This window comes from Numida meleagris, chromosome 2 (genome assembly GCF_002078875.1).
Source record: "Numida meleagris isolate 19003 breed g44 Domestic line chromosome 2, NumMel1.0, whole genome shotgun sequence".
Lineage (NCBI taxonomy): Eukaryota > Metazoa > Chordata > Aves > Galliformes > Numididae > Numida > Numida meleagris.
This window is the reverse complement of record NC_034410.1, coordinates 1,149,847-1,218,237: the sequence shown is the minus strand read 5'-3', so window position 1 is coordinate 1,218,237 and position 68,391 is coordinate 1,149,847. Positions and strand designations below refer to the sequence as shown.

General features: G+C 46.5%; 5 protein-coding genes across 21 annotated transcripts in view; 3 read left to right on the top strand and 2 right to left on the bottom strand.

The window, feature by feature from the left end:
• The window catches only part of OBSCN (obscurin, cytoskeletal calmodulin and titin-interacting RhoGEF), a 140,488-nt gene extending 123,798 nt beyond the window's left edge, over positions 1-16,690 (top strand). For 8 of the 9 annotated variants that reach the window (XM_021389266.1, XM_021389262.1, XM_021389265.1 and 5 more), the window contains 15 exons: positions 1-121; positions 394-439; positions 995-1,072; positions 2,550-6,174; positions 6,843-6,965; positions 7,190-7,300; positions 7,403-7,570; positions 8,458-8,580; positions 10,354-10,524; positions 11,356-11,470; positions 12,173-12,412; positions 12,903-13,126; positions 13,579-13,654; positions 14,126-14,275; positions 14,393-16,690. The exon at positions 1-121 is cut by the window's left edge and continues 32 nt beyond it. In XM_021389266.1, coding sequence (XP_021244941.1) covers positions 1-121; positions 394-439; positions 995-1,072; positions 2,550-6,174; positions 6,843-6,965; positions 7,190-7,300; positions 7,403-7,570; positions 8,458-8,580; positions 10,354-10,524; positions 11,356-11,470; positions 12,173-12,412; positions 12,903-13,126; positions 13,579-13,654; positions 14,126-14,275; positions 14,393-14,570 — 5,549 coding nt within the window. In that variant the 3' untranslated portion in view covers positions 14,571-16,690. Of the gene's footprint in view, positions 122-393; positions 440-994; positions 1,073-2,549; positions 6,175-6,842; positions 6,966-7,117; positions 7,301-7,402; positions 7,571-8,457; positions 8,581-10,353; positions 10,525-11,355; positions 11,471-12,172; positions 12,413-12,902; positions 13,127-13,578; positions 13,655-14,125; positions 14,276-14,392 lie in introns of those variants that run through there. The other variant, XM_021389268.1, reaches the window with a different exon arrangement.
• Positions 18,886-21,009, bottom strand: LOC110395135 (7-alpha-hydroxycholest-4-en-3-one 12-alpha-hydroxylase). Its single transcript, XM_021389282.1, has one exon. It carries the CDS (start codon positions 20,416-20,418, stop codon positions 18,886-18,888), a length of 1,533 nt encoding a protein of 510 aa, XP_021244957.1. The 5' UTR covers positions 20,419-21,009.
• Positions 21,251-25,685, bottom strand: ACKR2 (atypical chemokine receptor 2). 2 transcript variants are annotated; one of them, XM_021389284.1, is made up of 3 exons: positions 25,244-25,685; positions 24,649-24,688; positions 21,251-23,179 (listed from the first exon to the last, which is right to left on the bottom strand). In XM_021389284.1, the coding sequence occupies exons 1-3, from the start codon at positions 25,274-25,276 to the stop codon at positions 22,059-22,061; spliced, it is 1,194 nt and encodes a 397-aa protein (XP_021244959.1). In that variant the 5' UTR covers positions 25,277-25,685; the 3' UTR covers positions 21,251-22,058. The 2 variants fall into 2 exon arrangements, with proteins under 2 accessions (XP_021244959.1, XP_021244958.1); XM_021389283.1 differs by having other exon boundaries at positions 24,649-25,685.
• Positions 28,144-33,507, top strand: HIGD1A (HIG1 hypoxia inducible domain family member 1A). 3 transcript variants are annotated; one of them, XM_021389289.1, is made up of 4 exons: positions 28,144-28,561; positions 29,851-29,958; positions 31,603-31,737; positions 32,416-33,507. In XM_021389289.1, exons 1-4 carry the CDS (start codon positions 28,159-28,161, stop codon positions 32,463-32,465), a joined length of 696 nt encoding a protein of 231 aa, XP_021244964.1. In that variant the 5' UTR covers positions 28,144-28,158; the 3' UTR covers positions 32,466-33,507. The 3 variants fall into 3 exon arrangements, with proteins under 3 accessions (XP_021244964.1, XP_021244965.1, XP_021244966.1); XM_021389290.1 differs by having other exon boundaries at positions 28,144-28,543; positions 32,416-33,396; XM_021389291.1 differs by having other exon boundaries at positions 28,395-28,529; positions 32,416-33,396.
• CCDC13 (coiled-coil domain containing 13) lies at positions 33,550-67,295 on the top strand. 6 transcript variants are annotated; one of them, XM_021389278.1, is made up of 17 exons: positions 33,818-33,951; positions 34,783-34,875; positions 34,982-35,205; positions 39,410-39,558; positions 41,984-42,126; positions 44,968-45,057; positions 45,264-45,380; positions 47,355-47,459; positions 48,865-49,029; positions 50,674-50,850; positions 52,453-52,659; positions 53,753-53,889; positions 55,997-56,080; positions 56,855-56,983; positions 59,458-59,612; positions 63,605-63,719; positions 64,243-67,295. In XM_021389278.1, exons 3-17 carry the CDS (start codon positions 34,988-34,990, stop codon positions 64,400-64,402), a joined length of 2,151 nt encoding a protein of 716 aa, XP_021244953.1. In that variant the 5' UTR covers positions 33,818-33,951; positions 34,783-34,875; positions 34,982-34,987; the 3' UTR covers positions 64,403-67,295. The 6 variants fall into 6 exon arrangements, with proteins under 6 accessions (XP_021244950.1, XP_021244956.1, XP_021244953.1 ...); XM_021389276.1 differs by having other exon boundaries at positions 33,827-33,955; XM_021389279.1 differs by lacking the exon at positions 34,783-34,875 and having other exon boundaries at positions 33,834-33,955.

Sequence of the window (68,391 nt, the reverse complement as noted above, 5' to 3'; positions counted from 1 at the left end):
ATGACAGAGGAACCCTTCTAAATATCCAGAAGGGAGACGTTTCATGGACCGCTCCCGATTTTGTTCACCTGAGTGAAGACGCAAAAGATTTTATAAAGCGGATCCTACAGCAGCAGCCCAGGTAAGTGCGTTTCGGCGCTTCCTGCAGGCAGCCTGCAGGGATGCCTTGATCTCGGGATCAGTGCTGAGCCTCAACATGGGCCAGAAGGGTTGTTCCACCTCCAGGGAAGGAAACCTGGGGCTGAACGCTTCTTTCTGGCTGGCTTCTTGGCTCCAAAACAGCAGCAAAAGGCCAGACAGAAATGCATCCGCACAACGCGGGCCCCTTCAGGAAGATCTCGTGAGTGCTGTTTGAAGATTTGCTCCTAATGAGGTGTTCTTTTCTCTGATCAGAGACAGGCCTGGCGCTTCGGACTGCCTTTCCCACAGGTGGTTCATGGTAAGTTCGTCCTGGTTCCTTACTACAGTCATTAAATTTGTTTTTGGTTGGAAGAGACCTTTGGAGGGGCAGCTATAAGGCTGTTTGAGAACTGTTTGCTCTTTTATTTCTTCTCTCGGTCTCCCGCTTTCTGTCCTACACAGAAGTGCAGGCATGGCTCTCTGGAAAGAGGAGACACGTTGGCGTTGACTTGCCAGGATATCCTCCCTTTCAAAAGATTACTACCAACATGAGTAAATACAACATCTCTGTACAGAGAAGAAGCTGTGGCTTTGCAGAAGGAGGTTATGTTTTATATCCCGATGGCTTAAATCCCTATGGGCAAAGAGCTAAAAAAATCTTCTTCATAGGAACTTTATCACATGCATTGAACGAGGCTTGCTTTTATAATTGAAAAGCTGATGTTGCCTGCAGTCATGGGTTTGTAGAATTTGATCTATTACTTCTCAAACAAAGCAATTCTGGAAGAAGTCACTCCTTGAAAAAAATAATAACAACCAGGAACTGCAGTCAGGATTTTTTAACCACTGATTTTCCTCTCATTCTACCCCGCAGCACAATCTCCCCCTCGAAGAGGCTCATTTCATTAACACCAAGCAGCTCAAATTCATTGTGGCTCGGAGCAAGTGGCAGGTGAGTTGGCCTTAAGGTCGGTTTGTTCTTTTTAGTTAATTATTTTTTAATTACATTAGCATCTTTTAAAGTCCGTTGGGCTCAGACAGTGAGCACAGCAGAGATCTCAGCATGGCTACGAATAGGGAATACCCAAGAAGTCAATGAGCGTGGCAGAAATGAATTACCCAGGCTTTACTGCCGTCCTGGGTTGTGTGCAGGGCTCTTCCACCAGGCTCTGAAGCAAAGATTAAGGCCCCTGCCTTTAGGTGGGTAGATGTGATCAGGTGTCAGCATTCCTGTTCACATCAGAGAGAGCAGTGGAGTCAGCAGAAATTTTCTTTTTTTTTTTTTTTAAAGTATTTCTGTGACATACATGCATTGTGTCACTTATAGTCCAGCATATGTGAGAACAGCATAGCATAGCATGGAACAGAATAGAACTGAACAGATTAGAATGATTCAATTGGAAGAGACCTACAAAAATTACCAAGTCCAACTGAACTGCCTGATCCCTTCAGGGCTAACCAAAAGTCAAAGCATCATTATTAAAGGGCATTGTCCAAATGCCTCTTGAGCACTGACAGGCATGGGACATCACATGCCTCTCTAGGAAGCCTGTTCCAGTTTGACCATCCTCATGGTAAAGAAATTTCTCCTGCTCTCCAGTCTAAGCCTCCCATGGTGCAGCTTTGTGCTGTTCCCATGTGTCCTTTCATTGGATACCACAGAGAAGAGATTTGCACCTCCCATTATGTGGTCCAGTCCCAGTAATGCAGGACTTGGAAATTAGAAGTGCTAAAAAGCAAACGTGGAGAAAATGACCTCCCCAGTGCAGGTGCCTGTACGATGCGTGGCTGTGTGCAAGCTAGCTACCCTCAGCTGTCTTTGCAATTGGTGAGCTGCAAAGAGACATGTCCCAGGAAGTCTCCTCTTTTCTTGAAGTTGTCTGAAATAATCAGATTGATTGCCTGCTGAGGATGCCCAATTCCCTCTGGTGGCTGTAAGTGAAGGCCAGCTGCTCAGCTTCAGCTGCCACGTGTGATGCGGCTGAAGCTGGAGCAGATGATTCCTGCTGCCTGCACTATGGTGGGGCTTCTGCTGGCCCGAACCACTGCAGGTCATACCACAGTCAGTGGATTTAAGGCCATTTACTCCAGCAAGGCGCTTACCTAATGTGTTCAGTCAAAAAAAAACCTTTTTCCACCTGCTTTGAATGGTTAGATTGCCTTTAAAAACCCGAGGCTGCGTCCTGCCTCTCTGATCACAACAATGTGCCCTGAAGCCAGTATAGTTCCACTGCTGTGAGTGAGACAAGGGGGATACTCAGAGAACAACTGGGACCTAAACAGACAATGTCTACTAAAGGGTGTCAGCGTGCTATTAAAGCAGTCTGAGCGGTCTTTTATGAGCACAGAAGATCATTTTCGTGTTTTTGCTTTACCATGCTCCTCCCACGTTCCCATCTGATGGCACCGCGTTTCGTTTCGGTTTTCAGCGGTCGCTGATGTGCTATAAATCCATCCTGGTGATGCGATCCATCCCAGAAATCCTAGAAAGGACGCACGACAACACCTCCCTGGCCATCTCCAGGCACCTGATTGAGGAGAGCACTTCCTCCAGCACCAGCGGCTCGTCTTCGGACAACGAGAACTCGCACTTCCCCAAGAAGGGGCACTTTGGTTCTACACCCGAACTGCACCTGTCCATATTTGATGCACCGAGCAGTCAGGAGCCTCCAAGGCACGTAAGCGAAGAGAAGCACTCCGGATTCTCAGTCCCTCCTGTAAAACCCACGAGGAGGAAGTACGCTGCAGTGAAAAGCGAAGCGGGGGACAAATCGCCTACAGAGAGCCAAGAGCTTGGGGCGAGCATTTTAAAAGAGAAAGAGGAAGGGCTTCATCCCAGGATTCAAGATGAAAGAGGAGAGCGGTCCCAAAGAAGTCATGCAGCTGAGCCTTCATCAGTGAAGACTTCCGCAGAAAGCCCACCAGATCAAAAACAGAAGCCGGACATAGTTGTATCTGAAATGGACAGAGCTGAAAAGGCTGGGGGTGGGACAGAAAAGCCACCTGTGTGTGTTCCTCGACAGAGTGTCATTAAAAGCACTTTCTACAGCCAAGCAGCCGAGCTCCCTGCGAGGGCACCTTCCTCTCCGGGCAGGGAGCTCAGGAGGCACCTGGACAGGGCCAGGAGGACGTTCCGGAAAGCTGGGTATTCCAAGGTGCCCCTCAGTGGTCTCCGTGAACCCCTTCTGGAACAGTTCGAACTGGAAGAAGAGGAGAGCAAGGCTGGAGATGAGCACAGGGAGAGTCTGCTTGGTTCCCTGACCAAGTCAGCTTCATTTGATACTGCGAGGAAACCACCGCATCCTGCCATCGCTGGCTCGAGCCGAAGTCGTTCCCTGGATGACTACAGGCTGAGAGCCTCCAGATCTGTGAGGGAACAAGATATTTTGGAAGAAGACTATGATATCACGGCACAGGAAAGTTGCCCCGAGGGCAGCGAGCACTGCGACTTTCCTGCAAAGCCAGGCAAGGGAGGTGCTGCAGGCACTTCGAAGCAAGGAGACGTTAGGACAGCCGGCAAGGACTGCTCGGGAGAGCAGCTCTCTCCTTCCACACACTGTGAGGGCAGTGGGTGCCCGTCTGTTTCTTTGCAACAGCTCGAGAGACTTCCAGCGTCACCTCACAGAAGCGAGAATAGGAAGCATTTACTGAAGAAGTCAAAGGCTACTTATATTGAGGAGGAAGATTTGGAAGGCAAAAGCCCCGTTCCGTCTGCCCAGCACTCAGACTTAGCCATGCCAACAGCTCAAAAACATGAAATCCCAGAGGCTGTGTCTATCCCTGGAGCTTCTGACGTGGCTTTGCAGGGGGGTGAGCAGGCCACTTCGGCTCTGCCACAGCCAGAATCCACCTCCAGGTCCGCCCCTGGAGCGTGCCCCCCACCCCAGGACTCTGCTCACAGCCCTCCTGACCTACAAGGGGAAGGCTTCCTCATCAAAAGGGCAGCCCCGGCTGCTCCTTGGACGGACAAAAAGCGGAAACAATCCCATGAGAAGCCTTCTGCTCCCAGCGCTGCCACCTCTGATCTCATGGAGCATGAAAGCTCTGCTGCTTTAACAGGCCTGCGGACAGAAATTGATTGCTTTCCAGAATATAAAGGCAAAACTCGGCAACTTTCTGATGAAAGCATTCTGGCGCCTGCTGCCTTGGGGGGCAAAGAGCCAGGTATCCCACCCGTTCCTCAAACAGCTGATAAAGATGCTCACCAGAAGCTGAAGAGCTCTAAAGAGGTGAGACCTACTGTCCTGGAGGACGTGGGACCCGCTGTTGCAGGGATCACCTCACTTGCAGCCCGTGATGGTGAAAGTCAAGCCCACAAGAAGGCTTCTGCTCATGCAGACACATCAGCCATGCCAAAGGGGGAGCATCCAGTTGTTCCCAAAGTCCCACCACCAAAACCAGTGCGAACTTCCATCGCTGGCAGAGCGCAGCACACTGAATGGCCAGCTCGCAGCAAGGAGAGGCCTGCTGCTCTGAGGAGTGAAGGTCCATCTGTCATAGAGGTTGTTCCCAGTTTGGTCCATGAAGCTGAAATCAAGGGAGCTGAACCCCAGCAGGTTCCTGAAGGCAGTGGCACAGCACCTGCTGCTCTGGAGGGCAGACACCCAGCTGTAACCGCTTCGTCCCAAAAACCTCGTCTCCCTTCAGTCCATGAGATTGAAAGGCAAGAACACCTGAAGGCATCATTTCCCAGCGAGGTGAGATCCATCGTCACAACAAGTGGAAGCCCAGGGGCTGGACAGACCTCGTCTGCTGCATTCCCCAAGAGTGGAAGTCAGGTGTTGGAGCAGCACAAGGCTCCTTATCCTAGTGGGAAAGTTTCTGCTGCTCAGGAGGGTGTGCACCCAACCATCTTAGCTGCTCCACCACCAGAAGTTCAGTCTCCAGCTTCAGTCTATCAGCTGGAATATGAGGAACAGCTGATGATTTATGGTGAGGACAGAGATACTGCCTTGGGAAGTGGAAGCTGCGATGCTGGAAAACCTGTTCCACCGTCGCTCCTCAGGGATGGAAGTCAGGAGCTCTCACAGCACAGGTCTTCTTTTTACAGTGATGAGGAATCTGCTGCCCTGGAGGGTTTGGTGGACGAGATGGTTTCCCTCTCTGAAGAGATGAACGTGTGGGCAGAGTCAGTTGCTGGTCAGGAGGAGTGCAGAAAGCACATCTCTGCTCCCACGGATACGTTCTACAAAGGCCCAGATGGCCAAGCACCTACAGACATCTCCTGCCACACTGTACAAAGTAAAATAGAAGAACTATCTGAGCTGGATGATCTGGCTGAATCCTATTTTGCCCTGAGCGAGGAGTCAGCAGCAGTGCAAGGGCAGCGAGCTCAAATGGTGCCTGGGGAATGTGAACACCTGGAGGACTTAGCACTGGAGAGCCCCAGTTCCAGCCAAGAGAGCGTTCCCCCAGTGGACAGCTCTGCTGTTGGAAAAGCCCCCAGCCAAGTGCCAGTGAACAAGGGCACTGGTAGGCACCCAGAAGTTTCTCTGGTGAAAATCAAAGACCTGTCGGATGAAACACCCTGTCTTGGCAGCGGAACTCCCAAACTCGACATATCGGAGGTAGAGCCTGCCTATTTGAATTTCTCGGATTTGTATGACATTGTCTATTTTCCATTTGAGTTTATGAATTTTAGGAAGCCTCAGCCCAAACCAACGGGCAGACGGTTTATACCTTTAAGTGAAAGGGCAAGGTCACCTCCCAGGGGCCATCTGCATAAGGAGAAGAGGCTGTGCATCAGAGAAGAGGCAGAAGGAAAGAAAGGGAAGAACCATTTGGAAATATCTGAGGATTCCAAGGGGGCTAACCTGTTAGCCACGGGAAAAGTGCCAGAGAGTCACAGGGAAATGTACGGCCCTCAGAAGGACTCGAGTGGTAAGCAGAAAAGCTCTTTCTCCAGCAAGCCCGGGCTCTTTAAGCCTTATGGAAGGTCTCATTCGGCGGAGCGGTCAGTGGAGCAGAGTCTGAAGAAGAAAGTAAAAGCTTCTGTTGCCCATATTTCAAGGATCCTAAAAGGAAAGATATCTCCAGAGCCAGAGTCAGAGGAAGGTAAGTATTTCACTCTGTGCCTTCATGGGGTCACCACTATAACCAGGCACTGCTACATCTGCCCTTTTTTCCCCAGTGTATCTGAGGTTAGACACTCATTGCAAAACTGACTTCCTCGCAGAGTCAGCTGGGCTAACCTGCTGATGGCAGCAGCTTAAATTCCCCTGCCTGAGCTTTCACAAAAGCATGTTGGGGCTGGATGGCACTTCACTCCCTGTAGCATCTTCTGCAGTTGTCCTCTGACCATGAGGATAAGACTGGGCGAAGTTGGCAAACTCACTCTGGCGACCTGCCCTGATGATACTCAAGTCTGGACAACAGAACCTGTCCTTATTTCTCTGTTGTTCCTAGATACAGGCAACAGAACCTGTCCTTATTTCTCTGTTGTTCCTAGATACAGGCAACAGAACCTGTCCTTATTTCTCTGTTGTTCCTAGATACAGGCAACAGAACCTGTCCTTATTTCTCTGTTGTTCCTAACTATGCCATGTTCTCCCCATGTACCATTTTCCTCATGCTAGTTGTCACAGCCTTCCCTGTTGACTAAAGGCTCGTTGATAAGGAGGCCTCTCACGGCTGAGCTATGTACATGTGAACAGCAGAGCTGTCTGCTGTGAATGATAAGGAATGATGGCCTCGAATGACTTCTCATCCTTTCCCTGAAACAGAGTTTGGCGAGCTGGGAAGTGAGGCAGTAGAAAAAGAGCCCGTAACGGGGGCCGAAGGATCTCTGAAGTGGAAATCAGGACTTCCTTCGTTCAGATTACCAAGCCTCATGCCAAAAGAGAAAGGTATTGCTGGTGCAGAAGTTGTGTCGTGTGCATGGAACTGAGCAGGGCCTCTGTGCCTGTGTGTCCCGAATGACTCTGAAAACCCACAGTTGGAGGAGTACCACGGCATGAACAAAACACTCACTCTTTAACTGATTGAAAATGTTTTCCAGTGTTCTTCTCGCAGTTATTGTCCACGTAGCACTCCTGGCCATCCTGCGTCAATGCTTGTCTCTTCTTGGCAGCACCCTCGTTCGTTGAGGAGCTCCTGGACCAGGCGGCTGCAGCGGGGCAGTGCGTGACGCTGTCGTGCCGGACGGCCCCTCACTCCTCCCTGCACATCCGCTGGTTCAGAGGTGAGCTTGCAGCCCCCTGCAGGTCCCTCCAGGGCAGGGGTGGCTGAGGCACCTCTGGCTGCATTGGCAGGGTTCTTATTTCTCATACGTTCCGCCTTGCAGATGGGATACCAGTCCACAGCAGCAGTCGGATCCTCATCTCATCCACACTCAAGCACTTCCAGCTGTTAACTATTCTCTCTGTCAGTGCTGAGGATTTTGGCATTTACACCTGTGTGGCCACCAGCTCCCTGGGCTCAGCATCCACCTCTTGCGTTGTAAGGAAAGCAGGTAACACAAGGATCTACCTTTTTATGCTGAAAGGGCTGATTTTGAATCATAGAGTCATAGAATCATAGAATGGCCTGGGTTGAAAAGGACCTCAAAGATCATCCAGTCTCAACCCCAAAGCTGAGTGCAGGGCCACCAACCACCAGACCAGGCTGCCCAGAGCCACGTCCAGCCTGGCCTTGAATGCCTCCAGGGACGGGGCATCCACAACCTCCTTGGGCAACCTGTTTCAGTGTCTCACCACCCTCTGAGTGAAAAACTTCCTCCTAACATCTAACCTAAACCTCCCCTGTCTCAATTTAAAACCATTCCCCCTTGAAGCTGAAGGCAGACCCAAGTGTAGGGATGGCAGTGCTTCTGCCACCAAGAAAATGTGACCTGTAAAGCACCCGCAAGGTGAGATTCCTGCAGATATGTTCAGGGGAAAGCTTCTCCCTTGCCTGCTCTAGTCCACAGCCCTTGCTAGCTGGTAGCGTGGCACATTTTGCAGGGCTGATTTGTAGAATCATAGAATGGTTGGGTTGGAAGGGACCTCAAAGCCCATCCAGTTCCAGCCCTGCTGTGGGCTGGGTGGCCCCACCAGGTCAGGCTGCCCAGGGCCCCTTGGGATGGGGCACCCACAGCTTCTCATTCCCTCTTTTTCATTCTTTAACATCTCTCCTGGATCCAGCACCCAGCTAGTAAGCACGTGGACATAAAATCAGACATCAAAAGCTTAATATTTATTTTAAACTAGGCACAGTTAACTTTCTGTTCCACAGGGAATGGTCATGTATATAAATACAAACACATCGATATTTGAAGTAGAATATCTGCAGCACAGAAACGCTGGCTGTACAGCTGCGTATCAAAGCTAACAGTCACTGATTTTTGCCTTGTCTCGACAGAAGTTCCTCCCAGCCCTGCTCCCCCCGACGTCGTGGAGGTCTATGAGGATGGAGCACAGGTGGTCTGGAAGCCTGTGGAAACCAACACCTCTGTCCGTTACACTGTCCAGTGCAAGAGTGAAGGTAATTGTAGAATACCCCAAGCTGGAAGGGACCCATAAAGGATCATCGAGTGCAACTCCTACAGTAGGGCTCTGCCTTTACACCTAGCAGAGAACATCTCAATTTGTATGACCTCTCCGCCTGCTGGATATATTAATTTTATTCAGAAGCAGCCTCACTTGACCTCCCTCATTTATAGATTGGAGTGAAATGATTGTACATTAATAATGCCCAGCCCAATGGTTAGCCAGCAACACCATCCTATACCTAGGCTTTCTCTGTATGGAGAAAGACAGTCCATCAGAAAGGCAGTTCTCCTTATGCCAAACAGCCATGCTTTCTTCTTCTATCGATTAAGTTCAGGATGAACAGCCAAATGACAGAAGTTCGGTACACCTGCATCCCATCCCTTGGAGGTTCTCCTCCAAGGCTTGATCCAGAGTACAGTGAAGTCAGTGGGTGTTTTCTTGTTTAATTCCATGAACTTTGAGTCAGTTCCCTCTCTGCTCTGCCTCTCTTGGGATTGGTTTTGCTGTTCTTGTGAATACTATGACTGACATCATTTCTACTGCAGTCATGTATGCACAACCCTTTGGGCTGAGCTGCTCCATGTACCTTCTTTTAACTCTCCCAACATCTATGCACTTCATTCTGGATAACACAAACACAGCTTTTTATTCTGGAGCTGATGACAGTCGTTTTTCCTCTAGTACTGCTTCTTTATTGTTATTCCTTTTGACACAACTGCAGACAATACTCCGGGAAGGATGCAAGATGCAAGTTGTTCCAGGTGGGAGGAAAAATGGGAAACTGCATCTACTACGTACAATCACATTCTGTGTATTTGGCAGGAACACGTGAAATCCTACGTTCTGAACACAGGAGGATTGAGATAAGCAGCAAAAATAATCCCTGCCTCATCCATTATTCAGCAGTAGGCCTTTGCACGCTGCTTCTGCAGATGCTTCTCTGATTCTGTGCTGAATCTGTTCCTTCTTACATGCACACACACCCTAATCCAACCTGAACCCTGCAAAGACATTGATACCTTTATATTAGGAGAAGAATTACTGCCTGTGCTGTGCTTTGAGGCTGTCTGTCAGTGTTCAGTTGAATGAAAGGATGGGTTTAATCTTGAACAGTTTCAGTGGCAATGACGAAGTGTGGGACACAGCATTACACAAAATGTTTGGTGCTGATCTCCTATTTCACACCTTAGTCCCAAGACAAACCTACAGTTTCATTTCCCTGAGGCATCCCCTAAATGTTATAACAGTGGAGGGAACTTGGTCCCACTTTCAAGTACTGGGTTAGCTAGGAAGGTGTTAATGGATGGCTCTGTTCTGAAATCCTGCCCTCCTGCTTTCAGTTGTATTCAAGACAGAACCAAAGGGATAAAGCAGGTGATTTCCTTAACCTTTTGTTCAGAGCTCTTGAGGTCTATTTACATTTGAGATTGGTGGCATGAAGTTTCACCATTCCTTTGAAGCAGCGTTGCCACACCTTGGACTGATCAAACAGAAAAACGCTGACTTTGGAAGAGGTCTTGGCCACATTCACAGCCAGTTGCACCACACACAAAAGTAGGCCATATCAGATCAGTTTGTCCTTCACTTATAGATTCCACTGGTATTCCATATTCCCAGCACTGTGAGTTAAGCTGAAAAAGAAGAAACAAGAAAACAAAAACCAACCAACCAACCAACCACCCAACCAACCAACCAACCACAACAAAAAAGACCTGACCATCTGAAATGAGTCCTGATCTCTTTCTTCTGTCTTTGCTTGGCTCAGATGGGGAGTGGACGACTCTTGCTGCTGACATCGCTGACTGCTGCTACTATGCCAGAAATCTCTCCAGAGGTGTTACCTATTGCTTCAGGATAGCCTGCACCAGTAAGGCAGGAATGGGCCCTTACAGCAGCCCATCTGCCACAGTGAAAACCATTGGGAAGGATCAACTGGGTAAGAGCATTGGGAGAGCATCGTGTTCCTCCCGCACCAAAACAATTGCACTCTTTGTTTCTTCCCTGAATACTTTGTATTATTCACTTTAAAAACAACAACAACAACAACAACAACAATCCATAATTGCATCAAAAAAAAATATCCTTAAGGGAAAATACTTTCTTTCAAGAAGCGGAAGGACGGTCCAACTGGAATTTCCTCCCAGTGGAGAAGAGTCCTCTGTAAAAATCCGCTCACAGAGATATTTTTAACCCACCCTAAATCGTCTGCTTTCCTTTGGCCTGGGATTCATTAGCAAACACGCTTTGCAATCAGTCCATCCAGGGCCCATAACATCAAATCCCTTCATCTCAACGTGCCCGGCGTTCTCAAGCAGATGCTTTAATACGTCGGGGCATGCTGTGATACTTTCACTTACTTAGAATCACATGCCAGAACCAGAGCAACCAGTTTCAGCTGCTTCCCCGATACATTCAGTCAAAATATGCTTTTCATCCTTTAGCAGTGTCTGAGCGTGCTCTCATGATTCGCTTTGCTGTTTGATATCGTAGTCATAGAATCACAGAGATCTTTTCCAACCTTAATGACTCTAAGACCATCAAGTCCAACTGCAAACCCATCCCTACCTGCAACCTTGTGTAGTCTGCAGTGCTTCCACCAGGGAATTCCTGGGTGGTCATTCCAGAACCTGCTGTGTTCACATAGAACTTGGTGCCATGGGCAGGAGCCTTTATCTTTGTCCATAGGTGGTGGAGGGCGGCTCAGAGAAGCTCTGGTTTCTACATGGAGTTGTTTTCCCACATAATCACTGCCACTTTTCCTCTGCAGAATTTCCTGCTGCAACGCAGAACTTCTCAGCAGCTGAGGAAGAGAGTGAAATAATTGCACCACCCGAACCTTTCCCAACCTACCAGACCTATGCCTTCCAAACAGAGATCAAAAGGTAGGGAATCCAACTGAGCACTCAACCAGCCAGCAGGAAGTGCTGCACGTGGCCAGAGTTTAGAAAAGTCACAGAGATCTATTCCTTGCTCAGCTAGAGTCATGGCACTTAGTGAAAACACCTCTGCAGCAATACACAGGGTGTACAGACCTGAGATTGTTTCCTGAACGTTCTTTGTCTTGGTGTGGTAGGATTTAGGCATGGGTATTCTGGGAGAGCAGAAGGGTCTGTTCAAGCGCTACGTGCTCGATAACAAGCCCTGTAGCACATTGTGGAGTGATCTCAGAGCTAACTCCACTCTCCTTATTACATCCCCATTTGCAGCGACTGGCTTCAGACTTGGGGTTGGGATTCTGCTTTCTCTGTCTAGAAATTAGGCAGCAAGTCCCAGAAGGATCCAGGATCCTCATGCTGCCAAGAGAAGGAGGCAGCTGCCCACAGCAGCTAGTTCTCCTGCTCCAGACACCATTGCTCTGAGGGAGTTAGGCTCTCACTCCTAAACTCACTCCTGCCATTTGAAGTGACCATACAGTTTAGAGACACAGGAAGATGCGCAAAGTGTGACAATTGCTGCAATAACTCAGCATAGGGGAGGGATGAAAAACACAGCATGGGATCCTTATGATTTTGAAATACGGAAGCACCTGGCTCTTCCAGGAGTAGCAGAGAAGTTTAACTTGCCTTTGTGTTCCTTTGTACCAGGGGGCGGTTCAGCATCGTCCGACAGTGCAGGGAAAAAGTAAGCGGCAAGACTTTAGCTGCTAAAATTATCCCTTACTGGCAAGAGGACAAGCAGAGCGTGCTGCTGGAGTACCAGGTCCTCAGGAAGCTTCATCACACCAACATAGCTCAGCTGAAGGGAGCTTACGTCAGCCCCCGGCACCTGGTGTTGATCCAGGAGATGTGCGTGGGACCAGAACTACTCCACTCTTTGGCATTACGGTAATCATAAGTGAAGAGAAAGGTTTTCCCATCAGGGCTGGTGTAGGAAGCAAAACACGTATTGCTTTCACTTGTCAGGTGGGATCACCTCTCTCCATCTGGCTTTAAACTAAAAGAAGGGAGGTTTAGGTTAGATACTTGGAGGAAATTATTTTACTCAAAGGACAGTGAGGTGCTGGCACTGCTGCCCAGAGGGGTTATGGACCCCATCCATGGGGGTGCTCGATGGCAGGTTGGATGGGATCTTGGGCAGCCTGAGCTGGTGGCTGGCAACCCTGCCCTTGTCAGGCAGCTGGAAGTAGAGGATCCTTGAAGTCCCTTCCAACGCAAGCCATTCTATGATTACATGATTTTTGAAATGAGTAGAGTTGTGTCCTGGCTCTCAAGACCCTCATTGGATCAGACAACCCGCCATGATAGCGGGGACAGAACGATGCTCTTGGGCACGCAGATACAACACCTCTGGTTTCTATCCTCTTTCTTCTACCAGGACATCATACTCAGAGGTGGAAGTCCGAGATTACCTGTGGCAGATCCTCAGTGCCATTGAGTACCTCCACGCACACAGCATCCTGCACTTGGATCTCAGGTCCGAAAACATGATCATCACCGAGCCCAACCTGCTGAAGCTCCTGGATTTTGGCAATGCACAGTTCTACACACAAGACAAGGTCATTACCATGGATAAATGCATGGACTATGTTGAAACCATGGGTGAGTACAGAGTTTATTCACGGCAACCTTGACGCTGTATGCAATCTGTAGTAAACAGAAAGAAAGGCTGAGCCATTGGGCAAGGCACTGAGACTGCAGCTGGCCCCAGCAAGAAGTTTTCCAGTGAGCTGATGGGCAAGGGTGGCGGTGACAGCAGTTCCCAGGCCATGGAGGACAGAGCCAGAGGTCACAGCCAGTGTCGTTCTGGCTGGTGTCCATGTGTCCTAAGCTCAAGGTTGTATTGTTACTGCCAGCAAGCCCCGTTGTTTTGATGTTCTCAAGGTTTCGTTTCAGCCATGACGTAAGAGGGGTCAACAAACCTCCCTGCACTAGAAAGAGTTTCTTCTTCATCCTCAGGAAGGCAGCAAAGCGTTAAAGTGCTTTGCTTTTGTGCTGGCTTCACTGCTGTAGCATTGGAGGGGAGCCTGGCTCACACTGATTTGCTTTTCTAGCTCCAGAACTGCTGACAGAGCAAGGAGCCCTCCCGCAGACTGATATCTGGTCCGTTGGAATCACGGCATTCATCATGTAAGTCAGCCCGTCCTTCCCTACCCCCGGCTTTAAAAGTGCAATTTCAGAGTCATCAGCAAAGGGAGCTGTATCCACTCAGACATTAACCTCTGCAGTAGCCTCTCCCTTGAGCAATGCCACCAAAGACGTGTGGCAGAGGCTGTGGAGCTGGATGCACCGTGCAAGGATGCCCAGTCCCAGCCATGTCTCCAAGTGGAGTAAGGGGGTGGTTTTACAGCCCAGCAGCTGCTGGTGTTTCTCACTCAGCCTCTCTGAAAAGCCTCATCTTTAACTAGAAAATTCAGATTACACCAAGCAGAAAAGCAGCTGAAGTCATGAAGCCCACTGAAGAACGTTGGCCTTTGGGATTCTGTTTTCCACATGATGTTTCTGTGCACTGCCATGACCTCGTTCCGAATGGGAACTCCCAGGAGAAGGAGCATCTCAAGCGATGCCCTTTGTGCTGATAACTCTATTGTTTCGGGCCAGGCTGAGCGCCAACTACCCCGTCAGCTCTGATGTGCCCTGCGAGTTCCTGAGAACGACCAGGAAGGGGAAGGTGAAGCTGACGCGGTGCTACGCGGGTCTCTCCGGAGGAGCAGTGTCATTTCTCCAGAGCACCCTGTGTGCAAATCCCTGGTAAGGCAGCGTCTGCTTCCCTGGCAGTTTGTGCAAATCCTGGCTGCTGCCCCTTCTTTCTCTCCCATTTGGGATTTGGGAGAGAAAAACAAACCGGCCTTCTCCCCTTTGTCCTAGGGGAAGACCGTCAGCCTCCGAGTGCCTTCAGAGCCCATGGCTCCAGGAGACGGGTTTGGACAACAGGCAGCAAGCGCTGGTTACCTTCCCCACCACCAAACTGAGGAATTTCCTCACTGATCGGGAAAAGAAAAGGGGCCTGCTGTGCTCCAAGTACGGCCTCATGATTGCACAGTGAAGGGGATGTGGCGAGAGGCACGGATCGCCTCCCGCTCCCCTGCTGCACTCGGTGTTGGGTAGCAAACTGTTCTGTCGAGTTACGGCGCGTCAGCTGAATAGCTGACTTTGCTCTCTGTGAATGCCATTTAGCATAACTAAGCGAATTAGCCCATTGCCACATGGTAAGAGCAGAAATGCAAACAGTGAACGTGGCTCAGCTGACAGACGGTAACTTGACATTACGTGGGTCACTTGGCTCTGTGCTGCCAGGATCAGGCAGGAAAGATTTGCAGAGCCCTTTCTGAACGGGACTAGCTGCTAGCCCCAGACAGCTTTGCAAATCTTTACCTGAGGTCAGAAAGGCTCCAGGTGTGCAAACACTGGGCACTGACTTCTGCCCCGGCCCCAGGATGCTAGCACCATGCACTTTCAGATGTTACTGGACTGCTTATCCCATTGCTACAAGGACTGAGAGACTGGTGGGCTTCTGGCCTGCCTCCTGGGTTGGACTAGATGAGCTCCAGAGGTGCCTTCCAACCCGTCCAGTTCTGGGATTCTGCGAAATCCAAAAGAAAATGGACAACATCTGTAAAGGGAAAACATCTCTCATATGAACTCAGAGAAGGTGATAGTGGGAGTGGGGAAACAGAAAATAAGTCAGAAAGATTCACTGTGCAGAAACAGTGCAGAGCACGGCACTTTTGGGAGCTGACGCCAGGCAGCAACGTATCCTAAGGCTTTGGATGTGCAGATCCAACTGGATAAAGCCCTGAGCAGCTCAGTGTGAGCAGAGGGTTGAACCAGAGACCTCGTGAGTCCCTCCCAATGTGACACGTCCTGTGTTGCTATGTCTGTGACGTGCCCCGTGATGCCATGTCTTTGCCTCGTGCCAGACACAGGGTTGGGTGATGGGACTCTGGTGGCATCCGTTGGCCAGGCTCAGCACGTTGTACCTGTAGCACAGGGTGAGTGCAGGGAAGGGAGCAGCACTGGGGCTTTCCAGTAACTGATCAGTTGCAACATCTGTCCTCATCCTGCACGAAGCCGTAGCCTGCTCTCCCTTGGGCTCAAGTTAACCACCTGTTGTAGAGTCTACCAGCCCTCCATGGGCACTTCTGCTGCTGATGCTGCAGAGCTGGACATGTTCCTCAAGGGGTTCATGGTCTGCAGGCACCACAAAACTTGGTTTTTGGGGGCGTGTATTTGAAATTTAGACCTAGATGACTGGCCTACCCATCACACAGGACGTCACAACAACCCCTCATCTGCCCCACTGCATCTACAGCAGTTTGTTTTCAGATTTTTCAGGAAAAGCCCAGGGCATCCTGAACGCTGTGGTCCTCTTTCTTCAAGATCTGCTGAGGGTGGTGTTCGCTGTGTCGTTGCTTTGTGCCTATAACCTCCGTGTTCCTTTGGGTTTCTCTGACGTGAGTGATGTATCTATGGGTGCAGTTGGGTTTCTTGTGTTTTCCCTACCTGCAGCATGTAAGCAGAGGCTTTCTCCAAGCTGCACCTCACTGTGTTCAGAGGGTCGAGGATGGGAAATCAGTTCCTAATATGTTACAGTTTAATACTAGACACGATGCTGTTTAGACAGTGGGGATCTTTTCCAACACATTTAACCCACGTTGCTCCACACCTGAAGCTTGCAGCACCATGACTGCTCCTCCTGCATTGTGTGCCGAGCAAACTGGGGGCAAAGCAGTCCCCACTGTGCTGTGCAGAGCAGACACTGCTTCGTCAGACTGTACATCTTTGAACATCAGGGCAGTGCTGTCTTCACAGTGCACTAGGGATGAGAAGAGCAATTTCGAGGAGTTAGGGGAAGACAGCGTGATGAGGTCTGGTCTATGAACTTTCCAGGACCAGTAAGGTCTCTGTTGGCACGGTCTGGTTTTTCCTCTTGCTGCTACGCTTTGGGATGGACTGCTCGGTGCCAGGGGACAGCCCATCTAAGCATAAACTTTGAGTGCAGATTAACCCATTTGGAGCTTTTACACTATTCCTCAAATTAAGTGGTTTTTGCTTCTCACACTTGCATGCGTTTGAGCATGTCTGAAGTCTTTATTTATAGACTCAATATTGTTTTGTTAAATTGTCTCTTCTGGCAAGGAATTAAAGCCAGATTTTTCTGCTGAATCATTGTCATTGTCATTATTTTTATATCTCCTCCCCAAGCCGAGTCCATGTTTGCTCAGAACCCACCCCTCAACTCTGACCTGAGGTCGGCACAAGCAATAACAACAGATACACACCGGCTGGAGTACAGCTGAGAAAGCAAAGCACTAAAATGCAGATTATTTTTGTCCTAGGGCAGCTCTGCCTTCACCAGGAGGAGAAACCACCAGAAACCACCCAAGGAAGCTCCATTTTTTTTTTTTGCAAAGTCTCAAGCCGGGATTTCAGGTACCAGCACCAGCTGCAGGGTCTGGCTCTCCTGGAAATTAAGGTTCTTCAGGGGACTATTTAGAAGTGCAGTGCTTCAGTTGTCCATGCTGGCACAGAGGCAGCACAGCCCTCGCCATGGCTTGGACCTCTCCAACTATCCCAAGGCTTTGCTGACACGGTTTGGAGTTTGCGAAGGTCAGAGCATTGGCCAGAACTTGGGAAGAGATCCAGCTTATCAGTTCTTGGAAGGAGAGCAAAGAAATGAAAGAGAAAGAGAGATGAAAGCCATAGAGAGAAGTTGTGAAAAGGTTCTGGAGTTGAATCAGAAGTTTTGTGGTCAAGCCCTGTGCGATTACTGGTAGATTTGGGGGTTTTTTTTGGCTCTGACAGAGCTTCTTGATAGTTTCTGTCCAAATTTCCACCGCTGCAATGCCCAGGCTGACAATCCTGGGCAGTGACCTTGGCCTGCAGTTACAACATAGTCCTGTCCTTCACAACAGAAAGCAGAATCTGGCTTTGGTGTTTAGAGACACATGAAAACGTTTGAGATACAGTCCTCGACTGCACATAACAGAGGGACCTCGACAAGCTCAAGAAGTGGGCACGGAAGAACCTAATGAGGTTGAACAAGGCCAAGTGGAGGGTGCTGCTCCTGGGTCGGGGCAATCCCAGATACGAGTGCAGATGGGAGAAGAGCTCACTGAGAGCAGCCCCGAGGAGAAGGACTTGGGGGTTCTGGCGGACAAAAAGCTGGACATGAGCCAGCAGTGTGCTCTTGCAGCCTGGTAGGGCAACAGCATCGTGGGCTGCATGAGCAGAGGGGCAGCAGTGGGGCAGGGAGGGGATTGTCCCCCTCTGCTCTGCCCTCGTGAGGTTCCATCTGGAGTACTGCATCCAGGCCTGGGTCCCCAGCACACGAGGGATGTGGACCTAAGCCATTCTGCGGTAACTTCCAAAGGCAGTGTCAGCATTAAGTCGGTTCATTGTGCCGTGACTTAACCCCTGTGGGGATTGATGTTCCCTTGGCTGCTGAAGGAAAAAGAGAAAAAGGGGAAGAGGTACCCCCAGCAGGCATTACATGGGAACACCACCAGCCTGTGAGACATGAGGGAGGGCAGGGAGGACATCAGGAACCAGGTTCACGCACCAGAACCCAGCTCTCCCCTCGCAGAAAGGCAGTCCTTAAGGAAAAGGATTTAATAAGAAGCTGGGACAGGCTGTGCTGATCGGGCACAGTGTGGAAAGGCAAGTGTGTGGATGAGCTGGCTATTTCCACACACCTGCTCATTTTGAACCCCTACTTTCCTCCCCTCATCACCTAAATCCCTCCTTTTCTCCATCTTTGGTTCCTCCCTCAAGCATCCCACCATAAATCCTGTGCAATCCCCACATGCCTCTCTTCTGCACCCCACAAAATGCCTCACCCCTTAGCAGCAACCCACCTGAATCCCAGTCCCTGGTGACACATCTCAGTGGGCCTCATGCCTGTGCTGTGGGGTTGCTGCTCTGCTGGGACAGCCCCAAAGGGACCTGGCTGAGGCGTTCACTCTTAATTTGGGTTCCCAGTAGTCCTTAATTTGGGTTCCCACCTGCTATTACATCCCCATTCTCCTCTTGGCATGTGCAAGTTGGCTTCTGACGGGCTGGTGGCCCTTGTGAAGGGCTGGGAGTAGCCCAGCAGGGTATTATTTGGGCTCCTCCAGCTCACCATCATCTCTCTGGGCTCCCCTTCTGGTGTGCAGGTGATCTTTTATCACATAAGCTAAATGAACATGATAACAGGTGATGCAGGGCAGCGTTATGTGCAAAGAAGACAAAGAGAAAAGCCACAATACTGTTAAGCAAATGAGAACATATTGGCATTGGCTCTGCACAGATCCAGCAGCCATCAGCTCGGGCAGTTTATTTCACAGCAACATCTGAACAAACAACACACCACGGCTTTCTCAAACGCGTGGCCGGTATCTGAACTGAACGTCGTGAACGGGCTGCATGGTTCCAAATCCCCAGCGGCTCGAGTCTATGGCTGGGATCTCCTCTTTATCATTGACCAGCTCCAGGTCATAGTGAGTCAGCATCAAGGACACAAACAATTTAATTTCAGCTGTAGCAAAGAACCGCCCGGGACAGATGGATACACCGGCCCCCCAAGGCATGTTGAAGTATTTCAGCCGTTTGCCGTTCTTGTAGAAATCTTTCTTGGTGCCGTCTGGGTTGACGAAGCGGTCGTACTTAAATTTGTGAGGCTCAGGGTGGATTTCTGGGCTCATCTGCACGGAGAGGTGTGGGAACAGAGCCACCCGGTCCCCTTTGCGCAGAGTGTACTCTGTGCCACCACTCATCTTGAGGCTCATGTCCTGGAGGACGGCTCTGATCAGGATTGGGGCTGCCACCAACCTCAGGGTCTCCTCCACAGCACTGTCCAGAAGAGGAGTCTGCTCTAACATGTCCCTGGTGATGTTAACCAGCGGGCTCCCTGGCTTCACTTCTTGGCCATGCTCCCTCAAGACTTTCTCTACCTCTCCCTTCACAGCCTTCATAGCTTCTGGATGCTTCATGAGATACAAGAGGAGCCAGAAGGCAGTAGGGCCTGTATTGCCCTGGGATGCCCACAGCATCATAAACCTGAAGCGGTCCCGCATGTAGTCAGGGACACCACTTCCTGCCAAACACTGGTCTTGTTCACTTATCCACCTGCTGATGTTGTCCTTCTGAGAGCCCTTACTCACGGACAGAGCATCCCAGAAGAACCTCTTAAGCCTCTCGGCTTCCACTTTGTCCTTGGGAGGCAACATGTCATAGGCCAGGCCGGGGAAGAGGCGGTCGTACTTCCGAAACTCGGTGAACAGCTGGTTGGAGTGGATGAGGTCTTGCTCGTGAGCTTTCTCCCTGTTCCCAGCCCTTTGGTGCGACTCTGTGCCAAACAGAGCCAGGTACCCGGCTCTGAAGACGATGTTGTAGCAGTAGTGGAAGAGGCCGGCCTCTTGCCATGGTCGCTTCTCCTCTCCTGAGCTCAGCTCGAAAAGCATCAGCTTCTGGAAGTTATCCATGGCGGCTTGTGTCAGGAGACTGAGTCCATCTCCCATCAGATACTTCGTGCTGAAAGTACGCACTGTGCTATGGTTGGCCGCGTCGGGCTTGTAGCCAAAAACCTGGAGGACCAGTTTAATTGCAAAGGTCTGAAAGTCTAGTTTAGACCGTGATTCCTTCACGATGGCTCCAAAGCAGAAGGGGTCCATCACAAAGGTGAAGTAATAGCCTCCGATCAGCACTGTGAAAATATCTCCGTGTTTTCTCTGCATCTTACTTAGAAACCCTGAACTGTCCTTTCTGAAATCCAGTGCGTAACCCAGCCAGGGAATGATGCCTTTGTCCAGAGGCGGCTCATTGGGTCTTCGTCTCCGAAAGGCCCCCAGGAGGTAGAGCCCCCCGAGCAGCAATACCACCAAGGTGCAGAGAAAAGCTGCCCAGAATGCCATCAGAGCCCTTCTCCTGGCCGGGAGTATGCCCCAGAGCTTGGGGAGTGCTTTTTATTCCCATTCAGCAGCTGATATGCAGATGCAGAGCTGACAGCATCTGCCCCAATTGGCAGCGATTATTTGTTTTCCCTATTTGGAGTGAGGACATTTCTCTCCTTGGCTGACACACAGAGATTTTTAAGGTGGAAGGTACATCAGAGTCCACTGCGGTCAGATGGTGTCAGTGTAGGCTCTGCAGCAGCCTAAGCCAAGCCCCTTTTCTGGGCTGCACTGCATTTTTGAAAAAGGGTCTTTGGAGAATTCATCTCAGCAATTTCTGTGTTTAACACCATGCTACAGACATGCAATGCAGGCTGGAAAAAAGAGAGGAGGAGCAGATGTTTGAAGCACTGCTGGAAGTAAATACAGGACCAAGGGGAGGGACAGAGCTGAGCTACTTTTGTCTCAAACGCTAAGGAAGGAAAGGTCTCCAACAGCTCTGCTCATTTTGCCTTCTGCTCCTCGATGTCTCCTGTTGGGGTGAGGGGACCCCATCCCTTATGCCCAGTGCAGTGCTGGGCATCCAGCTGCTGGCACATGGACCTTGCAGCAGCCTCGTGTGGGATACAGGGGCATTACATGGTGAGAGAGTTAGGGGAAAGGATTTAGTAAGGAGATGACCATGCACAGGACAAGCTGCTTCCACCCGCTCCCTATTTTCCCACCCTTGTTCCTCCCCTAGTTCACCCCTCGTTCTCTCTACCTTCACCTCTTCCCCTAAGCATCCCATCACAAGCTCTGCGCAGTCCCATGGGAGCCCCATCAGAAGATGAAGATCTCTTTCTATCTCAGATTTGTTTCCCAGCTGTTGTTCCCTTCCACATTCCCTCCCGCTGACCTGACCCGTGGAGCGAAGACCACATCGTAGCATCAGCTAAATATTTGCTGCAGTGTTTTCTTGAGGGAAGCTCCCAGCTTTTTTGGAAACACACGGCAGTGATGCTGGCAATAATGGCAGTGAAAACAAATGCACCTTTCTCGTTCTACTCAAAACCCTTCTCAGTCCTATAGTGACCCTGCCTAGCAATAAAATTAAGAAGGTGATGAGTATTTGCTCTGAAGGTATCAACTTTATTTGCACAGTTCTTGCCAACTCACATGCTGAATTGATTTCCAGGCTGGAAAAATCCCAGCTAAAGTTCAGAAGCATTTGGGGTGAACAATTAAATAAAGGTCAGCAAACTAGTAACCTTGAACTTTAAAACCACATCAGTTATAAGCATTGGCTAATAGCTATCCATGCTGTTCAGTTTGAGGCCATGCTGCCACTCTGTGGAGAGGTTAAACTGACTTCTGTTAACGATGGTCTCCACTGAGCTTTTTCACTTTGTCAAAACCCATCTTTGGGTTTTTCTCTCTCTCTTACTGGCTGTTACTGGTCTGAATTCTGGTGCTGCGATGATCAAACTGATCTCAAAGCAAGGATCCATCCCTTGGGTAGACACAGAGTCCTGCTCAGTACACTTCAATGTGGCATACCCAGTGCATTGACCCCCAGTGGGTCAGACCAACTTAAAAATGCCTGTTCCTCCTGGTAGGCAAAGGGGTGAGCCTGGCTGAGCGCATCCCCCTGGCACACAGCAAAAGCCAGCAAGTATTTATCACGTATTGGTGATGCTCAGCATTTCTATCTGAGCAGTGTGTCTGCTGCAAGAGCGGCTTGTCTCTGAGAGCTGGATGTCAAAGGTGCTCTTCCTACAGAAAGCCTGAGGGATCTTCCGTAAGTACAACCTGAATCGTTTCTTCACAAAGGCGTAGAGCACGGGGTTGAGGCAGCAGTGGATGAAGGACAAGCTCTCCGTGATCTGCATGGCATAGTCCAGTTGCCTACTCCTCTCGCAGCTCTGGATCAGACCAACGTATTGCAGGGAGTGAAGGATGAGGACGACGTTGTAAGGGAACCACAGGACCAAGAAGACTGCCACCAGAGTAAAGACAAAGCGGAGTGCTTTTCTGGAGCCAGGCACCTGAGACGTGGTGAGGACACACACACTGCGGGAATAGCAGAACACCATGAAGAGGAAGGGCAAAAGGAAACCCAGGATGTTTTGGGTGACCTGAAAGACAACTTTCCAAAATAAGTGTTTCTGGCCGTAGTCGTGAGTGCACATGATGGTTTTGTTGTGCATTTCCTTCGTGCTGCTGAAGAGGGCGTCGGGAATGGAGAGGAGTATGGAGAGGACCCACGCCACCAACAAGACGAGGAAGGACTTCTTCCGTGTCACGGAGCTGCCAGGACAGCAAGCATGAACTATCTGCAGATACATGTCCAGACTCATGCAGCTCACAAAAAAGATACCGCTGTAGAAATTCATGATGTACATGGCATTTAAGACTGAGCACAACAGATCCCAGGTCACCCACTGAGAAATGAACAGGACCCAGAAAGGAAGGGTTAGCAGCAAGAGGAAATCCGAAACCACCAGGTTCAGCAGATACACCTCTGTCATCTTCTTTTTCTTACTGATGTACATGAGGACAGTAAATAGAGGAACATTCCCAGTGAACCCAACCAGGAAAACCACAGTGTAAAAAGCTGGCAAGAACGCTTTGCTAAAGGAGACCACCTCTTCTTTGCTGCAGGGGCCATAGAGCATGAAGTCCTCCTCATCCAGGTACTCGTAGGGGTAGTCAGTCGAATTGGCAGCGTAATCTTGGCCATCCAGCAAAGCCGCAGCTGTTGCTGTTGCCAGCTTGGAAGCTGCATATGGCAGGTGGCTGCCTAGGAGCAAGAGACAAGAGAAGGGGATCACCAGGCATTTCACAATGTCATTCCAATTGCAGGAAAAGCAAACGTGGAGTGTTTTCTTCAGTTTATAGGTTTAAATCCGTGCTACATGCCCTGCACTCTTTGGCCTTTGCCTACAGCATGGAGACAGCCAGCTACACAAACATTTAAAATTATACTTCAGGTTTCCTTGCTCCCATGCACGAAAAGCATGGTCTCCTCTGAGCTGATTCACCACTTCCCTCTGACACCACTGCAAACTTCTGAGGAAGTTTCTACCCTAAATTATGTGAAGTACAGCACCACACCCAGCTCTGTACTGCTCTCTGTTCACCAGGATTGCTACTGAGAAAGTGGCATAAAACCACAGAATCATTCAGACTGGGAAAGACCACTAAGATCACCAAGCCCAGCCCCAACCTACCCCCACCATGCCTACTGACCATGTCCCTCAGTGCCATATCTTCCCTTTTCTTGAACACCTCCAGGGACAGGGACTTCACCACCTCCCTAAGCAGCCTGTGCTGTTGCTTTATCACTCTTTCTGAGAAGAAATTGTTCCTAATATCTGACTGACATCCTGCTTTTCAGCAAAGCAGAACCTGCCACCAGCACCTTTAGCTTCGTAGGGCTGCTCTCAGAAGCAAAACATCAAAAAGTAACTGTTCCTGGTACAACACTGCCCACTCTCGTGTCAATTCTAGGAATCAAAGCATGAGCCAAGACGTGGGTTGAAGCCCCTGCCCAAGGCCGTGCATTAGAGTTGCTCCTCCTGTGCCCCAGGACTGCACACCAGTTGCTGCAGTCCAGACTTCAGGAAATGATCAATAATTGAGAGAACTTCCTAATTTTGGAGTCTGATTCTAAAAAAAACTCCAACCATGAGAGCATCACGAGGAAGTCATCTTCCAAAAGTCACCCAAACTGGGCAATGTCTGTCACTGAAGAGATGAAATCTCCCATGGTGGGAGATGGAATCTGCCTGAGCCACCTCTCATTGGTACCATGAAGGTCAGAGTGAGTTTTACAAATCAGGACCAATCTCCAGGCTCTGACAGCAAACCAAGGCTGTCACAGAGGTCAGACTGACTGCAGATGTCCCCACCACCCTTCGAGCACACATCATGGCCAAACCTGCTCTCCTTTCCTCTGGGACCCATTTTTCCAGCAATCCCAAAGTGTGTGTATAGTGCAGTTCCCTGCCCGCAGCCTCTCCTGCCTTGCTCTCCTTGAGGAGCTATTTCTCCTAACTCTGAACCACCGAGTGAAGAGAAAATGAAGCCGCTGGCCCCAGGGCAGGCTGTGCTAACCTAATGCTACCCATAACCAAGATCCTCAAAGGCAGCCAGGGCCAGAACTGGACCTTCCCCCTGGAAAGGCCTGAAGCAGGAGCCCCTGCAGCTCAGAGCACCCAAGGCTTGGAGCAGGGTGCAGAGCTGCAAGTGGTGAAGCTATGGACATACCTGTTGTGATCCCACGTCCATCCCAGGTAACTGCAGGTGGCTGAAAAGGAGAGAAAGTTTGGTTTGGGCAGGGCTGTGATGTATTCATGCTGTCTCACCTTGGCAAGCACCATGTGGCACCAGATGACAGCCATATGGATGCACAGCATGACAGTGCCAAAGAAAACTTCCTGGGAATGAGATGAGCTTTTTTTTTTTTTTTTTCTGCTTCATGTTTTGGAGGAAACTCATCTGCAGCTGGATGCACTCTGGACTATGCGTCCGTGGGAGGAAGACAAAGCTTTCCACCCGCTCTGACATCCAGTGAGATTCCCAAACAGCTCCAGCACCCCCTGCACCCACACTGGGGCAGCCACCCCACAACCCCCACTTCTGGGGCTCTTTCAGCTCCGAGATGCTTCTTCTCCCCTGGCTGTGTCATTCCTCCTCCATACACTGACATTCACACCGTATCCCATGTTGCAGAGCAAAGAACCGATTCATCCCCCCCAACAAATACACGGGTTGAGCTCTGAAATTAATCCCAGCCCAAAGGAACCTCTCCATTATTTGGTTTTTCCATTATCTACAAGCGCAAAAGAGAAAACGCACTTACAAGAACTGCTGCTCCGCGGTGGGCAGCTCCCATTGTGCCAGAAGCTTGACTCAGGCATCTAGGAACAAACCTCTCACAGTGGTGCAAGAGGACAGGCAGGAAATGTGAACTCAGCGTGACCGCCCTGCCTTTATTTCGCCTTTCCTGGAGTGTGGGTGACACAGCTCTGCAGTGCTGACACTACCCCTAAAAAAAGCTGCAATAGGATTTGTAAGGAGGTGAGACAGACTGGCTGTACCCAGCCCAGCTGCTTGCTTAGAACTGGCCTCTTTTGCCTGTCTTCTCTCCATTTTGCCACGTGTGTTTGTCCCCATCCACTCATGATCCTTTCCTTCTTCACCCCTGTCTTCCTTGCCTCTCATTTCTTTTTCCCTGTTGGCCTTGGGTTTGCAACATCACACCCCCAGATGTGGCAGCGTGCTCCTTCTAATTTAGTTGTTTTGGGTTTTTTTTGTAAAAGCTTTAATTATTGGGAACATCCACCGTAGTCTAAGACCTACCCAGTCCTGTCACTAAACCACATCCCATATTGCCATGTCTCCATGTCCCCTAAATACCTCCAGGGATGGGGATTGCATGGAAAAGCTTTTAGGGAGTAAAATCTCAAGAACTGAGATATGAGCTGGGTGTCCTGGAGTCCCTGGAGAAACTCAAGGTCAGGGGATGGGGCTGTGAGCACCTGATGGAGCTGGGGGTGTCCCTGTTCATTGCAGGGGAGTTGGACCAGATGGCCTTTAAGGGTCCCTTCCAACTCAACCCATTCTGTAATTCTATGGTTCTATTTCATACCAGTGTTCTTAAAGAAACAATGGGAGAGTAGCAACGACTTCAGAATGGGCTGAAACCTCCAATAAATGAATAAAAAAAGGCCTCACAGCAAGGAACCTCCATGGTTCAGGTGCCGCTTGGCACCACTGTGGGTGACAGGGACACAAGTGGTGCCACCACCGCCGATGGCACAGGCTCAAACCAACCCCAAAGCACAGCGGGATGGAAACAGCATCTCACAGAAGGCACCGACCAACAGGAAACCCAGTGCTGACATCTGGGAAGTGTCAGGAAACCATCCTGCCAGGGGATGGCAAATGTCACCGCTCAGGAGCCGGGGCTGCCACCAGCCTGGTCCCCATGTTCTCCTTGCACTTGCTCTGGTCCTCTGAGACACTTGTTGTTGGTTACTTCCTTGTCTGCTATTCCAAAATTTCTTTTGCACCATAAGTATGGATTTTACTGATTTTAAACATTCTTTAGAGAAAGTCTATGCATCTCCCACCCCACATCTCAGCTCCTCCAGGCTCTGCCCTTGCATCAAACCTACATTTCCCTACAGCGCTGTGCATCCCACGTAGAACCAAAGCCTGCTTGTCTCTGCTGCCTGGGTAAGACCCGGGTTTCCAAAGGAAACCAAACCAGCCACTAACCTGGTCAATTCCAGCAATTAGCTGCTGCAGTTAAAGCAGTGCTCGCCTGTGCAAGCCCTGGAGCATGTCTGGGCAGTGTACACATTAGCAGGGAGCAAAAAGCACAGGCTCTGATGGGGCCAGGTGACAGGAGCTTAGTTAGCCCAGCAATGAAAACAAAGTGAGAGTTTGGGTTTTTAATTGAGTTTCTACCCTAGAGCACAGAGCTCAGAGCTGTAGGGAATTAAATGTGTCTGTAACAGCCACGGCCAAGAGCAGCCCTCGCTGTCATTTATTACCAGATTTTAACTCCATTTGGGAGCTGGTAATTGCAGATTCCCTTTTTTATTTTTTTTCCTTTTATACTCTGCAGAGCCTTAATGGCTTTGGCAATTAATGTAACCAGATTATCGATAATGGAAAGCGCATTTAGGGACATTCAGCAGCATGAAAAAAAAAGGGTTAGCAGAGCTGCTTGCCTTCGTGCTGCCTAGAAAAGCAGGGCTCTGCCCTTTCTGGGGCCTCAGCCTGCAAAAATGGGGTGGGGGGCCTCCACAAAGCACTTTTCTTTGCTGCTTTGCTCTAAGCTGCCTCCTAGTTCAGGGGAAGGCTTTAGGCATCTTCAGGGGATTTTTGTTCAACCTCCAGGATACTGCTTCTGTAATCAGGAACAATTTCTGTGCTGTCATTAGGCTTTAAAATCCCTGGCTCGGTGTAAGGCGGGGGCAAACTGAGCTCACATTTAGAAAATAAAAATAAATAAAAGGTAAAAAGGCAATTCACTGCCTGGTGGAAAAAAAAAACAGATGGAGGAAAAGCAGGGCCCTGCCATCCACTAGAGAACTCCCATTTGATGTTGAATGTGGGTTTTTATCAACATAATTTTTGAAGCAAAAAGCCAACAAGCTGCTGAAAAAATGATGTTCTGTTTTGCTTCCCGAAAACAGCAGCTTAAAAACCCACTCCTGGGGATGCAACCATTTGCTGAGTTCAACCCCAAATCCCTATGGTTTTGCAAATCCTGTTTGTTCTTAGCGATGCAGTAAATAGTAAGAAAAAAATAATAATGACAAGCTGGAGCTGAGCACAGGCACTGCTGAAGTCCTGGGGCAGGCAGGGTAATGACAGCAGTGGTGGCATCAGCTTCCCTGCCTCTCATCTCAGGCCTCTCTGGGGTCACCCATGGCTGCTCCTTACCCCGTGGCCATGTCCCTTCCTTTCAGAGCGGGGTGTCTGGGTTCAGTATGGGTTTCATTGGTTCCCAGCACTCAGTGCCTGTGCAGCCCCACAGTGTGATGCAGCCACCTCTGCCTCCCACGTCCCTCGGGCTGGCATCTCTTCTTTGTTTATCAACACTGCGACCTCCCCGCTGTTTGATTTTGCCCTAAAAATGCAAAATCCCTCCCGGCCCCCGTTCTCCATTAAGTGGAGGGCACAGGAAGCAGGATCCCCTCTGCTTCTTTGTTATCGAAGTGAATTTAATGCAAGAAGACAGAGCAGAAGAGCTGAGCTGCAATGAGAAAAGTACAGAAGGAAAAGCACCGAATTGCGCTCGGGACGGACCGGGCAGCACAGGAGCACGCCGCAACTCCCGGCCGGGACTGCCCGGGCGGGGCTCCCTCCGTAACTCAACACCGAGTGACGTCACGCCCTACGCAGCCTCTTAGTCCATATAAGGAATTCACTCCATATAAGGAGGTGAAGGCTCCGCCCCTCCGAGCGGCGCTCAGGATTGGCTGGCGTTGGGTGCGCGGGGCTCTGGGAGCTGTAGTTCCCAGGCGCACAGGGGGCGGGGCGAGGCCGCCGGCCAATAAGGGCGGGTGGGCGGAGCCTGGTGCCGCAGACGCCGGCCGGTGTAGGAGATCGAGTGCGGAGCGGCGACTTCGGTGCGGGCTGTGCGGTGGGAGCGGGGCGCCGGGTGCGAGGGCTGCGGGTCGTTTTCGGGCCTTTCTCTTTCTTATCTTCTTTCTGGTTTGCCTCGTCCGTGTCGGAGCGGTTCTCACGGGCGGCCTGGCAGGCCTCGGTGCGTCCCGGGTATCGGGCAAGGTCAGAGCGGGCCGGGGCGCGTGGTGCTCCCGGCGGCTCGGTTGGCGTTCCCTGGGCCCGAGGTTCCTGCTCCCGGGGGTCAGGAGGGCGGAGCACAGCTCGGAAGGGCCCTGGGAGCCGTTTGAGCGCTTGCTGTAAAGAGCGTTCGGCTGAAACGGATGCACAGGAAATGGTGCTCGGCCCGGGCGTGCAGCCTCTTCCGAGGTGTGCTCCAGCAGGTCCCCAGCCTGCCCTTAAATACGAGGGTTCCGTGGGAGGCTGAGTTGTGTTTGGTATCGAGCACGCCGAGGGCAGCGCTGGATTGGGACCAGGAGAGGTCTTCCCAGCAGGCGACGTTCCTGAGCTCACCGCGGTAGCAGGAATGGCCGCTAATTGTTAAGGGATGCTTGCGGTGCGAGGTGAACAAGGAACACGGGGTGGCCCGTGATCAGCTCGGGGGAGTCCTGGTGGTGCTCTCCCTGGTTAGGTGTAGGCTCAGTGTGTACAGCCCATCTAAATGTAGTGATGTTTGGTTTTGTTTTTTTTTTTCTTCCTCCCCTCTGGGATCTTAGAGGCAGGCAGGAAATCATCTGTGCTGCCATGGAAGCTGCTCGTGACGCTGCTGCGTTCACCAGGGGCGCGCTCCTGCTCGGCTCTGCAGCAGGACTTTGAAGCGGGGCGGGCTGCAGCAGTGACAGAGCAGTTGCTAAAGGCAGCGCTGACCTCCCGCAGCACCTTCCACCCGTAGCACTTCTGGCAGGCAGCAAAACGGGAGGGATGAGCTGAGGGCAGGGCAGCTATTAAGGAATCTGCTGGTAAGAAGCAAAACAGCGTGGCGGAGCACGGAAAGGAGATGTGGACAGGGACCAAAACCTGCAGCAGCCTTTTGCTGCCTGTGAGCCTGTGGGAGTGCTGGCATCTGTGGTGGGGTGAAAGATTCAACAGAGCAACAAGTTCCTGCCGTCAGGCTTCTTTTGAATAGCACGCAAGGATCTCACTTCCCAAGGCCCCACTTGAATTAAATGATCTGTATGCAGCTCCTCAGCTCGGCTTTAGCTCTTGTGGCTTGCACTGAACTAAGCTGACCTTCATTTCTTGTGGAATACACAAGGGATTTTCTTTTTCGGGAAGTTCTCTTTAACTGAGTTATAACATCTCAAGGGAGGCTCCTTGTCTTTGCAGGCACCATGTCGTCCGGTCATGAACCTATTTACCCTGAGTATGAGACCGAAACCAGCCAGACATCGAAGCTGCTACGGAAATTTAAGGAGACGCCGTTTGTACCGATTGGTGAGCTTAAATTTGGGTGTACTTACATAGACTCTCTCTGCATGGGCGATCAATATGGCAAACACAGTCACCCGCTGTGAATAGGTAATGGCTTTGAAATGACTTCCTCTTTGAAATGACTTCCTCATGCAGGATAGTCGTGTAGTTACAGCAGTGCTGCTCATACCTGGAATGGTATTTGCTGCTGTGTGAAGAGAGCAATCGATGAGGCCTCTCATCTTAAATAGCAAACCCAGAACCTCCAAAAAAAAGCCCCGAAACACTTAAGCATGTTTTTTGAAACTCACCTAGGTGATCCTGTTAGGTGGCAAGGAGTGTGTTTAGCAGCTGTTCTAAAGTATCTCACTGGGAGCTATGTCATCGCTACAAAGTGACTTTCCAGCTAACAAAATAGCAAACACAAGGATCTAGAATTCATCCCGCATGTTAAAGATTCCATCTTTCTCCTTTGCGGTCCCACAGTCCAAATGCAATTTCCCACTAGGTTTAGTGGTTCCCCAGCTTGAAATTGGTCAAGTTCTCAGCCTCTGCTGAGCCACCAGAAGAGCCTCGAGGAGAGGTCTGTGTGCACCCTGAGAACTTTCCTGGGATAGGGAACCACCTCTAACAGGAGACAGAGGTTGATTTCCAGCTGCCTTAAATGGACGGTGTTCAGGTCAGTCGGGGTGAGCTGCTCCATGACAGCTGATTGCTGCTTCTGGTTTCTGTGGTCACAGGACTTTGCTCTGTGGCTCACTGGAGCAGACTGCAGACTCTGTGGGCTGGGTTCCCCCAGGCAGATCATCTCACCCTCAACCTCCTTCAGAGCTGACTTGCAGGCACTAGAATTCTTAATTTGTATTTAATGAAGCTATTCTGTAAATCATGCACAGGGAAAGGCTGTTAGCTTCTCAGGTGGAACTGGTAATATTCTTGTTCAGGTAGCCAGGCTGTCTGCTTTTGGCAGTAAAATATACACAATCCTTAAAACTTGGCAGCCTTCCTTGGAGTATGTAAATAATCATCCTAAATGTGGATTGAAGTGGCAAGGATTGGGAATTGTTGTGCACTGCTGTTCTGTGAGAGCATTTCTGTATACCAGCAGGAAATGGCACAGCCTAGGCTGTTTCATTTGTAGGACTGAAATGAATGGTGTCCCTGTGAAGAGACCTTGCTGAAACTCTGTCCTGTAGTGTGGGACAGGGAACTTATGACTTGTGTCCCGGTGAAATCAGGCCAAATGTGAGAATGCCCGAAATAACATCCTCGGCAGGCAGGTGGTATGTTAGGATGCATCCACACACCAGCAGCACTGAGTGTCCCAGCCAAAGCGGAGCAGTTTTCTTGGGTGTGAGCTTCCTTCCAAGAAAACAAGCAGCACTTGTGCTTTCTGAGAAATATCGAAGAAATTCTGACACCTTGAGAATGATCCCTGAGTTTCTGCTGTTGTGTTTTAACACCACTGGAACTTGTCACTGCCTTCCCTGCTGACTTGTGACTTAAATGAGGTAGAAAGCAGTGGGAAGGACGGGGACTTGCCCTGTATGCAGAGAGCGATTAGACAAAAACATGCTTATTCTCAGGATAATATTTCTTGAGGCAGATGAAAGCCACCAAGACGTGGGAGGTGATCCTTACTCACGTGGATGTTTTTCTCCTTTGCAGGGATGGCTGGCTTTGCCGTGGTGGTGGGCTATGGGCTGTACAAACTGAAGCACCGGGGGAACATGAAAATGTCGCTACACCTGATTCACATGCGTGTGGCAGCGCAGGGTTTTGTTGTGGGAGCAATAACGTGCGGTACGTATTGAGCAGGAGGCTGATCTCGATGTGTGCTCCATGGTTTGTGGAGACTTTCTTGCACCTCTTTTCCTGCTGGTGGATGTTGTAGTACATGCGTTGAGTATTAAACTCCACTAGCTTTGAGAGTAGAAGTTTTGACTATTTTTACATGTGGGAAGCTTCTGGATATGGAAATTAGAGGCACAGAAAAAAAGACCACCTGCTGTTAATGTTTTCCTGTGTAAATATGTTGCTGTTTCCGAACTTAATGCACTGGAAAGTCAGCTTGCACAGAGAGCGATATTATTTTCAGGAATTCTCCCTGAATGCACTGAGACATTTGTACTTTCTAGGCCTTATTTAAGTATTTCAGCTGTGTATTGGTGTGAATGTGTATCCCATGAAACGCTGCTTGCTTACACTGCATTCCCAGTCAAGTGCAAGAGCAAAGCTTGACTTTGGCTGCAAAACAGACTAGAGTTGGCTGGGGATCTGCTTACAGCTAGACAAGGAAAAGTTTCTGTGTACAAAAAATTCTGTAGTGTTCATCATGGCTACTTAAACAGAAACGAAAGAAACAAAACTCAGATGACAGATGAGGAAGGGAAATGCTATTTCAGTTTCAGATTCTGAACACTTTGCATTTAATCCAGCTTTCTTTTTCCTCATATTATTTGTTTTTTTTCTGTCACATAGGTGTGCTGTATTCCATGTTTCGGGAGCACGTGATAAAGCCCAAGGAGTAATAGAAGGATAACCTAAATCTGTCCCAGTGGTGGCCTGTGTACTGCATCTATAAACCTCATATCGAGGGGTTCTTGAGGAAAAAAATATATTGTTTTAGAGAACTGCCCTTTATTTTTGTATATGGTACGCTGTTCAGAGGCTGGCAGCCTAAATGATTGCATACTAGGCGAATGGGTATGGCAGTCTGGTTCTCTTTGATTGGCACTACCATACCCAGCTTTTTAGGGGACATAGTGGAGTACCCATTTTCTTCCCCTTGGCTGTTTTACTCAGCCCTACAATTGGTGACCTCTCTTGCTGCTGTTGCCCAAAATGACAAAGTCTGAACTAGCTTTGCGAGGCCTCAGCCAGGGTGTAGAGGCCGTGTCTGTAAGACAGCATTGTGTTTTATGTCACCGTCTGTCCTGTGTATTTGCCAGCCTCCAGCTTTGTAATTTAGAAGCTTCTGGCAGCACTGATTTCTAAAATAGAGAGATCTGTAAACATCTATTTTATTTTTTTTATTTAAGGCGTGAGGTATTTGGTGTGTTTCAGCTATTTAAATGTTATATTTATTCATCGTTAATGAAGACACAGTCTCCCTATCTTTACCATAAGCTTTCAGACCCTTGGATTACTGTATTTTGTAACTTTATTAGTGTTCTTCTGGGTAATATTTAAATGTAACATTTAAAATATGCCTGGGTTTGGCATTCTAATACTTTTGAAGTGTGATATAGCTCCGACTTAATGTTTCCCCACAGAAATTTTGAAGAGTTTGCATCTGAAAAGCCCCTTTGGTGAGGTGTGAAACCTTTGTAAGCTGCCAATGTGATTTTACGCAGGAACCCCTTGTATCTCTAACAGCAGTCACAAAAATAAATGTGTTGATGAAATGAGTTGGTTAAAAAAAAAAAAACCTGACTTTCTCTGACTAGCCTACATTCCATCGTGCCAGTATGATGTCTAACAAATAAAACAAGGTGCGCCCTCCCCCTCTCTGTGATACGTTGTGGGGAGGAGTGTGTGATGCAATGTGAATAAACAGCTGAGAGCACTGCAGATAACAAGTGTTTGTGTAAGGATTTCCTGCGCGGCTGTACTGGGGCGGGGTGTGCTGAGCCACGGGGCTGCTGGAACGCACCCCAAAGCTGCTTCAGGGCTGCTCGATGCCGGAGAAGGGCAGGCGGAGATTCCTCCGCTGTGTTTAGCCGTACGTCGCCCTATTCTTCCCCACGAGGGAGAAATGATGCTTCCTATCGCCGTTTCACTTCTCCAGGACACTCAAGAACTGAGGGCGCTAAGATGGCGGCCGCGCTGTGGAGGGCGGCGCTCCCCTCCGTGCGCATGCGCGGCCCCGCGCTTTCCTCCACCTTCGGCGCGTTGTTGTTGCTATGGGAACGGCGTGGGGCGGCGGCGGAGCCGGGAGCCGGAGCGGGCCGGCACGGCCGTGCCAAGGCGGGCTCTGAGGGCTCCGCTGCCGGCCTCGGGGCTGGGGGAGGCCGTGTAGGTAGGCCCTGGTGGTGAGAAGGGGGTGGCCCGCCGGATAGGGGCTGAGGGGGCAGCGCGGCCTATCGCGGTGGTGTGGAGGTGAAGGACGGGCTGAAAGCCGGGCTCCACGCAGGGCGAGTTGTGGCACGTCCCCCTCGGCCTGCTGTGCGGCGGGGTGTCGGTGCCCGTAAGCCATAATTCATCCTTAGCGAGGCTTGGTGCTGAAAAAAAGTTCCTCACAGGCCGACATGCAGGTGCACTTTGTCCTTTATCAGGCTGCTCGCTGCCTCATAGTGAGACAGGCCCTGCGCTAATCGCAGTCTGCAGGGTGTGCCTTGGGGAGCTTTAGCGATTGGTTTTGTCAGGCCAAAGGTGTGCTTGATTCTGAACAGAAGGAGAGAGGGCTGGAACGCACTAGAAAACAGATCGCCCTAATCACAATAAAAAGGGTGTAGGCATTTAAATGGATGGCAGTGGTGTTGCTTTAATGTTATCACTCAATGCTTAGAAATTTGGGGGAAGGTTGTAAGCCAAGCTCTTGGTGCCTGAAGGGAGCATGAGGATAAACAGGGATCTCTGTTCCACTGCCAGCCCCACCTTAGCCTCAACATGGGGGATCAGCACCTTCCTTTCAAACTTGGGGTGGACCTGAGTGGCAGCCTGCCTGCATTCCTTTCAGTCTCCGTAACCTGGTTGCTGCGTTGACTTCGATTCAACCCCGACTTGCTCTTCTCTAAAGATGTTTGTTTTAAACAGATCTGTTTAAAAAAAACATTTGAAAACACTTTTTTTTTTAATGTTGGAGTGAAACAAACCTGAAGGTTTTTTTTTTTTTCTGTTTGAAAGGCATTTGTGGCAAGAGGCCATTAAAGCGAGGCTGTGAGGCTGAAGAGTACAGTGACTGAGAGGAGGAGGTGGTGGCAGGGAGACTGTGCAAAGGTCGGCATGGAAAAACTACAAAGCAGCTGTTAGAAGAGGATGCTTTGAATGTGATGTTGATCTCTGCTCTCTGTTGCTCTTCATTTTCTTCTTGTGATGCTTTTAGTAAGCAATGGAGTCAGACATAAATGGGAACGAGCATTTTAAAAGCCAGTTTAAAGCTCTTCAGGTACAACAGCAAAGAAGGCTGCAGAATCTAATGGAGAGGAAGAAGGAAAAGCAGAACTGTCAGAAGGGTAACAGTGGTGATGGAAAGGAGATATTCAACATCCCGAATGATCTAAACTTGCTTGAAACAGAACAACCTGTAACTGAAGATGACAGCAAAAGGTAAAAGTGTAGCAGCACTGCTGCTTCAGGAGGTCACAGAAGCATGTTTAGCATATGATCTTACCAAAGTCACAGTAAAAGAGCACTTTGTCTTCATGTGCTGTCTTTCATTATCCTGAGAAGATTCGCATTGTGTCTGATATGTTTTGCACTGTGACGTGCTCTTTATTTATCAGCGTTTCACAAGGAAAAAAACTTCAGGACAGAGGGGCTAAGGTACCAGCTAGGTACTATGTGACCATCTCCAGTCACTCAGGGTGACTGTGAACTGCTGGTTAGTTCCTGCCTAGCCTTGTAAGCAAGTTCCTTACGTGAATAATTTCCAGAGACCAATACGCGCAAATTGTCATGCAGCTAACAGGTATAAACCAAAGGCCTGCAGCCCAGAGAAGCGTTCCCCCACATATCCTTCCCATATGACATGATTTAGTAGGTCAAAAGATAGCCATAGGAGTTGAAGTATATGTGTAGCAGAGTCTCATAAGGTTGCCTCATGGGTAAGATACTTGACAGGGATGTACAAGGTAGGATTTTAAATCATACAAGGGTCAGAGGTTTGGGTCTTATCTCACCCACTGAGGGAGCATCTGGGTTATCAGGATACTAGACATTCTACTGTGGATCTTCCCTTATCTTGCTTTTGAAGCTGAGAGTACAATTCAATTTACTAGGCCAGATTTGAAATGCCAGCTCAAATCATTCATCTTCCTTCTAGGATGTAGTCAGTGTCTCCTGACCCAATTAATTTATTTGTATTTTTACAAACTAGAACAGGTTTGAGTCGGACAGATCCCAGTGTCTACTGTTACTACAGTGCTGGCCATTCTGTGATTTTTCTCCCTCGTAAGTGGTGAAGGCAGCTTAAAAAATTCCTGCTTCTGCTCACCACTTGCAGCTGAACTGATACAGCTGTTTTCAGGGCTGTGCTGGAAACTGAATTCACTTTCTGGGGCAAGGGTATTTTTATCTCAAGCCATTTCAGTGATCCAGATTATAGCCTTAGCCCCACAAACTGTTTTATTGCTGCCGTGACAGAGAGATGGGCTGTGGTACATGGGTCAGCAGAAGGAGCTGCCAGCTCTGCCAAAACCAGCAGATCACAGGTGGAAAGCCATACAGTTAGGTATGTACCTTTGAGACAGTTTTCCCTCCCAGAATCTATAGTGGGGAAAGGCACCTCTAGCAAGCCTTATCAGGCCACTAAACAAGCTTTATTGGGCCCTAAATGCTGATCTTCCTTCTGTGTTACTCTGGGTAGCCTGTTCCTGAAGATTGTTTCACGCCCAATTACGTAAGCTGCAGCAGAACCTGGGAGTGAACCAGTGAAGTTTTCAGGTGCTTCTGGGAGTATGGTGTTCATGCTGCAAGAGAAACCTGCGTGGAAGCAGGGAGTTGAGCTTTCAGAAAGAAACTGAAGCTCTCCCTCTTGCTTTCCATGCAAGGATTGAAATCTTCACACGTAGGTCCCTCTCCATGGCTGTTTGTTTTGCCAGTGTAAGCTTCTGATCTGACCTCTTACCAGTTGTCCCCTTCAACATTTTTTTTTTAATGAGAGCATGTAAAGATTACTGCGGAGATTTGATTTATTTTTGCAGAGGGAGACCGATTCCCACATTTTAGCTGTGAATTTGTTTGGGGATAAGGGATCTTAGGAGTTACGGTGACTTACTGGTGGAGTGAGGTGCAGAGTACAGGAGAGTCCCAGCAATTCTGGAAATGCTTCTCTGCCATTTGCAGCTCAGTAATTTAAGTCTGAGCAATTCAAGAGCTATTACTTAGCTCTTTTTTTTCGGTAGCATGGACCATTAAAAGTCCTCATTTGACATACCAGGTGTAGCAGACTGCAGATTTATCCGGATTGTCATTTGTTCTTGTATGTCTACATCTGGCAGAAGAGCAGTTCTCAAATTCAGGCAGGATTTGCTTCTGGAAAGAATTCATCATTGTGTACAGATACTGTTTTGCTCTATTCCCATGACAACACATTAGAAAGTTGTTCCCAAGTAACAGGACTCCCTCCATATGGTCTGCAGTGGCAGTGGTTTCAGCATGTCCATGTTGTTTACAGCAGCACTTCCTCCTTTCAGTTCTCATCCTTCCTTTGAGCCTCGGGAGTTCATTTTTCCTTCCTTCCATTCCTCCTTCCAGTTTTTGTTCAGGCATGTGTCTAGCTGGCATTTCAGTCTGTTTTTCTGTAACTTTATCTGTTTGGTGCCTTTAAGATTAAGTGATTTTCCCCATCATGTGGGGAATCTGTAACAGAGTTGGGAAAGACACCTGAATACCTATTGTAGACGTTGCTCACAAACTTCCCCTGGCTGTTTCTTTGAACTACAGTAAAACAAGTTAGCTTTCTGCAGCTTGTTTCTTCTGACTGTTTTTTCCATAGCTGAACCACTTGGGTGGGAACCTCCTTTGTAACGCATAGAGTCACTCTGGGATGGGGTGGGAAGAAGACTCTCAAATGAGACTCCAGCTCCGTGCAGTTGGGATTTCCAGCGATTTTGCTGCAAGTGCTGTTTGTTAAGGTTCTGAAGCCAGCTCTGAGGAAGAGATCTCTGATCAGGTGTGCTGTGAGCTTGGGACCTTGTTTTCATGCTAATTTCACAACGGTTGAAATATTTTTGTCCATGTGTCCCTCATTAAATCTGCAGTTTTGTTGCTAACTTCTGTGTGTAGTACGTGGGGGAATAACCTAGGTTTGTCTTTCCTCTGCTCAGATTGCTGCTGTCTTTCTTCTGCTTTGTAAACAACTGCCTTTGATCTCCCTTTGATTTCCAGCTTTGGAACAGGAGTGCATTGCTTAATTATGGATTGTGAATCATCTTATAAATTGTCTCTGTAGTTTATAACAGTGCTTTAAGGGGTCATTTATTCTGACATGCACATATGGAGCGTGCATTTAAGAGTCTGGTTTGAGCAAAAAAATTGCTAAAACTTTTGAGAGAAAAGAGTTAGGTGACTGTTGAGATAGCTGACGTCTGACTGTGGTTGTGCTTATAGCCACATACTGAAACAGCTGGCCTTCATCCAAACCTCTGTGATCACCCAGGCTACTTACTTCCTTCACCAGTTGCAGGCTGGAGCAATCAGTCTGTAGGCTAAAGGCGTGGGACTCTATTCCAGATTAAGTCACCAAATGCATATATATATATATCCAAGGTCACAGTGCAGGTAATGAGAATCTAGGGCTTAACTCAACTGCTTGGTATAGGTGCCTAGTGCTATATGGGATGCCCTAGGGTATCAGAGATATCCACACGGGAATGACAGGACACAGGAGACCTGTGCCCTTCAGCAGCAGCAGCTGGGGGCTGCGTGGGCAGCTCAGATGCCACCTGTGTGTGGATAATTGAATTGCATCTCCTCACCAGATAGCAGGCTTAGATAACTCTGGGACATCTTGGATAGATGCCTGTGTTTTCGCAGTCTAATGGAGCCCCCAAGGCCCTAACTTCCAGATTTCACATTTGGAGGAACTGTCATGAAAGGACAGCAAAGAGATTAAAGTTCTTCATTCTCTGGATGTCTGAGAGAAATGAAAACCATAAATGTTACTAAACGTACCGGAGAATTGGAGGAGCAAGGCTATTTTCTCCCATTCAGAGGGCTTTTTGATATTCTTTGTTCCTAAATGAATTCCAAAAAGTAGCATTAACAATACAAACTGATGGTAGTCCGTCCTGGTGGGGTTCCAAGAAAATCAGATGAGGACACAGGAAATTGATCTTTGTTGAATTGCTGTGAAGCATTCAGTTTTAAAGAAAGAGCCTCAGTAGCAGCTTTTGTAGTTTATGCTCTGTTGGCTTCTATTGGCTTTGGTGAGCATAGAAAGTCAAGCCTGAATGTCACGGGTGCTGAATGGCAAGCCCACCTGGTTTCCTCTGAAGAACCAGATAGGTAAGTCTGAATGGGATGAGACTATCCAGCAGCCTCGGGAGCCCTGCAAAAGATACCTGCTCTGTGATGTTTTACCCCTGAGAACACAAGAAAACACAGAATTTTTGAAAAAGACATTAGCTAACTGAACAGATGAAATATCCGACGCTCAGCTGGTGTTCAGGATGTTCTGCTTCACTCAGTAAACTCATCCTGGTGAGCTCAGCTCATTCAGCCTACGGTTGTTTCATTACTTTATTTCTAGAAGCATCTATTTGAAACGTATTCTAGTGACATCTGCCATTATGACTTCTTTTTTTGTCAGGTTGCTTGAGGTTGAGAATGAACAGCTCCAGGAGCAGCTTCGAGAGGTCCGAGACGAGAACTGCAGACTGTACAAACTGGTGACAGAGAAAGATTTCGAAATAAAGCAACTGCAGAAAAAAATACAGGAGGATAGATTGGCTTTGTCAGGTAAACACGGTAGCTTTGTGTTCACACTACTAGTTCCAGTGTTTGCTTGCTGCTGATGACAATAGAAAGAGGATGACAACATCACCGTGAGATAAATAAACCTCCTGGCAGTAAGGTATTTATGTGACATCTATTTTACCTGCTCTGTGCTAAAAAATGGAGTATTTCAGGCATATTGTGGCTGCCTCCATTTCTAATCCTGTCATAAGCTTCTGCTAGGAGGATCCAAATTCAGCTTTTTTAACTGAGAAAGAATGGCAAGGGCCTAAGCTGACACTTTGGCATTTGCAGTTACCTAAACATTGGTGTTGCTCCCATGTGGGAATCATACTGGCAGTGGGAAATTCCTTGAGGTGATTTGACATGATAGCATGTACACATGCATTGACAGGTATGCTTATGGGTCTGCTTCTTGCTCACATCTTCTCACTCTCTCCTTCAGTTTCATGAGCTGTGAAATTTGAATACTGCTGCTCCCCTTCTTAGAAAGAGAGCAAAAAGTTGTCTGAGATTGTCAGACGTGTCAGACCAAAGTCACGGAATACTGTTATCAGTAATTATATGTCCCTTTAAAGAATGATAGTGCTCTTTTGGGATACACAGTGATTTGTGTTCCTCACAGATCTTCTGCAAACTTGCCACCATCAGCGCAAAAAATGATGACTCAGAAATGTTAGAAGCCTTTTTGTTAATGTCAGAGAGCAGTGTTGCAGGTTTCTCAGCTACACAGTGTTAAATTCCTTATTCAGGCCTCTTGTTTAAGTGCTGGAAAAGGACACATGCAGAATGCTGGCTCAACAAAAAGTCCAGCTTTTAGAGTTGCTCGGGTGGCCTTTGAAGATTGAATTGTGCAGTTTGAACCTCGTCCACTGGGTGCCACTGTTGTGCAGGACAGCAGTGATGACCTAGCTAGCAGGGAAGGGGAAAAGCAGCAGTAAGCAAAACTAAATAATGCACAGATTACATCTTCATTCTTAACAATTATCTGCAGCTTGTATTTAGGGTAGATGATACGCTGTTACTAGGTCAAGAGCAGGAGCCAGAAATGCTGTTGCAGCTTCTTGGCTGGCAAACTACCAGCCTGTGGCAGTTTGCTCCATGCCTCTGTCTTTCCTGTCTTCTTTTGTGGAAAGAGACTCCCTCACTTTTCAGGAAAAGAAGAATTTTTAATTAGATGAGTGCCACGTGTTTGAAGACATTGTGTGGGAGCCTGAGCCTGTTTCTTGATTAGTTTAATATGTACTGTGGTCCTTAGCAGCGATTATTTGTTATGAAAACTAAGGGAAAAATAGCTGCTAGAGGAAACATATCAGATAAAGAAGTAAGAACAGTGGAAATGCTTTTAAAAATAACCAACTTCTTATCTTCTTTACAAAGTTTCAAAATAGTGGCATGGGGTCACCTTCTGTTCTCACCTGTATTCTGCATAGACCTTCTGTGAGGTCTCCAGAGGTTTTATAGGACTCAGAATTCATTTAAGAGTAGTCTGTCATCCTTGCATCTCACCCCAGTTCTTGGATTTAATGTTCACAGATGTCAGCAGAAAAATTATTAAAAATACTGAAGGAGGATAAAAGAGTTAAAAAGAACAAGAATGGCCAATTCAGTGTACATATATCCCAGCCTTCATCTAGCCCAAATACAAGCAGGTTGATATTCACTGCTGAGCTAGAGGTTTTCTTGGGCACTATGTGTAATTATATCAGTGCTGCACTTGTGCAAGAGCTTTTCTTCACCAATGTGATATTAGCAAAAGCGAAGGACACACAAGGCATCCCAGGGATTTCTTTATCTGTGACACTAATCAAACCCTCTCTGATGAGGAAGTGAGTGAAGTGTCTGTTTAAAAGATCGCAGTAATACAGTAAAGCTCCATGTATAATCACAAGGGACATATAAATAGGCACAAAGAAATCTCCTGGAAGTTATCCAGGACCCAACTGGAATAATGTCCCTGACCTTTAAGGACAGATGTCTACCAAAGTTTGCACCTCTGTTTCAGCAACTCCAGAAGTAAACAACCAGTGCAAAGCAGAGTGTTGTCTTTTTCTGTAACATGCCACAAATGCCACATTGTGCCACCTGTTCATAACAGTCCTTCGCAGCGATAAGCGGAAAACACCTCTACGATTTCCATGTAGAAATGCTGCTATGACCACTGCTGTGGTCTTTTGACGTGGCTGTTGCTAAAGTGTGAAATGTGGCTTTGCTAGCCACAGCGTGGTGCTTGCTCCAAGGACCAAGCAATCCAGCTGGAATCACTGTCGCCTCTTTTCCCTCTCTTACTCATTCAAGTGCCTGGCACAGCGCTGAGAAATGGCTTAGACAATAACAGTACACTGTGCGCTGGACAGAGAACAAAAGCATCATCTGTTGTGACTCTTGCCTGTAAGAAATACCCTTTGCTTTTGTGTGTACTTTTCAGGGACGTCTGGTTTAGCGGGGGATGTTGCAGCTACTAAAATCGTTGAACTGGCCAAAAAGAACCGTGAGATAATTGCCGAGACTGAGAGTGAAAAAGCCAAAGTGAAGCAACTGAATAACAAAGTCAAAGAGCTGGAGAGAGAAGTGAGACGTTTTTCTTGTTTTCTTTTTTTTTTTTTTTTTCATGCTAGAACACAGAAGTCCAGCTTTTGGGATTGAGGAGCTGTAGCAGCTGTGGGGTTGATTCATGTTGCCATTTTGAATTTGCTCTTGCATCCGTGCTTGGAGTTCTCATCATTTTTGTCCGTGCTAGGAGGGAGGGATGTGTGCCCTCAGCTGTTTCCACCGTTGCAGAAAGGAGGAGCTAGGAGAGGACATCAGTAAGTTATAATGAGCCAAAGATGTGTGAAATGCCAGTGAGGAATGTTCACTTGTATTTGAAGCACAAGTGGCATAAATGCTGTCTGAACTGAGGGAGTAACAAACTTTTACTTAAGATAGCAGACTGTCACTCAAGCAAGTGTATTTTTCTGGTTTAGTGTGACTTTTTTATATGGTCTGACCTTTCACTGAACTGATTTTTCTGAGATAAAATGACAATTAGATGCCCTGATCTCAGTGTTTACTTTGTTCATTGGCTATTACTGTTCTTCCTTATGCCATTTTTATAAATTTTTGATTGTTTTTAATGTGTTCTACTGCACTTTGGCTCACCAGAAGACATCATTTAAATATATCAATGACATTTATTTTGCTATCTGACAAATGCATTTTGACTCCAACTTCTGCAATCACATATTTTCATGAATCATTCATCTATTTGAATTGTACCTGTTATCTGAAAGAAGGGGAAGTGTTAGATGATATGTTTGAGAACTCTGTAAATCAAGAGAGTTCTGGTCAGAGGGGTCTTGTGAAACAGTTGGCTGGCTGGCTAAGAAATATTTGGCTTAGCTGGGGACCTCTGAAGTCACACGCGTAGGGAAGCAAACCATAAATAATTTCAGGAAAAATTCCAGAAAAATTGTCTTGGTTATAATCCTCTGCTGAAGAAGCGTAGTGACCATTATTCAGTCAGAAACTTTAAAATATTCTCAGGTATTTACCCAAAAGAAAGGGTCTGCAGACACTTCAGGAAAGGAGGTCAAACCAAGGAGCACAGAAATTTTCAAGAAAGAGTAATTGTTGGTCAGAGCAGAGGTAAACTTCTCAGATATGAACTAATCTGTTCCTTGGACACTAGCACCATCAAATTCAAAACCCAACAAAGCAACTTGTCTCTTCTGAGATGGGGATGAACTACAGTGTGGGGGTATCTATCAGAAATGTTGAGTGATGTGTAAGAAGAGCTACCACAGATAGGAACCTGCAGAGATTCACATCTATTTAGTGATTGGAAGCTAAGCCGATGATTTGCACTCATCTTTTTCCATTGATTATAGAAATAACCAAGACAACTAAATTGCATTTCAGTTCTCTGCTCATAGACAGACAAGGACCATCTGAGGCACTGCTTGACCTCTCAAATATCCATGCAGGGCTGTCGGATGTGACAAGACTGGCAGTCTGAGTATAATAACTGTAGGACACCTCAAACAGGACTAGACAGCTGTATGTGGGCAAAAACAAGAGTCCTCAGTTCATGTGTCCACTTGACCTAATGTAGACCTGGCTGAAGAGTAGACTTCCATGACTGCATTGACTAGATTCCATGAATAATAAATAGAGAGCAGGAAGAGCATTAATTTGTGAGTTGAATCTCATCTCATATGCCTACTCCTAGATGGCTTAAACTCAGTGAAATCATAGAATCACCAAGGCTGGAAAAGACCTCCAACATCATCCAGCCCAACCATCCACCTATCACCAATAGTTCCCACTAAGCCCTGTGTGAAATGGATTATATTGAAGGTACCTTACCAACACATCACTACCACGCCAGTGGAAAACACTTATTTAATTGCTAGCTCTTTACTTGCATGAGAACTGAAAAATATGGAAATCATAAGTGTTTTAAGACGAATGTGTTCCCAAACAAAATGCAGGGTGTGGTCAATGAGCAATTGCTTAGCAAAGAGTGGTACTTATAAACAAAGACCACAAATGGGTGTTTGCAGAAAACACGATTAGAATTTGACCGAGCAGCTGCCACCAGTTGCTGAAATTTCTGACTCTCGGTCCATTAACTAAAAGAGTTTATGAACTGGATAGAAGAAGCTGAAGCTGAAGAATGAAGAAGCTATTCCTCAGAGCCTTCTTTTATTCAGGCAAATAACCAAGATTTTCTTCCCACCTCAAAGAACAAAATCTCAGCCCCTTAAAGCAACATTTCCCAAGCTTTTATGCTCCAAACTCTGTGCTCTGGTCCCGTAAGAAGTCTTTGCAGTCTCAACAAAAAAAAATACATGATTCAGAGGGAGGGTTGCAATGTGTTTGCTTTCTTATTCCGTGTGCAAGCAATAGCAGACATATGCCTTACACATTGAGAACTACTACGTTAGAGCTATACTAGCTAAAGAAAAAGAGTGTTGACATCATAACTAAATCGCAGATGTAGGGCATTAGGTAGTCATTTCTCCCTTTAAATTCCCCTGGTGAACAGAGGTATGTGCTTTTTTTATGGAATATCCTGATTTTCTTGAAAAGTGAGTGAACTGGCAACGACATCATCCTGATCTGTACTGTACTGGATCTTTGTTGATATGTATAAATACTTATTTTATGAACCTGTGATGATAAAATTCCCCAGAAATCACTGAAGTTATTCCACAATAAAATAATATGGGCTTCTTTGGGAAGCATTTCAGGAGAAGGGTTTTCTACTGTTTGTATTTAAAAAACAAGGGAAAATAAGATCTTTTTTGTTTTCCTAGAGTAAGTATTCAAGATCATTAAAATTGCTGTTGTATTGTTTTCTAATTAATCTTCCATGAAGGTGTGCTCTTCACTGTATCAGTTCTATAATAGTGCATTTTTTTTTTCCAGCTACAGACAGCTGTGGAAAAAATACATTCTCTTGGTGGCAGCAATGCAGGAATCAAGCAATCAGCTCTGAAGAAGATAGAAGAAAACTTGGTATGAATTGTAACTGTAGAGAAGAAATCAGATCAGAAGCAATAGCTGATAGTTTGTTCCTATTGTGCATTCCTTCCTTTATAACGGGGATGTACCCTCATCACTAATTCTGTGGCCAAATTGCTCTGTTTTCACTTCCTCTGTACCCTGAAAAGTAAGGAATGTACATGATTCTTTTCTTACCAAATCCATTCTTTTCTTCAAAGGCTGAAAGTCCAGAGGTGAAAGCGTTGCAAGAAAAATTAACTGCAGCTAACTTCAAAGTGCTGGAGTATCGTAACCAGCTGCAATCTGCAAAACAGGAACTGAAGATGACCCAAAAGGTACTGCCTCAGGATGCAGTCTGTGGCTGGGATCCTGGGCAAGATCTCACTCATGTGAAATCAGAAGGTGGCTTCTTTTTCTTGGAGCTTTCATTAGCCTCCATGATTCCAGTGAGCTCTAAAAGGATAACAAGAGACCGTGGATATAGTGATTGCATTGGAAAGATGCACGTGGACACACCCCGATTTCATACTCTGCCACCATTAGGTGGATGGATGTTTCCATTATTTCTCTTCTTATCATGGGTACGGGTACCTGAAGGTTTGAAAGTTCCAGTCCAGCAAAATAGGTTTTGGCTGACCTGAAGCATACATGCAGATCCATTCCGCTTTTCCAAAACATTTAATTATGTATTTACTTTTAATGTAAGTTTCAGTCCCATGGACATTAATGAGATTTAAAGATCATGCTTGAACTAAAGCACGTTTAAACAGCTTGGTGGAGTGACATCCAGAGTAACCTTTTCCTTTTTGATTCATGATGGATTTTAATGCATTACTCTGTGCTCTGCTTCCTTCAGTTTCATTACTTTGCGTAAGAGACCTGCAATGCAGATCAGAGTAGAGAATATGGTTCTAAAAATAGAACTCTGCTGACCTTTTTATAAATAATTTAAATGCTCATCATACTAACTTTAGCTCTCGTTAATGTGGCTCTTTCAGAATTGTGCGAGGGAGATTGGCTTAATGCCTGATTGCAGGGGTGTGTTTTAAGACAACATCTCTACTCTGTTCCTGCTTAGTTCTAGTTACATACCGTATATAAAATAATGAAATACTTTGAAAACTGTTAGTAATGCTTAGTAAATCTTGGTGATGAATTTGAAATGCTCTTCTCGCAGACGTAGCACAGTTTGACACCTTTCTCCTGATGTTAGGGGGACAGGCAGGTTCTTTTAGAGATCATTGGTAGAATAAGGTGTGCCTGCAAGTTAGTGGTTATAATTAGAGCTGTAATATTGCATAAAAATCTTAGCAACCATCGGAGCTTATTGTTACATTGATTTTTTTAGTGAGTATTGTAGCTTTCTTATTAGAATTTTTAGTCGCCTAGTGTTTTTAATCCCCTGGATCCTCTGCAGATCAAATTCCTGCTAACCAGCATGGGATGCAATAACCATAGTCTAGACTTAGAATTCACCTAAGGGAACACGAGCCACTCACTCAGACCTTGGAGAAAGCAAGCACTGGTGGAAGCATCCCTGACCATTGAGGGGCTCACAGGTTTTGCCATCAAGCAACAGTTCAGTTCTAAGTCCCATTTAGGACTTGCAGCTGCTTGATATTATAATCAACATCTCATGTTATGCTTCCCTCTTCCTTAACGAGTGTCACCATATCTGGGTGACCCAGCACCTGTGTTATCAATGTTTGTTATCAGAATGCCAGCAGCAGGCTTGTCTGTTCTGAAACAGAGGTCACCACATCCTGGTGGCAGCCCTGGTGGGCAGATGTTCTTATTGCAGTGCAGAGAAGGAGGAGATGGAAGGGGAGTGATATGTGATTAGGCCACTTACATATTGTGGCTGTTTGATTAATGGTGTCTGTTATGCTAACTATATTAGCAGATGTCAGGAGTACTGGGTACTGCTCACAACACACAACTAGATACAGCTAGATAGTACAATTTGGCACTCTCCATAGGCAGGCAGCAAAATATGGACTCACGTTAAAGAAAAAGATAAAATCGAAGACTAATACTCAAACATGGAAATACTGAAATGTCTGCCTTAACAAATAAAGCCATTTGTGTTAGACAGTCCCCTCCTAAGCAGCAACAATCTGTATGGTGATAATGGTCTGAAAGAGCTTCCATCACATGGGGTACTGGACATCAGGTACAGGTGATGAAGGCTACAGTGTATAAATACAGTGTTTTGTGCATACCACTAGAGAGAGCAGCCTTTGCTCCCCTCTCCCCAACACACATGTTTCAGCCTAGCCTTACTGCTAATGTTGATCCCTTCTTTGTAGCTCTTAGCAAATGAAGTTGGTGAAGATGTGAATATCCAAAGCCTCTTGACCAATTCTGGCAGCTGGCGTGGACGAGCCCAGCAAATTCTTGTTCTCCAAAGCAAGGTGAGTTAAGGCCCTGCATAGTGCCCTGCAAGCTGGGTGCTGGGATGCTCTCTCGAGGAAAGGTGTCTGAGGTAAACTATTGTTTTTTTAAGTCATTCTTCACATCTATACCTGCTTCTGTGTCCCAGTACAAAGTATTTACTGCAAATAAATAACCAGTCTTTTCTGTGTTGAGGAAAGCAGTTGTTAGTGTAAAAAGCTTTATGGTAATTTTTGGAATGTGTGCATGTGTACGGTGGTGATGTGTTAGATTTTAAATATGTATTGATGTGTGCAATCTTTCAGAATTTCTACAGACTGTATTAATTAGTCTACTGCAAACGTGCAAGCCCTAATATTTAAGCTGGGTAGCACCTGTGTCAGAAGAGAGAGTTCAGTGACCTTGGGGAACAGTGGCAGCTTAGTTAAAATCCCAAGGTGTTGTGAAGGTGCCTGTCCCCACTGAGTACAGAATGAGCCCTGTCATTCTCTGTGCTCTGACTTACACACCTTTGTTCAGTGCTTGAAGTCACATGGGAAGAATTGAGGCCAGATAAGATTTTCAAGTTGTTCCCCCAGGAAAAGTAAAGTCTTTAACTCTAAAGAGCACAGTGCAGCTGAAATGTCAGATCAGGACAGGGAGACGGTTCGTCAGCGTCTTACATAAAAATTCTCTCGTGTAATTTGAAACACAATCTTCCTATTTTTCTGACATTGAATTATATGCCAATGAACTGTGATTTTTGCACTCTGATTGACTGAAATTGTTAATCTCTGTTTTCCCACGGGCAAATTACATTTTCCTTTCATTAGACCCCCTGGCTGAGATTCATCTGAAGTCTGTACATATTGCACTGTACTCTACTGCAGAAATTCCTGTCTGAGCAGCCTCCACAGGCCCCTTTCTTGTCAGTGGGGATATAGTAATTACAGTCAATGGATCAACAGGGTGCATCTTATCTCAGAAGACACCTCCAAAACAGAGCAGAATAGATGTACTGTAGCTGTTCCTGCTTCCTTCTCCTGACTATAGAATAAACCTGTAGTGAATAGCTGAGAGGCAGCAGTTGAGTTCAGTTGCCCACACAGGTGTCCAATGCCAGCTGGGATGCCACAGGTTATCTCTTTGGTCATTGCTCCAGAGGAGTATGGATGTCCTGTAGGTCCTGCATCCTATGTGTCTCCGGCATCCCAGAACACCTAAAACAAGGCTAGGTACCTTGTGTCATATCTCCTCCCTGCACAGGTGCCCTAGGCAACCACATGTTTGCTAGCAGCTAACAAATGTAAATGTTTTTTTTTTGAACATTCACTGCTCTGTGTCTGTTAGCCATGACAATGTCAAGAAGTAAATGATAAGGTGCTGCAATCTGAGCTCCCTTTGGTTATGCGCTTTTTGATGCTTGGCCTCTGTATTGTCCCCTAGGTTAGAGAGCTGGAGAATCAGTTGGGTCAAAACAAGAGCAGAGCATCACTGAATGAAATGGACGAGGAACTGCTGGCACTTACCGATCTGAGGAAGTTGTCAGCCCAAGAGAAGAACTTGCTGAAAATTCGCAGTTTGGAAAAAGAAAGGAAAGAAGCCTTGGAGGTAAAGTCCTGTGAGCTGTCAGAGTCCTACTGGGATATTTAGTGCAATAACCTGCCTTACCTTCAGGGTATATGTTACACATCCTACCTGGAGATCGTTTTGGAAACCTGCCTGATCTGCTTGAGGAAGTCCTGTCACTCTTCACAGACTGAGCAAAAGACTTCCACGCTTGTTTTCTGCATTGAACTCTTGTGTGGCCAGGCAAACCTTTCAGTACATGATTAGATCGTCCCTCTGCTTCATGATTCATGAAATGTGAAATGTGGCCACCTGACAACTAGGCCTGGTATATGATATTAGGCAGTGGGAGAGAGGAACGGGGATGCAGTGCAGCTGGCACAGACTTTGCACTGAAGTCACTTGTAGGAAGAAGCCCTACTGCATCTGCATCCAACCTCTGTAGCTTCCCTCTCTCCTTATGGCCACGTGTGCATTCTCTATGCAAAGTTAAATACAGGCATCCCCCTCACACCTCATAGAAGAATCACAGAATCATAGAAGTAGCAAGGTTGGAAAAGACCTACAAGATCATCCAGTCCAAGCATCCACCTACCACCAATATAACCCCACTAAACCATGTCTCTCAACACAATGTCTAAGTGTTTCTTGAACACACAATGTATCTTTATGGCAATGGGCTCCTACATTTTATTAGAATAAAGCTGAGAATTACACCAGACTCATTTCAAGAGGCATTTTGAAAATGGGTCTTACCCTCCATCAACTGCATTTAGTTGCTGCAAAACTAAAGAGGCATCCAGCGTTTAAGGGTTGAGAGGGGCTACAGCTAATGGCATATGTAGTAAGCCCTGAAATGGAAAGGATACAAAGTTCTGTGTCTGCAAGAAACATGAGGGGTGCAGTGTGGGATGTTAGCTGTAGTATACAGGCTAGCAAAGTACATTTCCCTGAGCGCTTTTCCTGCGTTCACTTCTGTTAAAGCCACCTGACACCATTCCAGAGCTTAATTAGTTGCTGCTTTTCTCACCACAATTTAACCATGCAGTAGAATGAGCAGTGGGGTAATACACACCTTTCACTCTCGGCTGTGAGAATGGGAAATATTTATAGCTACAGGCATGCAGCACAGGGAGGGTTCCCCTTGATAACTGTAATCTGCATGGCTTCACTCTGCCTTTGTATTTCAGGCTCCACTCCCCCAGATTCCTTGTACTTGTCCGTCACAACAAGACTACTAGCGTGCTCTCTGAGTTCCAACTAGGTGAAGGCATGGCTCGGGAGACAGCATATGACAGGCACTGCTTCTAGTAGGCACTGTGACATCACTATCCTGTATCTGGAAGTAAGAAACTTTCCCCATGGAGGATAATGAGGCAAATGAAAGAGCAGGAGCATACAGAATTACACTGTAACACAAAATTATTGTGTGCTTCCCAGCATACTGAATCAACCTAGTCTACTTGTATTTCTGATCAGACTGACCTTTTTTTTTGATGGTGGCAAGCAGACAGCGAGTAGTACTATTTGTAATTTCTATTTACTTGGGGATGGTATGATATGCCAGTGCCTTTTTTTCTTCCAGTTCTTCCAGGCAACGTGTGACTCCTTTAGCTCACCAAAGCACGCAGGACTTGGTGATAGGCCATAACTGTCATTTCCTATGATGTGTTTGCATCATTGCAGAAACTCACTGTGGAATACGATGCCCTCCAAAAAAATCATGAGGAAGTGAAAAAAAACCTCGATGCATCCAAAGCCAGGAACAAAGTGCTGTGCAGTGAAGTGAAAACCCTGAAGGGACAGATCGTAAACCTGCTGGAGAAAGGAAAGCACGATGATGAGCTCATCGATGCCTTACTGGTATTGCCCTTGCAGTCAGCCCTCTTTCTATAAGTGATGAAATGTGGCGTCATTTAAAGACACACTGACACAGCCTTAGGGTATGCAGGAACTGATGAATCAAACTGTGATGGCCAGAGGTTTCACAGTTCGCTAAAGCCCTTCTGCATTTTGGATCAGGTTATGTGAAGGCTGCAGAACAGCACCAGGGGTGATAGCTGGAGTCAAGTGGCTCTGAACTGTAAGTGTTGCATAGAAATATTTTGCAGAATGATGGAAATAGGGAAGTCAAGAAGTTAGAGGAAGGGCTTCATACCTGACTCAAAAAGCTGGACTGCATTTTCTATTCTGATCTCAGACTTGTTTTTACACTTTTTTTTCCTCTGAGAGTGCTTGCAGTCTGGCACTTTAATTTGTTGTGCTACACGGCCCAAAACACACAAGACCTGAACCATGAGTACTGTGACTGTAGGCACATCTGGTTGCAGTAGCTGAAGCTAAGAGGACACGTGCATTCAAAACTAGGAGTGCTAAATGGGGACTCAAGATGCAGTTATGCTGAAATAAATGCCCCCTGTCATGCTCTTGCAGAGCTGTTTTGCCCTACCATGGTTCTAAATGGTCTTCTTCAATTACAATACTGAGAAAAAAAATAATAGAACATATACCACTTCTTAATAGGGTTAGTTCTGAGACTCCTGATCCAGCTCCTCACAAGTTTAAAAGCCCTTACATTCCCTTGTTTCTGTACATAGGTTTTAGCTAATGACACCTTTCTACACCTTTCTGGCAGGCAGTCACGTGGGGAATATGGGCACTCACAAGTAGATTAGGCAGATTACAGAGAAGCAAAAAAAAGAATTGTCAATTTTGCTAAATCTGCTCATTCTCACTAGTTATTACAGAAAGACACAAGTTTACCTGGGAAGGAGTGGCTAAGTTGTTGGGGTTTTTTATCCATTACATCAAAGTATTACCTTGCTTGCAGTTTGTTGGCCTGACAAAACAAACTGTCCAACAAGTGTTAGATTTGTCAGAGTGAGAATAACTCCAAAACCCACATGCAAAATAGCCTAGCCTCATACTACCCTCTTCTTTTAATGTCACTGTCATGTAGTTTGATCATGACCTAATGTCACAAAAAGCATGTTGAAATCTTCACTTTTATCCAGTTTATGAAAAAGTCACCTTCTCTGTCAAAAGCCTGCTCTCTTTCCTGCTATGCTCTGTAGCAAAGCTTCCAGCAAACTGAATCTCTCAGTTGCTTGGATCTTTCTAATTTGAATCATCCTGTTGCTAAAGCCTTGATATGACCAGTGAGAACAGACTGTCCTTACCCAGCAGAACATGTCTGGACATTACAAGTAGATGTGCTGTGCAATTCTTTCAGTGGTTATCTGCTGAGACGAGACAAGGTGACCTCACACTTTAAACATAGTGGACCAAATACCTGGAGTAGCAGTAGTGACATCATTTTGCTTACACCAGAGAATGAGTTTGGCAGTGGCTTGCCCTAGCACTCCTAAATGGGTATTTTTCTTCGAGGATCTAAAGCATGCACAGAGTCTTAATAATCATTGTGTACAAAAGTGTATATCTCACTCATTATTTCTATTTTATCAGAGCCAGCAGAAACAAATGCAGGATATCTTAAAGCACCTGAGCCAGCAGGACGAGAAGAACAAAGAATCCCAGCAGTTGCTAGGACAGCACTTGAACAATGAGGCTCAGAAACAAAACTGCCTTATAGAGCAGCTCAGGCAGATGGTGGCTGAGCGAGAAGCAAAGGTTAAAGAGCTGGAAGAGGAGATTGGGCAACTCACACTTCAGGTAGTCAGAAGAAATGAACTAGAAAAGCACACCTGTAATCATTTCAGATCTGCTTTTCCACTTCCTTTTCTGATATTAACCAAGATGGGTGCCTGCCCTACTGACAGTCTCTTCTGTGGGAATGATGGAGCAGGAGTTGTCCCTTGTAACTCTAATTGTCTTTCTTGTTTGTACACAACTTGTTTAAACAGCAGAAAACACAGAGATATTAATGCCATCAGCATGTGGCTCCACACCAAGAACGCTGTACGCCTGACAGGAGGGATGGGGCCATGGTAGGGGTTTCACATTGTTGCCCATCCTTGGCTGCTGAAGGATGCAGGCAGGCAAGTGTAGGTGAGGCCAACATCAGCAGTTTGCCATGATGCCCAGCTACAACCCTCATGGAGTAATGGGACTCCCTAGTGAGTTATTCTCACTGTAAACCACTTCAAAAACTTCCTCCGATCTCTAAGGTAGTGGTCAGAGTCTGATGAGTCTCAGCCATATGCAAAATTCATCGTACGGATGAATCAGAAAAGTTGGCTGCTAATGGGCTGGTATGTTAAAATGACTTCAACTTTAATGTTCTGGTGTTACAGACTAACAGTGGCAGGATGGTATTATTGCTAGAACACAGGCAGAGGAATTGAGAAACAGTCTATTAACATATCAAAGGCTTCTTCTGTGGTCTGGTTTGTTAAGAGTGTCTAGATATCCAGTTCCCATAGGTATAAAACCTTTGTGAGGTTTATGGTGAGGTTGTGAATCTGTCAGATACCTTGGAAATGGGGGCTAGACTGTTGAATCCAAGATAAAACTTGTGATAGGGATGCAAACCAACCATACTGGCAGTGGTGCTGCTGCACTGTAGGTTCTCTAGTGACACTGTGTCTACCCTATGCTTTTATATGAATCTGCTCTTCTTACTGACATTTGCTCTGATTCTGTTCTGCAGTGATTAGAAACTAAAGAAAAGTTTCTGAGCAGGTCCTGTAAATCAAAAGTTCTGGCATGTTTCTAGCAATAATCATAATCTGCTGATCAGACACTGATGCAGCTCTTTTTCTTTGAACTGTGCAACTGGTTTTATAACCTGCTCCAACATTAACAGAAGAAATCTGCCCATCAAGGGGACAATTCAGGAGCTGTTGTTACACCACCCTCTGCACACTCAGAAGATCTACGTTTTACTGGGCTTAAGCCTCTGACATCAGCCTGTGATCAGGTTGGAAGGACTGCATCTGCTCGGTAAGAAGACCCTAATGTCAATCTTTAACATTGCTATGAGTTCTTCAGAAGCATGGTTTTCCCAGACAGCTTCGTCAGACCACTAGTGCTGTGTGCCAATGGTTGTGGCAGTCTGTTTACGGTATATGGGAATCTGTAATCACATTGTCTCTTGGACATTTGTCCTGGAACAGAGAAGGATACACAGACTTGCAGACATTACTACATTTGGCATGATGGTGGTGCAGCTAATTCTCTTTCTCCAGCCCAGATAATGTTTATGTGGTTAGCTTAAGTGCCTGTGATTCTTCTCTCTTAGGAGAAACAGGGCTTCTAATGTGCAGCATTCTGAAAATAGGGTGCCAAATTAATACACGACTCCATTTTAGGTAAGCAGTAAATCACCACTGCATTGCTTAAATCAATACAGATGCTTTGAGTAGGGTTTCCTTGCAGAAATGCTGAAAACACACCACATTGTTTACCCTTAACAAGCATCCTTTTAAAAGCCTTACTGAAGTCCATGTAAGTTATATTCATCTTAATACAACTGTAAATCTGATTTTTGTTCACGGTGATGAAACTGTGGCTCACTCTGGCTCTGTGAAGGTACCATAACACCAGAGCAAGCTGTATTCTTTCCTGTTAGAATGCTGGGTTTGTTACTTAAGAGGAACTGAGGTTGTTGTTCTCAGAAGGAGGAAACTTTTTACCGAGTTAAAGTTGCAACTAATTTCTCTTACAAAGTCCTAACTAGACTACCATGTTACTTTAGACACTGAGACAGGCTTGAAAATTGCCAGATGTCTCCCTGTGTCTAAGTAGAACAGTACTAGAAAATTTCAAAAAAGGTTCTTCAGAATGTTCTGAAATGAGAGTTAGAACACTATCCTTACTTGAACGTTTCTCTTGCAGAGTGGTAGCATCTCCAGGGTTCTACACTCGTGGCTGGCTTTATTCTCTGACTTGTAACTTCACAGATGTAGTACTCTCATGGAGCAAATCTATGGTTTATCCACTTTTCTTTTTCTTTTACCAATTACTTCTAATGTCTGCTGATAGTAAGGAGGAGGGCGAGCAGGAAAGCTGGGCTGGGTACAGGCTTTATAGGAGCCCCTAAGTGCATATATTATTGCTTGTGTATGTAGCTAACATAGTGCTGGCCAGACAGTGGCTGATGTCAGGTGGGCAACGAAGGAGTCTGAAACTGCAAGAGCTGTTAATAATGTGGTCAGCAGGGCTCACTCATTCCATTAACTTTAATATGCTGATGAAACATCTATTCCATTTTACTTTAGTGAATCATCTTTTCCTATCAAGAAAGATGAAACGAAAAATGCTATAAATAGGATCTTGAAGGCGCCCCTTGGAGACGTTAAAGTAAAAATCTGCAGTTTTAGACTGGGCCACATCTGTCATTACCAACTTCACTTGGTTTTAGGATGGGTTAACCAGTCACAGCCTAGATGGCAGCTCTGCCTGTTCCACTATGTTAAGGCTTTATCCTGTTAGCTGCAGCTTAAAGACCAAGAAACATAGGCTACATGTATGGGGAATTGCCTTTAGATAGCTGAACTCAAGGTTGGAAAACAAACACTGGAGTTTTGTGTCCCATCACTCTGGTGATATCATTTGATTCCTCTTATCACAGTAAGCCTGGCAGATCGTCCTAGGAGTAGAGGAGTTCAAAAAACTTTTTCAGAATACATTGTTAAAGACATCTGTAAATTAAAGTTCTGCATGTTGTTGCAGAACAGGGGTCAGGTTGGTTCTGATGGCTCTGCTCACCTGTTGCTCTGTGTCTACTCTTGACATCGGCATGCTATGACATAGTAGCACAAAATGCTGGTATGGGGAGCCAGCAAAGTACCCCCAGAAGCACAGAGATCAAAAGCTGAACTTCATTTTTTGTACATTGAACACACAAGGTGTTTTTGCACTGTGTTACGGGGTTAGATAGCAAGCTGAGCCATGGTGTATGCAAAGCCTGTGTGATACCCCCTTAGGAGGCTCTAGGAGGCTCTCCCCTGCAAGGCAGCAGTAAACACAGGCATTAGAAGATCAGGGGAGTTCTTGGAGGAATGCCCTCTGTAGAGGTCAGTGTTTAACAAAGCTTTCTTCCTTCTAGCACGGTGTCCAAGATGGGCCATATGCTTGTAGAGTCGGCAGCTACCAAACCTTCCCTTCTCGGTAGTAACATCACACCTGGAAGGTAAGTGTATCAACTTATCCAAAACAGGAGAGAGAACCTGCTGTACTCCACAAGCTGCTGGCAGCCTTTAGCTGCCTTGTTTTAGTAGTGACAGCTTCTTTTACCATCTGTCTGATACTGTTAGAGGGTTTTGACAAAGGCTGTAGTGTGTTCCTGCTGTCTTGCTTTTTTAAACAGTTGCTAGTTTTATGCCCCATTTTTCACCCCCAACCACCAAGGTTTCTCCTGCTTTTGGCTCTAAAGGAGATATTCCTGAGTGCTCCTGTGTGGAGAGGTAAGAGGAGAAATGAAGTACATAATAATGGGATACGTGGAAAAAATGCCCCTTCGTTTCATTGCATATTAGGAACAAGAAAGGCCATTTTGCTAATGCTGCCTGAAGCCTTTCAGTTAGAGAAAATCAATAGCATGCCATTTAATAGCTTAGCATAGCACTTCGGAGAATCCTCATCCAGGCTTCTCTTACTTTGGCAGTAGCAATGGGAGGAGAGTCTGTGAACTGATGGCAGGGGAGGTTTGTTTTCAAGGGTGACGGGAAAGGAGAGCACTGTTGCTGCAAAGAAAGTCTCTCTAGTGAAACTCACAGCGGCTTTGTTTCCACCTATTCCATGTATTGCAGTATGGGGATTGATGCTGGGGGGAGGTAGTGAGCCTAGCCGTGCATTCTGGCTGAGTCTTCAGACAAGCGTATTTTGATATGTTTTTTTTCAAATGCTGCCATTCCTTTCGTTGGTGAAATGGGAAACAGACACTTTCTGCTTCTGCTGCTTTTAGGCTTGCTGGCGTCGACAGCCTGGATTTCAAAGTGCTGCAGACACAGATCACAGAGCACAAGGCTCTGTGCCAGGCTGCAGAAGTGGAAAGAGACAGGCTCCTGGAACTGGTCACTGTGCTGCAGAAAAGGTAGCGGCTGATTCTGCTGGCGTCCTGTGTGGGATGCTGTGCTCAAGGAGTGGCTGAGACATGGGAGAGTCTGTGCCATGCTGTCCACTATGCTACGCTCTGCCAGTGTGACACGTGCCTTAAACAGTGGCTTTTCAAATTCTTCTCCTCAATTTCACTGCCTAGTTGATGATTCTTTTTTTTTTTTTTTTTTAATTCCCTTAAAGTGCAGAAAAAAGGGAGTCGTCTTCAAGCTTGCTACACTTGGATAAAACTGGAGTTGGTGTATTTGTGTATGTGTGGTGTTACTGAGGCAGCAATATTATTCATCAGCATGAAATGCTGTAATTATAACCTGGCTTCTGTTTGAGAAGCATTTCACATTCTTTTAAGTTCCACCGTATCCCCTTTTAAATGAATTTCTTCTGGTTTAACTGAAGCATAGCGGTGATATTTTTGTTCTCATTATTCGATTCAATTTGAGACAAGGTTAAAATCAAACTGTGCTTTAGGAGGGCAAGCAGAGCAGTTTTTTCTCTTTAGAAACCACTCAGCTACTGACTTTGTCCCAGTCAGAGAGTGCATCCCAAATCTCTATTCCAGCGTGGAGGAAGATGCATTTTTCTCTGTGTTTTTGAGAACAATAGGAACTATTTGCTTGCTTGCTTTATTGTGCACTAGTTATCATTTCTCGCTTCTCTAATTTTTGCTCTGTGCAATTAATCACAGTCAAAAAAAAAAAAAAACCCTTTGCTGCAGTTATAACAAATGTATCATCTCCTGTGCTTTTAAGGAATAAGTCCTAGAAATATGCACTGGGATCATTTTGTTCACGTCTGTAAGCCCAGTGACTTTAATAGAGCTATGCAATTAGATAAGGGTGGAGGTGTGAGTGATTGCTGAATTGGGGCCATTGTGAATACAGGATAATGAAGAACGCAGGGGCAATGAAATGCACAGTTATAAGTAAGTAAAATGTACCATAGACTGATGATTCAGCAGCTCCACGGTTATCACACATTTATCAAGAGCTCCTGCAGGTAAAGTAAATTTTGTGAGATTGTGTGCAATAATTCTTAAAAGACTTCAGGATAATGTAACACCCGGTTATATTTCAACATGAATATATGTAAAAAAGGTGAGGCATTCCTCCTCTCCCCTTCCTCTGTTGGAGTATAGGTCAACAAAGCTCAAGGAACACATACAATGCTTAAGCCAAGAGGAGAGCGCTGGGAATGGTTACCCAAGCAGGATTTTTCTACAGCAGACTTTAGAATTTAAGGCTGTATTTCACAACTATTTGCTGCAGAGCAGAATATACTGTCAGACCACACTGCATTGTTAGCAGGCTGTAGGATTGGGCCCTACTTTGAGAAGGGGAAAAGCAAGATTTCAGTTTGCTGCTCATATTGGGAAGAAGATTTCATAAAACCCAACCGGTCTTGCCATTTTTCTCCACTGTTTGATTAACATGGGTGCTACAGGAACCCTTGGTCAAACAATAGTTCAGTGAATTCAGAACCACTGAGGAGAAACATAATTTCACATAGCTTGTCACCAGCATGTTAATTCACTGCCACAGGAGGTCGGAGTCTTGCCTGTAGCTAGATTTTTAAAGACAGTGATATAATTTTATTATAGTTGTAATATTCTTTTAGTTCTGTCAGTTAGGAGGGAAATAAGACTAATCAAGTCTTTTGATTCGAGGAGTAATCAGCTATCACCCACGAGGTCAAGGGATTTTTTTTCTTCCACACTCTCCAATACAGTGAGTCCATTCAGGATTCTCTCTAGCTTGAAATGTCTCTATTATCTCATTTGATGTCAGACTCTGCCCCCACAAGGTGCACCACTGACTGCATCCGTGGGCACACATCAAATTTTTTTAGTTAATTTTCTGAGATGTTATGTGAGGTGAACAGAGGGGTAGTTTGCTCTTCCTCACTGTGCTGCAGAGTGAGCCATTGCCTTCTCTTCCACTTTCTTCCTTCCGTGGCGGTGTCGAATGGCCAAATTTATTAAAAGCAACATCCAGCTTCCTTTTGTACTGGCAGATAACTGACGCAGGACAGCTAAATGCTAGACAGTGTTTTTATAAACTATTTTCCTTCCAAATTTCCTTCCCGGTGCTTTAAAAAAAAAAAATGCAGTTTATTATTCCTGTAATAAGAGATCTCCCCTCAGCTCTCCGCAGTTTGCCTGCTCATCTGAGTAGGAAATTCACACGAGTGGCCAGTGTTGAGGGATCTAGGCAGCCTCCATTAATGAACCTATTATTTATAATTATGCTCATTAGTTAATTCTGTTTTTCAAATTGAAAGGATGTCATCTGGAAGAAGTGCACTGGGATTTCTGCCTTTGGATGCATGGAAAACTCTCCCGTTCCCTCTGCTGGGAGCTGTGCAGCATGAAGTAGGATTCAGAGCTAAGACTGGCTGACTCTTTATAGTCACGGCATAACTAAGCTTGGAACCACCTTTTTTTTTGCATATCAGGGTAGAAGAAGGCAGTGATAAAGTCCTAGAAGCTGAGAAGAGACTTCAGGAAGAGCGGCGGCGATGTGTCATTTTGGAGCAGCAGCTTGAAAAACTACAAACAGATCCAGGGAGGATGACAAGTACACAGAAACCTTCCCTGAAAAGCAAAACAGGTGAGGTGGAGCTCTTACCTACAACTCTGTCCCCCATCTCACCTCAGTGGTTAATAGACAGCAGCAACATTCGGACTCTCATCTCTCAAACCTACACAAGTGCTTGATCTTACACACAGGGATTTGGGCCAACTCAGAGCAGTGGACTGATACCAAAGATGAAATCCTTGCCACTCTTTCTTCAAGAGGACTCTGCTGTAGATTTATGTGGGACCAGGACTTTCACAATATCTTGTTTTCATAGGGTTGGTGGTCCACAGAAAGAACTGTGTCCCTGTCGTGACCACTGCTCTGCTCCCTTTGCACTTCTGCCTGGGAGATTCATCTGAAGGTTAAGAGCAGAATTAAAGGACGCATCCCAATTTAAGGCCTGTCAGCGTCTATGAAAAACTATTGCTGGTGATGTAGTAATTAGATCTGGTGTAATTTATTATCCCATGAACATGTTAATCTCCTGCTATAAATATGAAAGCCTTACTAGCATAGTTAAAGGAGGAGAATTCATGGTGGATGTTAAATTTTTATTTCTCTGATCAGATTCTTTTATTGCTTAAGGACTCTGGTTCTGTAAAGTGTCTAAACCAATAAAATGACACATATTCTAAAGGAAACTATTCCAGAAATTTCCATTTTTATACGTATTTTCATAAAGTAAAAAGAGTTTAAATGCCTGCAGACCAACAGTAGTAATAGGAATTTCAATTTGACAAATACTGGGATGGCATCAGACTGAGTTACAGTTACTAGAGAGATCACAAGTCTCACTGCAGTGTTGGTACATGCTCTTGGCCTGCCCCACACTGGAATAAGTGGCCATAGAGTTCAGTAGATGCATGGTGTGGTTTTCTCTAATGACTGCATCCAGCACTACTGTGTGTACTCATCCTCCCTGATCAGCTTCTTACCGCTGATCTGCATTGAGCACTATGACCTGTATGAACAGTGACCTTCCTTTCCACCTCATGTATTGTTTCTCCTTTGGTGTGGGTTAGGCAAGGTACGAAATGCTACTATGACTGCACTGTGTTTCTTTGCATCTCCCATCATGGTGCTCTTGTTAGTATCCTTGTTTGGCAATAGAATCTTGCACAGTGGTGCAAGAAATTGCATGGGGTTCACTGAGGTCCTGATCTAGGCCCCCTCAGTGTAAGCTGTACACAGTGCTCAGGACCTCAAGTGAAGCACTGCCATTCACTCATCCAGAACAGAGAGAGAATCGAATTCACAGGAACAGGATTCAGAGGAGCCTTTGTCCTAAATGTGTACTGAATGGTTTCTTGAATCCTGCTTCCCTCTGTAAAATATGGATCAGTTCCTTGGAGCAGAACTGTTGTGCCCTTAACAAGAGCCCCAGCCAACACTGGCTTATTTTCATGTCTTTTTCTGCTTCCACTGACTTTCAGAACTGTTTTAACTGTAATAACTGACAAAGTGGTAAAGAAAAGCTTAGATCCCAGGAGGGAGGCTCCCTCCAGAAAACAGAAAGTTGCAGTTCAGTGACCAGCACCGTGTCAGACAGAAGAGCGCTTGGAAGCCAATTGCTGCAGCCTTTGGGTTGTAGGATATAGGACATTCATTTGGGTAGAAGAGCGGTGCTGGGCCTCACAGAAATGGTATCATGGGATACTGCTTGTGATTCCCAGTAGAAGTTGGATGTAAGAGGCGTTGGAGCCCTTGGATAGCTTGTTCTGAGGAAGAAATCAGAATGAGAATAGGGATAGGCAGTAGGTGGGTGAGTCTGGGAATAAGCCATCAATGCCAGGCTTTCTCATCTGACCCCCTGCCTTAAATAGAAGGGGGGCACCTTGGTGCTCTCTTCTAGAGGAGAAACTAACTGATTTTTTGAGCCTAAACTTTTATACAACCCGGTTGTACTGATGCATTGAACACTGATGTGTTATTCTGCTATCATGCATGTGCCAAACTTTGATTTCCCTTGCAACCTCAAATCGATATAGTGATAAACTCTTCAGGTTCAGAGCCATTTTGGCCAAGTACTGTTATATAGTTTGGCAACTCACCTCTGAGAGAATGGCATTTCAGAGCTGAAGGAGCCAGGCGGTTCTTACCAGCTTGACAGGTCTCTTCTTACTAAATATTTAGTTCATTAGCCATGTCTGTTTAAGGACTAAAAGCAAATGTAGAAAAGGATTGGCAGTAAGATTAGTAGGAAGAAATCCTCTGTAAGTCCATGAGACGAGGAGGTAACAGTCTTTCACCACAGCTGTTTGAAGAGAGCTCTACCCTTTGTGATGTGCCAAAATTCTCTGGAGTTTATACAAGAAACAAGTCTGTAATATATCTCTTCAGCAAAGCATGTAGGTTATATAAATTCTTTCATGCCACATAATTGAGGAAATAAGGAATGAAAACTTGAGCATAAAATAGAGACTAGAGAACCCACTAATTAACATAATATTTTCTTTCTCAAAATGCAAAATTGGAGAGAGCTGGTCTAATTGCTAATCTAATGTTCCTAATCTCCTCAATTCAAGGGATGCTGAGTAGTTAGAAACAACCCAGTTGTGTTTTAAAATTAATGATGCTTTGGGTTTTTTTTCTGTCTTATCCAAATATCTAATTAGCAAAGAATAATCTCAGAGGAGAACGGGTAAGTAAAAGCAGGTTTTCCTCAGTCCTGTGAAACACAACATCAAGTTCTAATCCAGTTTATGGTTATAAACCATTTTGTGGTTATAAAGTTCTGTTTTTGTACTTGGACTGTTCCCTGACCGGGTTCTTTTAGATATTCCACACGAGAAGGATTCACTGTTTTAATACTAAATTGACTTATTTGAAGGTATTTGCATTACAAGGGATTTTAGTTTAGCAATGTGATACAGCAATATACTGAAATCACAGCACACGCACAGTTTAGCAATTGCAATATGCAGTTGAATCAAACGTGGTTCACACTACTGGTCTAAGCATCACGATGCTGGGTGTCCCCAGCTGCCAAGAGGAATACATGGCTTGAAGCCTCCTCAAGCCTGTTCTTCTCTTCAAGGTTCAGTTTGTTGGTTTGTTTGATTTCTATATGGTTTTGAACTGAGCCCCTCGTTGCTCTGGCTGGCTCAGAAAGGCAGTACGTTCTATGGATTATTTTAGGGAAGGCCATTTACATTTACCCAACTGACCCAGCTGTTCATCTACAGTGAAGGCCACTCTCTGGTGCTGAGATAAGTTGGTTCCATTTGGAGCTGAGGTTAGTTCAGCTTCTCTTATATAGCTGTGGTTGCTTCCTACGTTATTTTCTGAGCTTTGTGAGCACATTGTCCTTGCCTGTCTTCTCTGAGCCTCCTGTTGTAGGGATTCCTCGGTCATTCCCAGGTTTGATTCTCCAATCCCAGTGGTAAATTTGAGGTATATTTTCTCATAACCTTTCCTATATAATCCTGAAATAAGATTTGGGATCCATTTAAGATCACAGGAACAACGCTGCGTGTTCCAAGAGGACTTTATTTTGGAAAGCATTTTCAATTTACAATCTTCACTTGAAATACACGTTTAATTACTTTACTGAGCTTAATCTAGATTATGTTTATGCTGAGGATCAAAAAGTACTTTTAAAAAGCTGTCTCAGTGTGTGCCACACACAAATGTCATCACTGGCATTCAGTAAGCAACAGCTGTCATAAGCTTAAATGAAATACAATGACAAGATAGACATTAAAATCATACTTTCTGTCTGCTTCTATACTGTCAGCTGTTGTTTTGGGCACTTGAATATTTTGGATTATTTTTCTTGCCTAGATAGGTGAACCCACGTTACTTAGCACACGTTTAGCCCCGAAATGCAGATTCATCATGCTTTAATTTTGCTGAAGGGAGATGAAAATAAAAATTTGTCCTATGTATTTAAACTGTCTCCTTGGGTATACATAGGACTGCATTTATTCACTGTTTCCTGAGATTTGGAGGTCTCACAAGGTGAAAAAGATTGCTGGTATTTCTTGTTTTACTAAAACTCCGTTTTGTGATGAAATCTCCAGGCCAGTCTGCTGGTCAGCCAAGGCTGTCCTTGAACATGAGCGATAGGAAGGAGCTCTCTGCAGCCCAGCTCTCCAAGTTGCCTCTGGAATCGCAGATAGAGGAGCTCAGCACGAGGTATGCTTTCCCTTCCTCTACACTGTATGACTTTTTGTTTCAATCATAGCTCAGATTCATTGCTGTCCTCATAGCAGTGATATTAGCTGGATCAGCTCCTCAGAAGGAAAACCAGCGAACTGTACAAATCACAGATCCTCTGGATTGAGTTTGCCTGTGTCATTCTTACAACAGTTGCCTAAAAATGACACAGATGCCCAGAAATGTTAAGCAACACAAAGCTCTTCAAGAAAGACGCCTTCATTTTTTTCCTTTCCTTAGCTATTGTTTGCAAGCTTACTGGTGAAAAAAAAAAATCATAATCTTTAACAAAATATCTGAAAAGCATCTTTGTCTTCTAATATGTTTTTCTGTCTCAAAGAAAGAAGGAGCAAGTGTTTATAGGTCTGCTCTTTCTCATGCCTGTTAGAAAATTACCAGAGAGCATGTGCTTCAGTGTTTTCCTCCCTGGAGCTGGAGCACTGTTCTAATCTGTTTTGAAGCTCCAAAGCTCACATGAAAGTTTCCTTTTGTTTCCTCATAGGCTCGTGATCCAGCTGGATGAGAATGAAGCTCTGAAGGCCGCTTTGGAGACTACTGTGAGAAAGAAAGAGGAAGACTTTAAACTGTACCAAGACACAATGGACCAAGTGAAGGATATCTTTCTACAGGCCATTCGGCAGCAGAAACAAGAGAAGAGTTAAGCAAGATATTCAGAGCCCTCTGAACTGCAAAGCAAGGAGAGAGGCCAGGCATTGTGCCCGTGGATTGAAATGCAGTGGAAGCATAGTTCTGCAGCCTCAGATCATGTCATGTCTTCAGCTTCTGCAGGAGAGGATGAGAAATGGAGACGAAATACAAAAAGACTGAAGATTTTGCATGTCAGCAAATTCGGGCTGTAAAATTTAGCAAGCAGCTGGCTCCCAGGCTGCACATGCCAGAGTTTGGTGCAGTTTAGGGAGCTGCAATTCTGCAGCATGATTTTGGACAAAGCCTCCCTAGTTTCAACAGAGGTTTGCCTATAGACAGGGCTCGATATTCATTACACTGCTGCCTTTATCAGCACATGAAGGAATTTGCCTTACAAAAGTTATGCCAGCCCCCTTCCAAAGCTCTGCCAGGAGCAAACCAAGTTCTGTTTTTATCAGCACGCCGACACTGGTCCGTCTGAGGCTGTTGTAAGTGCTGAGGGAATGGATTAGCCTGGCCTGTGAATATCTGCAAGTGCACTCTGTGGGCTCTGCATTGACCATCCCAGCTTCTTTCCTTGCTTCAACATATTGGCAGAGGCGTTTTCTGAAACTCAGTAGAGTTTCCACTGGAAAGGAAAACTTTGCAGAGTGCTCCTCCGATCAGTAAGACTTACCTTAAACTCAGCTCCTTGTAATAGCTCATTCCATATGAAACTGGCCGTCCAGGTTATGAATTCCCCAATTGCTCTGCAGCCATCCATCCATCAGGCAGGTCTTGTTCTCGTTAGGAAGAAGTGCTGGTGGAACACAGGCAGCTATTTTTTTTCAAGTAGAGGAGGGACTTTTTGAAAGTGCTGAAAACTCTTGCGTCTCTGTCCTTTTCTCTTGCAGCAGGATGAGAACACCAAATGCAAGCTAATAAGGCATTAGCATGCAGCCTGCCAGCAGAGAGCTAGCCTTGGGGATTACAAGCAAATAGAGGGCTAGTCATTTTTGAATAGAGCTGCCTTGTTTCTCAGATGAAAGTCTTTTGAAAACTCTTCTCTTTCTGCTTTGCTTTGTCAGCCTCTTTTTGTGAGCCTGAAGTTTTGTCAGACTTTAACCCCCCAGCCATCACCGTCCCAAAGTGGATTTGTGGACCAGCAAACCACTGCTCCCTTCCCAGCACGAGCAGAGGTGTCTTTCTCCAACAGGTGGGACCAAAACTGCTCATTGCCAGATTCCTCCTGCTCCCCCTGCCAGAAGCATCAGGGGAAAGGACATCTTGCAACCCGCAGTGCACTCCTGTCAGCTCAAGGAGCTGTAAATCCTGCATCGAGGGTCTGACAAAGTTTTGTCCAAGTGAGCTGCACTTCCTTTCCTCTCAGCTCCATCCTGATGATGCGTGGGATAAAGCAGGGCAAAGGGAGGAATTCAGCCCCCCTCCTGCAGGTATTTTCAGAGCCTGCAGGAGGGAGATCACCCAACATAGTGGCCTGAGCTGTGGCAAAACATGGGGGTTTTGCTATGCAGTGGCTGCTAGGCTCGGGGTGCTAGCTTGCAGCTGGAGATTCTGATTTTGCTTATGCAGATGTGTGAATCAATAATATTTTCCCGTAAGTGCATAAGAGGAAAACTTCTGTCCTTCCCAACGTGAGGTCAGCATTTGTCTCCTGTCCTCATGATTGCTCTCTAGCAAAATTCTTCCCGAGGTGGCAATGAATCAACCCATGAAACTCAGATGAGAAAATGGGAGAGCTAGATGTTACAGAGCACATACGGTGTGAGAGCATATGGTGCAAACCTCTTAAGTGTTGCAGCACTTGTTTCTTTAAGCATATGCTTGTTTGGGGTTGCACAGAAGCATTTTCTCCTTTTTTTTTTTTTACTCATGCACACAACTGGAAGGTGCCTTGAAAATGGAGGAAGAAGTAAGTCACAGAGAAGTAGCATATTCAGGGAGCCCATACCTGTGTGTAACATTTCTTGTGGCAATGTGCAATCTGTCTCCCAGCACAGAGCGATGGGTATCTGAACTCAGGCCAAATTCTGCAGAACTTCTCAGGTTTCACCTTTGTTTTGAGATAAACTCCCTCTGTACTAACAACAGAGTGACCCGACTTTGACTCTTGCCCATGATGACTCTTGCAGCAGCTGATTCCCTTTTTTTTCAAGGTATGGGAGAGGTGCAGTGCACATAGTTTTGTCATTGCATTTAAGAAACCCAGTGAGATCTTTGAAGCAGCCCTACTTCAGCTGCTGAGACCAAAATCAGTGCAAATCTCACTGCAGAAACCCATGCTCCTGGTCCTCAGCCAGAGAATCTCCCCAGCAATTTTGATGTGCCGTTTGAGCTACATTTCTTGTAGGCATGCAGCTGGGCTTGATCCGAAACCTCCCAAATCGCCTGCTTTCCTTGGAAGTTTCTCCCAGCGGATCAACGCCAGCCTATTAAAATCTTGTGTGTTAATTCTCATTTGAGTTTCACTGGCCCCACTTTGCAGCCAGCCAGCTCTGTGCCTCACTCCGCCTGATAAAAGCGGTGTGAGCACCCGGCTTTGCTCGCTGGGGCAGCCTTCACACAGCACAGAGTCGTGTCACGGGCCACTTCTTGAGAAGCTCTGAGTTTTTTCAGTCTCTCTTTGCAGTTTTGACAACGCTCCGTGCTGCTGACGCAGGCTGGCGGCGGCAGTTAAGCTGTGAAGAACGGCCCTAAAGTGAATTTTGCTGTCGGTATTTGAGGCTGTGGACGCTCCTCGTTGGGATTCAGCCAGCTTTTAGCCACTGCGTGCTAGGAACACGAGTCCAAAGACCGAAGGTTTTCTCAGCAGAGCGCTTCCACCAAGCAGTCAGAAAGTGCCTGACGGATGCATCCCATTCTAAAAGCACAGCTGAGCCACTGGGAATAAATCCTGTTGACCTTCGATTAGTTGTCGGCGTTTTCCTCTCGGCCTGTGACAAGCAGCCTTACCTACAGACAGCAAGCATTGCAAGAGTGCAGCCCGCTGCATCAGCTGGCCGTAACGTGAATTAAGTTGCATTAGCACAGTTAAATATAGATGGTATCGACACACGCAAGCTCTCCGTGCCTTGTGCTCTGCCGAGCCAGGCAGCAGGGGATCAGCCAGGAGGTCAAAGCTGATCCCACTGTAACTGCTCCAATTTAGAGCTGTGGATTTGGGCTGCGGGTGGTGCGTGCCCTCCCCAGCCGTTAAACCCACAGGGGTTTTGCATTTGGGGGACAGTTGCCTTTCCAGGGCTCTTGGTCACTTTGCTTTTTGGGAGCTTGGCAGCAAATGCTTCACTGGAAAGGCTCCAGAGCAGGGAGATGTGAGGAGGAAATGCATTTAACTCCTTTGCAGAGGAAAGCAGGGAGAAAAGGACACAGGAAAACTGCTTTGCCCACAGCCAGCAGCTGCTGCTGCCCTGCAAGCACTGGGGCCATCGCCCCGTGCATGGCAAATGAATGAGCTTTAAATGGAAAAACACCACAGTAGAGCCCCTGTGCTCTAAATAAAGCCACCGCTGAGCCAAGAGGGGTGTTGGGTTTCTCACTCATCCTCTCCCCTCCGAGCCCCACTCAGAGCTGGCTGGTCCCACAGGACAGGGCAGCCTCACTCAACAAATGCCACCTCAATCCCCACGCGTCTCCGCTTACAGAGCAAAGGCTCCAAACCCCATCTGCTGGCACAGGATGAAGCCTTGGGTTTTAGAGGAGCTCATTTGTCAGCAAGAATAGTTATCTGTACTTTTTCAGGAAAGAAAGGGGATTTTGACATGAAGGGCTAAAGGCAGCGGGCTTCAACTAATGTGGAGTTGTCCTTGCCAAGTGCTGGGAGCTTTCTTCAGAGCTCTTCCCAGGGCAGCAGGAGATCCTGGGGGGAGTGTGGGGCTTTGGTGGGATCACTGGGTGCCACAGGGGGCAGGCAGGACTGTTCTGGGGTGCTGAAAAGTGTCCTGGGTGACCTGGGATGGAAGGCTGGATGGATGGATGGATGGGTGGGTGAGTGGGTGGATGGATG

Coding starts and splice junctions, on each gene's coding strand:
- ACKR2 (XM_021389283.1), bottom strand. CDS start 24,736: ATGAATACATCACAGCCCTGCCCAAACCAAACTTTCTCTCCTTTTCAG. Junction 23,180..24,648: donor TGGACGTGGGATCACAACAG/GTATGTCCATAG, acceptor TCTTGCTCCTAG/GCAGCCACCTGCCATATGCA.
- CCDC13 (XM_021389275.1), top strand. CDS start 33,692: ATGATGCTTCCTATCGCCGTTTCACTTCTCCAGGACACTCAAGAACTG. Junction 42,127..44,967: donor TCAAAGAGCTGGAGAGAGAA/GTGAGACGTTTT, acceptor TTTTTTTTCCAG/CTACAGACAGCTGTGGAAAA. Junction 63,720..64,242: donor ATAGAGGAGCTCAGCACGAG/GTATGCTTTCCC, acceptor GTTTCCTCATAG/GCTCGTGATCCAGCTGGATG.
- HIGD1A (XM_021389289.1), top strand. CDS start 28,159: ATGAGAAAAGTACAGAAGGAAAAGCACCGAATTGCGCTCGGGACGGAC. Junction 28,562..29,850: donor CGGTGGGAGCGGGGCGCCGG/GTGCGAGGGCTG, acceptor TTGTCTTTGCAG/GCACCATGTCGTCCGGTCAT. Junction 31,738..32,415: donor TGTGGGAGCAATAACGTGCG/GTACGTATTGAG, acceptor TCTGTCACATAG/GTGTGCTGTATTCCATGTTT.
- LOC110395135 (XM_021389282.1), bottom strand. CDS start 20,418: ATGGCATTCTGGGCAGCTTTTCTCTGCACCTTGGTGGTATTGCTGCTC.